Raw genomic sequence first — 65,267 nt, 5'->3', positions numbered from 1 at the left:
ACTCAGGACAAAGTTATGTACTTGCATACATTGAGTTCATGTGCCTGAATTTCTGGCTTTGGCAATATAACTCATCATGGTGACTTCAATTGATTGTTTAAGTTTTAACAATGTTTAAGTCAGCATTATCCTTATCATTAAATCACTGAATGCTTTTTCTTGATGCAACTCATTGCAAAGTGTACAAGCTTGTGCCACACCATACTTTTTAGATGTATATGATGATATCTAGACATATGGATCTTATATAATCAGTCTTTATTGGGAAAGCATTCTATGCTAACAAATACCATGACTATTTGTGTTGCTGCAGTATTACTTTGATACTCTTTTTCCCCGTGTGCCTGTCCCAGTCATGCGCCAAATTGTCTCCAATCTGGAGAAGATGAAGCTCCCCACCAAGCCCTCTGGGGCTACTGGAGAGTCCAGCCGTCATGGCTCAGATGATACTGCCCGTCGCCCTCCTTCTGTGAAAGCTTCTTTGTCAGTCTCTTTTGGTCAGCGTGCTCCACATCGTGCGTCCACCAGGGACTCATCCCCAGTCCGAAGGACCTTACCAACTCTGCATGAAAGGAGTGACAGCGAGGATGTTCGAAGATCATCCCCGAGTAATCGTCGTAGTCGCAGTCGTGAAAGACCTGATCGAGATCATTCAGACCGGGACCGGTTTCGGGAGAGGGACCGGGACCGGGACCGGGAACGGGATCGGAATCGGTATCATGACCGCGATCGGGATCGTGACCGGGAACGAGATAGGAGGCATGAGTATGATCGACGTGGTGATCGTGACAGTAGAGATAGGGACTCTCTCCAGTCCAGATATTCAGAGAGGGACAGTGGGAGGCGGGATCATGAAAGGAGTGTGCGGGACACTGATCGACACAGGCGTTCAAGCTCTCGTCGGAGTAGAAGCAGGAGCAGGAGCCGAAGTCGGAGCAGGAGCAGGAGTGTGCAAATCCATGGTGCAAACTCTGACCATCGCCCTAGTCCTTTGAGAGATGGAAGCAAAGAGAAGACAGCTAGTGTCTCAAGCAATCTGGCGAAGCTGAAGGATTTATATGGTGATGGTAGTGACAAGCAAAGTGAAGGTACTGAAAGGATTCGCAGGGATACTGGCACTGAAGAGGTGATCAGATTGGGGGGGTCTTCTTGGAGGTAAAATGAAATGCTTTAATGGAATGAGCTGGTTTTGTAACATTAATCCCTTGGATGTATGATAATTTTCCCAGTTACATGTGAAGGACGTATTTAAAATTTGATGGTAGATTTGCTTCATTCTGCATGATCCACTTATATGTTCAAGGTAAAAGGTTCAAGAAGGTACCGGAGTTTCTCAACTTGGAAAAAAGGCTACTGCCCTAGTTAAGGGCATGAACTTTCATATCCTTGTATCGACCTTCATATATATATTTTTTACGGGTGAACATGATGTGGCTCAAAGGTAGCTTTTAGAACGGCCTATTTGCAGGCATTGGTATTTCTATTCATTGTGGGTACCTCATTAAGAACATGTTGCTTTGCTTTATGCTTCTGCTTGGCAGGCTGGTTCCTGTCACTTGTAACTGTATAACTGATGAATCCTCTCTCAGATTTTCTTCGCGAACTGTGATTTTTAACTCCAATACCATTGCTATTAACTTGTTAATTAGGATGTGGAACAGAAACTCATCAATTGATTTATGCTTATTTGCAAAGTTGCAGATGGGCAGGGAGCTGTATATTGTCATTAGAATCCTAGGATTTTCAGGTAGCAGTATTCTTTTGAGCGCGATCTTTGTGAATCATGTTTGTTAGCATTTTATTCTGAGAGAGAGTCAGTATTGTTTTGAGCACGATCTGTGTGAATCATGTTTGTTAGCATTTTAATCTGACAGATAGTGGATTGGTGCCCATAAGCTAGAGGCGTAATATGATCGGTTAGCATAACTCAAAAACATTTCGTCTTCATGCCTTCTGTGGGAAACGCCTACGTGTATGATGGACGGTGCGCGACGAAAGAATGGTGCACTTTGCAATCTTAAGAGATCTTTCCAATTATATGCCATGATTGGAAAATTTTTATCGGCTGATAAGTGCTGTTATTTAAAGTCTCTTGTATCTTATTGATCATTTATTGATCTGATAGGCAGAACTATATCTGCTTGGTATGATTTTGTTCCTTATTTCATTCCAGAAGTTGCCCTTTTTGTTTGGCTTGTTTAATGGCAGTTACTAGAATTGCTCTAGTAGAATCTTATGTGTGTTGCATTATTTTGTTCCATATTTCATTCTCCAGGTTGCCAGGCTTTGCTTGAGATAGTTGCAGTGACTAGAATTGCTTCCGAAGTCCTTGATGAAGGATTTTTTTCGCATGAGCTAACGTTGTTCCAGCATGGCACAGGAGGAGTAGATTAAATGTGGCTACATAATTGCTTTAGAAGTAATTTACGGTATGTTTGGTTGTAGAGAGTTGGACTTTGGAATGAAAATAAGAATGTGTAATTTATATTTCAATCATTTGGTTTGATTGGGAAGAATTTCATTTTTATTTTGATTTGAAAAAAAATGGCAATTGTCCCAATCCTCCAAATTTAATCTCTACGTTTCTTTAGTATCTAAATTCTATTCCAATTCCAATCATAAAATGAGAAATATAGTCATTCTGGTTTTGATTCTGATTATAATTTTTATTCTGATTACAAGCCAAATGTGTCCTTATAAGTGATTTAAGAATCAGATGCTTCTTTGTGCACTATCAAAGCTTCCATCTAAAAATCCAGAAGACGGGATGATCTCCACCAAGCATTTAAGAAAATGAACCTAAAATCAAGAGAACTCAATGCAGATAGATTACGAACACCAGACATAATGCTTTGTAACATTGGCCATAAAACTAAGTATGACTTCAAAGAAACTTACATCCAGATTTACTATTTTATACAGATTACAACATATTTCTACGGCAAAAAAATATGATTTGTATTAAATAATAACATCAAAAATTCTCCTTGTGGAATTGAAACTTTGTGTTCGTCTTGTGCGAGAAATCCTGTGCTAACCGTCTTAATTCTGCTACCAATGTTTGCTGACCGCAGTAAAAGACTCCTGAAACCAAGTACGGTCAATGTCAGGCCAATGTTCTTACAAAATGAACAAAATAGTTTCAAGTTAGTATGATAAGAAATAAAGATAATGAAAAAGGACCAAACATGACTGACCCTGACCATACATGGAAGAATTTGTGTTAAAATATTGTGTATGATTTGCTTTATTATTTGAGGCAACCTTTTCTACCTCCCTAGCAAATCAAAATTGACTCAATCCAAACTGCAGTCAGAAAAAACCATGAAATCTTTTACTTTGCGAGATCTTTGTTCTGTGTGGAGGTCCTATATTCATGTCTTCATCTCCTTATCATTTTATAGCTATTTTTGTTTTGAGTTCAGACCCTCTACGATGCATCTTTTGCATCATACCATCCTATTGTTGTGGATAACCATCACATCATCTATCTTGGAGATAGACGGCGTATTTGTTCCTAAAACACGGCGATACACAGTGCATCACGGTGACGAAGGAGAACTTGATGTAGTGACCATCGATGATGTAACACGACAGTCCTGTGCAAAAGTGGCACTGCAGAGGATCCTAGATCATCTTTTTTTTAATGTTGCAACCTTAAAAGTAAATTAGACAAAAAAAAAAAAAAAGAAAAAAGATAGTATCATGTTTATAGATTTAAAAACCTCCATCATGGACTTACCAACACGTTGGTTTTGGTGGTTAACTGCGACATGCTTGAAGACATTGCGCCAATTTGGCCGGGCAAAGTGGGTCTTCACACGCGTCCCGGATACGATGTCAACCCCATTCTTTGCATGGTGGAGTGCTTGGAGCATCACAATGAGGGCCGACCGTGCATCCCCTTCTTCATACACACTTGTGCAATGGTTATGGAGCTCGATCACACCATCCTTGTCCTTCTCCGCCACCTCGTTCATCACCCCTCTGAACCACTCAAAAGAACCTTCCTCCCTTGTCACCCAATAGAAGTAGGCTCGTTGTGTCATGAATGCCTTCTTAGGTTTGTTGCCACCTTCCACATCTCCTGCCACTGCTCCATTCTGTTTGATATTATTCAGCACATCTTTAAGTATGCTTATCAATGGAGTTGCTCCGATGCCGAGGCCGATGAGGAGGAGGACGTCGTACTTCCGGTAGTCTTGTGCCGGAGCACCATAAGGGCCATCGATCCGAAGCTTCGGAAACCTAATTTGATTTGCATAAAAAATTCTTGATTAGCCGAAGACCGAAAGCATGTTAATGCCACAAGGCATGATGAAAATTTCAAGAATATACTTCGGATCGCTTTCCCTTGCCATGAGATCAGCTCTGAGCAGTCCACTCTGGCCGGCAGTAGGAGGCCGGCAAACCTGTTACATTTCGAGGACAATGTTAGTTAAAAAGAACTGGCATTATTACCATCCCGGTCGTGCACTATGAACCTTAGGGATGGTAATTGGATCAGATCGGATTAGATACGGATTGGATTTATTTATCAAATAGGTCAAAAATTTAAATCCAAATTTAGCTATTTTTTTAAACAGACAAACTAATTCGATTTACGGTGGATTGAATTAAGTTAGATGGATTAATAAGTTAGGCATGATCACTTCTGACTACAGTTTGATTGCCTCGGTGAGTCGAGTTGTAATACCTCTGAGAAGATATCCCTGAGCCTTGAGGTCCAGTCACCTTTGGTGCGGATATGGATGCTGAGATAATCATCTCCAGGAGCTGAAGTGATGGAGAAGGGGTGCCTGAGGGAAAGGTGAGAAGGGAGAAAATCTTCAACCATCCGATCCTAATCGAACCATTCTAGTCGAAATAGAGGCAAGAATTGAAGACTAATGGTTACCACTGGAATGGGGAGACTGCAGCACAGTTAACAAAGATGTATTGCCCGCTCCTGTATTTGAAACCATGGGGCTTGGACATTTGAAGGGCCAGCACATTTCCTGGGTACACTGCAACCTGCATTAAAGGGCAAGAAAGTTGCAAGAGAATTAACAAGAATAATGTTAATATGATTCTAAAACCAGCACTAAAATTAAATAACAACCAGAGCTCAAAAGCCAACAATCTATTATGATGACATATAACAAATGATAATTTATCTTTTATCATACTGCTTCTCAGGGGAAAGACTAATAATCTTGTGCAGTTAAAGTATGTGGCAGGAGTCTACATAGATAATTTGCAACTCTTATCATGGACCATTCTAGCAACGGACATGACTGAAGTAGTTGTGCATTAAAAATATTAAAAATATCTATTATTTTTATTTTATATATTGTAGAAATAAAATTATATTGGAGGAGTTGAGGTTTGGAATGAAAGTGGATGACTTTTATTTCAGTGGTTTAATTGGAAAGAGTTTCATTTCAATTTTGATTTTGATAGAAAATAGAATAGTCCAATCCTTCAAAACTCAATCCTTACTCTTCATTAAGGATTTAAATCATTTATTCTGATTTAAATTTTGATTTTAAATATGAACCAAATATATTAGAAAATACAGTTATTCTATTTTTCATTCTAATTGATTTTAATTTCGAATCCAATCGCAAATCAAACACATCCAATGTTTTTATGAAACCTAACAAGGTAATGAAAATTTTTAATTAAAAGAATGGATATATCGTACCTTTTGAACCCTAACGGTCCTGTAGCCAGACCTCAAGGCACGTAGAAGGCGTTCACATACATACAACATCACTGGGATAACGAGGTACATCCATGTCTGCACAACAACATACCACATCAAACAAAAACACTACAATATACTTAAATTAACAATTAATAATTTGAAAAGAATCTCCAAAAATTCTAAAGTGGGTCCTACTAACATACCGTCCTCTTGTACCACTTCTTGGTAAGGTAGAGGCATTCCCCGTGGACGATGAAGAGCGCGTACACGATAACGAAGAGGTGGTGGGAGTACCAAAACGCATTGAAGCCGGTGAGCCTGCGGAGTGGGTTAGAAGCCTTTAGCCTGCTCCGGCGGAACCAAGGCAGGGCCAACACATAGGCCACTGCCATAAGCACAACCATGACCACCCCAGTCCATCCTTCTGTCCCCTTCACAAACCACCAGTAATTTGGTGGCCGCCGATCGCCGAAGAAGGGCTTCATCGGCACATACTCTGCATCGGTTGCATGTAGGAGTTTAGGGAAGTCACAAGTCAAGTGAGCTATTGCATGGAGCCCTATGCCGATAGCAACCCCCATAGCGATTACCTGATAGCCACAAGATGATGATAATGATAAGCACAGTTCTAAGTTAAGAAGCCTTCATGGAAGAATTGAGCAAATTTTTATAATGCGACAAGGACTTGATAATCTTTGAGGTTGTAACAAGTTTTTCGTGACAGGGTCAATTTCATTCGACAAGTGTTACCTTGTGAAAATTGAGGTTGTCATTGAACGGAACAACCAGTCCTAGCTTGGTCCTGGACCTGAGCCAAGTTATGGTGTTCCGGCAGACGGGGAAGAGGATGATGGCCATGTTGAATTTGAGGGTCTCGGCGGCGCCCTTGGCGGTGGTGACACAGTAGCCCATGACATGAAAGACGGCACGATGGCGGTATTGGATGAATTTCCAGGTGAAGAGGCCGGCGCAGATGGCAAGCCAGAGGGCGATCACCCAAACTCGCTTCCAATTGTCCTCCATGAAGTAGGAGAATCTCCGATAGCAGCGGCGGAGGGGGTTGGGGTCCTTGGTGGCTACTAGCTTCTGGCTAATGAGCCGGCTGAGGTTGGAGCTGTAGGCTGTTAACCTAGTGGAATTGTCAGCTGGATGAAGCAGTAGCATCTCCAGGTTGTAAAGCTGCATGCAATGTTCACATAGGAATCATTAGCCCAAAGTTAAGACATATGGTTAGAGATGAGTCATGATTGGGACTTGGATAGACCTCAACATAGCCCAAATGGTTAGGATCTAGCTCTTCCATGATTAGGGCTGTGTATTCATCGGCGCGTTCTTGGATCTTCGATAGCCCGTTTGCTGATGCACTGAGACTGATGATCTGAACACAGATTATAATTATGTGTGTTAGAAAGAGTTAAATTGTTGAAGTGAATTAACAAACATCATTTGGTCACTTGCTCTTATTAGATGGAGCATGGGTTGTATTTTGAGAGCATCAACTGAAAACTAAAAAGTGATCATTGCCACAGACCTCTTTGACCTCTACTTCTGTTATCCGGCCATCTGCATCCTTGTCCACCCTGCATAAATTTGGCCATCAGAAGTTTACAAGAGATGATGATGTGCCAACCAATGGATCCAAATTGTGTTTCTAAGTCATTGTTGAAGTGGGGAGGGTGTTCATCAATTTATACATACATGTCAAAGAAGGTTTGAAGGCGAGCATCGAAGCTTTGGTCAGAGAGCTGCTCCCAGAATTCTTGGAGCTCTTCTTTTGTTAGCACCGCCGCTATGATCCCCCTCCGCCGTGCCAATGCGTCGTATACCTCAAGGGTAAACTCATCTGATCCATCCATTCCTGCACTCACAAACAAGTTATAACCATAGCTTTAGACCTCTCCTAATTCTCTGTTGAAACCAATACACACACACACACTTGTACACACAAAAGCCCTGTAGCCCAAATTGAGAGGCTTGAATTCCTTTAATCCGTAATCTGATAAAGGCTTCATCTTTAACTTCTCAGTGTGAAAGTTGTTAGATAATTAATCAAATTCATGCCTCTAAAAATACATTTTTTACTGTTTGTTGATAAATATCTCAAGGGCAATTTGAAAAACACAAATACAAATACTTAAGAAAAGGTCAATTCTAGGATAGACAGCCTATTGTTCCATTGCTAAGTAATCCTATTGACTACAGAAAACCAAAGGGGCAAGGACTAGAAAGACTATGAGTGTGAAATTTTGGGCTAGCAGTTTTTAGTGTTCTGAAAGGATAAAAGGACTTGAAGGATGACAAGTCAAACAGGCTAATAGAAGGACTCATGCATCAGCTCAATTGCAAATTAATTCACCAAAAATAACTCAAACTCCATGGTTAACAAAAGCATGAGAGCAAATTATTGGACTAAATCTCAACTCTTCCTGCACAAAGCTCGGATTAGTGGCCCACTTATCATGCTTGGTGAAACAAAGTGTGCCACCTTTCTAAGGTGGCTGCTCACCTATGCATTGCCCAAACCTTGTCCTCAGGAGAACACCATCGACGGCGAGCGCATTGAACCGCCTCTCGATCTCCGGCCAACCATCACTCCCCACGTTCTTGGTCACAAACTGGAGCCCCTTCAGCGCCCGAGTGGCGCCGGACTTGGTCCTATCAATCCCTGCAGGCTTCTTGGAGAACGATGCCATCCGCCGCAGCTCCTGCGACACCTGCTTCAACTTCGATGTGATGCCGATCGGTGGCGACCGCCTCCCCAAGGCTTTTGCAAGCAATGCTGCCTCCTGGTCCTGGCTTTCTATGTTCTGGATTGCAACTGAGTCGTCTCTCACATCTAATGTGATCTCTACGTAGGTTTGCTCATCTTTGAATCTTGCACTCCTCTTGTTGCTTGCTTTCTTAGTGCCTAGAGGGCCACTGAGGGGGCCGCTGAATCCGACGCCACTGCCGGCGTCCTCCGACTCCGAACTGGTGTCCACATGGTGGCCATTGATCCCATTTTCACCTCCTAAGCCCATGTTTCCCTTCCTCTCCTCAGCTCAGAAGTATTTGGATCTCACGATTCAGTAATTGTCCTGCAAACCATGCTATTTTGGCATTGTTAGCCTTTACAATGAGATAACAAACAAATCTAATTTTTGGCTCACCAAAGGAAAAACAAACATCATCTTGACATGCTTCTTAATGCAACAAAAGTATTACTCTTTTTTATTAAAAATAAATGTTTTTATTTTTATTTTTCTTTTTTCCTTCTTAACATAGGTGAAAGAATAGCAATTCAAAGCTTATATATATTGATGATGATAACCATGGTTTAACCTTATAATCAACTGGTCCAAAATAACAATGATTTTACAATGTTTAGAATGAAAGACAGCTAGTTAATCGAGAATTTCAGTTTTAGTTTCGATAATGACAGATTATTTGATTGTGACTTTGCCTATCACAAACCAGCTATGGTAAAAGGGGTTAGACTTATAATGACATGCAACTTTTAAAAATATTTTTAGCGTTAATAAGAGCTCCTAGAAGAACTTAGAGAAATAAGATCTTAGAATTCTAGATTAGAAGAAGAAAACGCAATGTAGATAGGCAGCTTCTAACCGGTGAACGATCGACGACGGTCTCCCGATTTAGATGGTGATTGCTGTGTTGAAGCTGTCCAAACTTGGGAGAGACTTGAGAATGGTGAGTAGTTGAATTGAGGAGAGATTTATATAGGATGGCTTTGAGGGATAGTGGGGGAAAGCAAATGTATGTTGGTGGGGGGACATTGGGTGGCAGTTAGTCAAATACAGTGTAACCCAACAGCGGCAATCCCAGGGGCGCCCTTGGGTTGTCCACCAACTCCTTCTAGTTGACTGATGATAATTAACTCAAATCCAGATTGTTGTAAGTCCTAAGGTTCCTAGGCTGGGGCCAGTGAAACAACTCTAATTGTTATGAAGTATCTCTATTATTATGATGGGAAATGGTTGTGGAAGGATACCCTCCATAGGCAAATATTTATTTCCTTTTGTTTCTATTTATTTGGAGTATGCACTCCAACTAGGTTCTTTGTTTATTGATTTGGTTTTTGTCATCTTGTGGGAAATTGTTTTGGTAGCACAAATCTCTAAAGAAAAAAACATTACAAAATGAGATGTATGGCACTGTTATTGATCCTTTCAAGGTAGCTAACAACAAATTGCACATGCTGATAGATCAGGGAGCAATAAAAGTTGCATGCCAGCTGTATAAATTTATGCTAGATTTCTTTGATGTGCTGGTATTGTTCTTTTATTTATTTATTTTTTAAGAAAAAAATTCAGTACTGAATGAAGAGAGAAGGAAATTAATGAAGCCATGTTTACCAACCCATCTTTTTTAAGGAGTACAGTTGGTGTGCATGGGCATGCATCTGAAACTTTTTGGTCCATCCAATTGTTATTGGAGAAGGATCAAAGACAGATTTGTGCTATGTTCCAGTGTTGATTGACTAGTCTGTCACTTATTCATTTCCTTCATTACAGAAGTGGCTAACCAACATCTAAATAGTTGCCCTGGCTGTGCAACAAGCTTGGATAAGAAGTATTCATAGAAGGACAATGCTTCGTCTAACAAACTACAGTGGAGAAGTCCCCTTCACATTCCTAGCTTGAAACATGATGGCAGCAACTATCAGCACTTCTCATGATGCTTGTAGCTTGGTAATGAAAAATTTAACCTCATTTTAGACACTCGAAAAAAAGGAAAATGTTGAGTTTGTCTTGAGTTTACAAGTTCGAAACATCAAGTCCAAATTGACTCAAAACATCAGTTCAGGTTTAAATCGATTTAGAAAAGCTAGTTCGAGTCTAAATCAATTTGCTTTATTCTATATATATCTTTTGTAATCCTAGAAAAAGAGAGTAATGAAGTGTCCTTGAGATTGGATGTATTGGAGGCTAGGATTTGTTAGAAAAATCTTGTACTATATAATTTTTTTTTAAAAAAAAAAATAGTGAAGCTTTTGTATTGTTTTTCCTGCAGACATGGATTAATAGATTGAACCGCTTTTGATCTTTTCTTTTTTTTTTTTTTTTTCTTGTTTCGTTATCCTGCCTATTGCAATAGAAAGAAGTACCAATAAGCCTTTTTCTATCTCTTTTATACCCTTTTCCCCCTAATTAAGGTGGAAAAAATGAGCTGAGGAACACTAATAGCTCTAGAATCTTTGATTATGTACTATCAATAAAAATAAGACGATACTACTCATATAACGGCATGATTGAAATAGTAGTAATGACGATGATGGTGATGATGATATTGATATCATCATCATCATAGAAAACTATAGGTTACTTTTCTTTTTACCACTAAACCCCTCCAACTTTCGTGATAATATGATTCAATTCCAAACCAACAATCTCTGGCAAAACTACTAAGGTATGGCCTTTTTATCTTTTCTTTGGAGGAAAATTGTGGCTAAGTCACCTTCCAAAGAGAGTGGAATGGCACAAAATATGTAACCTGAAGGTCAATTAAAAAAAAAACATAATTACCAAGAGCTGTTCATGCAACCATAAAAAAAATTCCAACTATATCATAGCCAATAAATGCACGTATCAAGCAAATAAAATTTCTTTTTCTGATTAGAATAGCTACAGACATGCAAATCTAAGTTTATTCTTAAGTTTGAGAAGATGTGATCAGTTTTATCCATCTCTCTCTCTTTCTCTCTCTTGGTAATTATCCATCTCTTTTTAAAAGCTCTACCTATCTCTTCCTATCCATTCCATGGTTTAGACTTCCACACCGCCTTGGACTGCTTTCTCCATTGGCAACTTACCTAACCTCCCTTCCTATAAGGAAGCCCAAGTCTGCGTAACTTTATTATACAGTACTAGCATTAATAATATTTATGATTCGTTTATACCAATCTCTACCAACCAGCGACTCTGCTGAGGTGTTGGTCCTGGGCAAGTGTGCACATATGTTACCCAGATGATTGATTTAAAACCCTTCTAGAGAGTAGTTCCACTTGTGGTTAAATTAGTGGAAAGAGTTGGAAAACCGGGCAATGTGTTCCTTCGGATTTGCACTCTGGTTGACATCTTCTCTTGGTTCAAATGGATGACTCTAAGCATTAACGTTTTTATTTATTTTCTTTTCTTGTTAAGGATGATTAATTTATTGCTTAGAGAGTACTAGTTCCTTGTCTCTTAATATTAAGATTTAAAGGGTCAGACATAGCTCTTAGTTTTATTTTGTTTGAAAAGAAGAAAAGACGATTAGGTGGTTCACAAATTGGTTTTCTTCCATAGCACATGCAAGATCTACTCGGTTAATGGATTAGTATAAAATTTGTTCAATTTGTTCTTACTTTTTAGTTCATCATCCAAGTTATAAAAAAGCAAATAGATTAGGTGATGGGTTTGCACTTAAGAGTTGGTACTCAATAAATATTATTTGATTTAGCACCAAGTTATATAATTGCCAACTAACATTGAAGCCTCTTAACAATATTTTCCTTTTTGTCCTTTTTTAAGAGTTGTCCAAATTCTACAAGAATAATGAATCTCAAAGTTGTTAGCCATTAAGAAATATATGAGTTACACATTTATATAGTTATTTTCTTTTAAGGTTGTTGTCTATAACACCTGGAATGGCATCTACATTAAATGTGCGATAGAATCTGACTCTAAGTTGAAAAAATTATATTTTTATTAAACGTTGAATGAGCAACTTAATAAACCACAATTGGATGGTCTATATACCCATGTCTTTATTTTTTTATTTATTTTTCATGGAGATGTAAAAAATAATTGCAGCATCAGGGTTAAACATATAACAAAAACTAAATTTAGACAATTACATTTCTCTAATAAATTTAATTTTAAAGATGGCTTTTAGAAGAAGTTAGAAAAAAAAAAAATTTGCTCCGTCGGTGCAAAAATATGAGCTTGCTGCTTTAATTGATGGAACCAATAACATTACGGTTAATGGTCCGTTATCTAAGTTGTAATTGGCTCAGAGAGCTCTAGCTCTCCTTGTATTGTATTATAAATAAATTAATTTTAATGGTCCTTTAATAGTATCTTCCAACGCTCAACTCATGGCAAAGAGAAAACGACCCGGTTCCATTACTTTCTATTTTTTTCTGGATAAGCACGGCCGGGGAAATGGTTTTATATGCAATTTGTGTAATGAACTCGCAGTCTTTGGTAGTGAATTCTAGCAATTCACATTCAATTGGATTCAACGTAGTCTCAATACAAATCTAAAATCCAAAGAGGGGCACTCATGCGGTAAATTTAGATCTTAAATTACATGATAATTAAATTTAACTTTAGCGCAATAAGATTCGGCCTGGTTGCTCCAGCTCAAAAGTCAAATTCGCAAAACTTAAGCATGAACTAAATCTGCATTACTTGATATGCATTATTTGTTTATTCCAGCTCTAAGTTTTGAATCCACACCCGTTACATGCACGATCGGTGTTGGAGCAACACATTGCAAATGCCATTTGTGATGTCTAATTATATATAAGATTTCCGTCTAAGCTTCTTCTTCCCTCACCTAATAAAAATAATTACCATCCCATGTGCATCAAGCACCAACCATGTGAGGTAGTAGTCTTCTCAAAGCATTAAAATGTTCAAAAAAGAAAAAAAAAAAAAGAGAAAGAAAACTGAGCAAAATCCAACGAGATTCAGGCTCCAAAGTTGAAAATGATAAAAAAAAAACTAATGCAAACTTAAACTTGTTTATAATATATATTATGATTAAGATGACTTTTTCTTTTGTTTTTTTTTTTGGTATTCAGGCAAGATGGTCATGCACTCAACCGCAAGAAGAAGATCATGAGCGTCAAAAGGCTGCGATAACAGCGCAGAGCTTACTCAGCAAGTGGTGGGGCCCGGGGTGTGTGTCATTCACATGGTCAGTGGACAGAATCCATGGGCAGTGGTTTTCCTTTGGTTGGATGCCACCCCACCATCTATCTTATCCGTTGGTTTGGTGAAGATTGGCATGCTGATATGGTGGGGTACGCATCCATCATTCAATGTTGGAAAACTCCGCGGTCCTCGTCCGTCTCTTGCTCCACATGCACTGGATGTCAAATGATAAAAGATCACGGGAGCCTTTGCCCGCAAGTAACTGGTTTTTTTGGGCCCCAAAGACGCGGAGAGCCTCTGTTTTCAAAATCTAATATTAATTATTAATAAAAATAGATAAGATAATATTTTTATTTTTATATTTAAATCTATTCAAATATTGATGAAAATTTAAGCATTCTGCAGATGAATAAGAATATAAATAATATTGGGATAAGTCAGCCGACCCCGACTCTGACTCTATATCAACCGTACAAGCACACTACGCTGACTCATAGTCAGAAAAAGAGATTACAGGATTGGACCGAAGTTCGATTACAAAATTATTGATTACAAAAAAAAATCAAAAGTTATTCTGATTATCAATCGCCGCCTTCGTCTCTTTGCTCTGGAGTGGCATCAGGGACTTGGACGACTTCCGGTGCTGTCGGTGTCCTTCCTTCAGTCGGCACTGCATCTTCTTTAGCAGCTCCATCTTCCGACGCTAGAGAGACGACGCTGTTCAAGTTGAGATCCGGATATAATTTTTCAATCGCATCTCGATTGTCTTCATACCCGATGCAGTAGGAGGCAAACTCGCCTTCGCAGATCTCTTCTTTGAATTCTTCCGAATTCTTGAAGTCTTCAGTTGTCCGGTTCAAGGCCTCTCTTGTCGACTTCGCTTCCACCCTCGTCAATTCTGCATCAGCTTTTGCGGAAGCCGATTCTTTATCGGCCAGTACCAACTTTTTCAAGCTGGTCCGATGTCGCCCACATTTGGCTTCGAGCTCAAGGATACATCCGTCTCTTTTCCGTCGAAGCCGGTGAATGGAATATTTCTTGCTCTTGACCTTTGATCCAAGAGTCAAGATATTTTGATGAGCCGACTCAAGCTCGACTCCAGAAGATTGAAGGTCGTCAGACAGGCGAGAAACTTCCTGCTGAAGCTTAACCTCTCGCTTGACTGCCGACCGAAGCTGCTCAAGGGTAGCCGTCTTCTCAGCATCGACGGCCGTTGCTTTATTCATCCATACTTGACGGAAGTCAGCAACTTTTCCGTAGCCGGCCTCCAGATCGAATATGTCATGGACCAACTGTAAATAGAAGATAAGTCAGGTTAGATCAAAAAAAAAAAAAAAGAGAAATTATCCCGAGTATCATCGAGTAGAAGGATGAGAACATCTCGGCCACCATTCGGTTCCTCCTACTCTCTCGATCGACCGGGAGGAGAGCGGCTTGGATGAGCCATCTGGCTAATGTCGGATCGGCCAGAGCCGACTCATCCTCCGATACTCTGATGTCGAAGTTAACTGTATGGCCTACAGATGTCGCATCATCTATCGAAGTCACCGGTGCCTTTCCTCGGTCTCCTGTCGGCAGCCCCGCATTTGAGAGTGTGGAGAAACTGAAACTCGATTGCGCCCATGAAACTCCCGTTGAAAGAGCGACTGGCACAGCTGCAGACTGTTTGGGTTCGACCGTGGCCTCCACCTCGGCCCAAACCTTGGTTGATGGAGCTACTGACATTGTTGCGGCAAGTCCATCTTCTCTTACCGCCTCCTCTTCAGCGAACGGCATGGTGGGAAGCACTGTCGGAGCCGATAGCGCCAGAACCGGCTCAGGAACTGATGCAGGTGGTACATTGGATTCCCCCACCGGTGCAGATGTAGAAGCTCGACCCTTCTTCGATGGTCGGGAGGCCTCAGACGCTGCCTTCTTCTTGGCAGCATGCTGACGAATGTCGATGCTCGATGCTCGATACTCGTGTCGACGTTCGATACTCGCGCCCTCGGCTGCATGGTTGCAATCAGAATAAGAAAGTCAATACAATTCAAAAACAAAAAAAAAGGAAGTGATTGACTGTATTATACCTAAAGAGGTGATCGAACTGAGGCCGGTGTCGTAGAGAGCTTGTTCGGTCATTAGCTCTCTCTGCGGTGGGACCATCATATCCTTCAACTGATGGAAGTCCTCCCAATCACCGACCTCCACCTGGTTGTTATCGTTGGGGCCGGTCCTTGGATTGCCTCAGCGTGAAGGAAAGCTCCAAGGAAGCGAGGAAGAAATAAAAAAGAATTGATTCTTCCATCCATGGATGGACGATGGAAGATTGGTAACGAAGGAGAAGCCTTTTCATGGGTTGAAGAACCACCAACCCTTGACCTTAGGATGAGTTCAGAGAACAAAAAAGGCACGAAAGTGGAAAGGATGAGGTTCGATCGGTATTAATCGACACAGCAAAGCAAAACTAATGATAAGTCAGACCGAATTCGGTACCAGCTAAGCAAGGCAAAGACCATAATAATCGAGCAGATTTTGGACAAATTTCGGAATCAAAAATCGAAGATCCGTCTGAAGGTCTTCAACATTAAAGGCCATCTGGCCCGAAGGAGAAAAATTCACCCGACCATCGGCACCAGGTTCAAAGAGTTGATACTACTCCGAGATGCAATATTGCTCCCGGAGCCGCTCAACGTTCAGCTCAGAAAGTGAAGAAGTCTCCACTTTCGGATCCGATGGAGAGTCATCGATCGGATTCTCTGACCGACCATCCCAAGAGAAAGAAGCCCTAGCCATGAGAGAAGAAGACTAAAGAAAACAAAAAGGACCTAAGAAGGAAAGACAAAAGACTTAACCTGAAACTCAAAGAAGAAAATAAGGAAAAGACTGAGGCTTTCGGGTGCTGGGACGATCCTCCGACAGAGTCTCTGCAATAGAGAAGACAAAATGAAAAATAAAAGGCTGGCCAAAAACAACTTTGTATATATATGATCCCCCAACGATCAGGATGAAAGCGATCAAATTAAAGTCTCATCAGATGATGACACGTGGTAACATCTAGGCCAACCATTGGTCAGGTGGTTCGATGCACCTGCTCTTGATCGTGCTACGTCACCGTCATCTGCGTGAACAGCTCTGATTCAATGACATTCGGACATGTGGCAAAAATCTATTAGTCAGAATCATATCATCCGGCACTGAATTATCTTCCTGAAATGATGTCCGATACCGACGTCCGATATCGAATTGTCCTGTCAATATGACAGTCTAATGATGGTTCTACAGCCACCAAAATGACAAAACAACCGACTCTCATATTGCAAAGAAATTAGCAGCCGAATCGGAGTTTGATGTGATGCGAGACAACTCCCTTCGTCCAATGTGACAGGCCACATGATGAAATACACGTCAAGCACACTACGCCGACCCATAGTCAGTAAATTGACCGACAATCGGCTATTATCGACCAACAACAAATGATTTGGTCAACTTCCGATCGAAGACCATCGACACATCAGAGTTACCAGTCGATGGTCATTCGGATCTTCTACCGACTTATTGCTACCGACTGACATACAGTCGGCTTATCTATCCAACACATCTTAATCATTGTAAACGATTATCAACTACGTGTCACAACAATTAGTGAGAATTAACGACCTACTAACTCCACAATAATGGTCCGATAATTTAGTGCCATAAAAAGCGAGACCACATGCTCGACGGTTACATCAGAATTATCTACAAAAGGAGAATAAGTGAGCAGCATCGGTAAGACAATTTTGGACCAAAGCTCTACCACTTTCAACAATTCTCATTAGCTGTTCACCAACCTCCTCTCTGACTTAGGCATCGGAGGATCTCCGTCGGATACAATTCTGATATGTGAGGACGTTGTTTTGCAGATCTCTTCACCGACGACAGACGACAGGGAGTTGGCTGCAACAAATAGATAGTTATCTGATTCGTGTCTAAATATTTAAATTTATTTATCATTTTATTTAATTTTATATAGCACTCATAGATTTTAAAGAAAAAATAAATGACGATATTGATATGCTGTCAACTTGATTTATTTTTATTTATTAATTTTATTGATTCTATAATTATAAAATTTAATTTTTTAATTTATATTTATATTTATATTTATATTTTTGATATCTAATATATATATATATATTTAAATAAATTATAGATATAAATTTTTATACGTGATTAATATCAATATTTGCATTTATATTTGCCAAACAAAACAAGTACGATGCAACTATTGGTTCACTACCATTGCACATGAAATGCACATGACCATTCAATAGATTTGATCACATGTGCAATGCACATGATCATAGAGGGTTGGGGAGAGTGAGCGGGGTTAAAAATTTTCAGCATTGTAGATGTATGTAGAGTATGGACTTTGAGATGTGTGAAGCCCGGCCCCAAAAAATTTCCATTGCAAGACCAGAAATAATACTATTAAAACCGGTTAGTATGTCATATACCAAGGCTGTTTGATTGCAGAGATCGTTGTAGGGTTGGAGACAAGTTTTCCCATCATTCCCCAAATAAGGTCACTTCTTTCAGGATTAAAAATAGTGTGTCAACTTATTACCAAAAAAAAAAAAGTATGTCAACAATAAAAAGGGTTATACATCTTTACTTAGTAACCAGAAAGTTCTAGGTTCCATTCTTGTATAATATTTCTGAAAGTGTAGACATGGATAATTATATTGCAGGTAGTTCTCCCTTACTCTCTCTAAAAAAAAAAAAAAAAAAAAAATCAATCGGATTATGATATTGTTTCATCGATGGAAGATATAACATTTATCCTTCTTTAAATCTCTGTCATCTTCTCTTTCTTACCTGTTTACCTATCAACTTGTCCCGCAGCTCTTCAGACATCTGATTAAAAAAAAAAAAAAAAAACTTTATCTTAGAAATCCTCAAAAATTTCAACCAGAACATGAAGAAGTCTTGGTGCATTTAATGTGGATATGAGATAGCTAACCTAGAGTTTGCTATATTACAAATAAACACAGCCTAGGAGATTTTGGAATAAACCTCTTCTCTGATCGATATCTAGGCTACCAAGGAACCTGTCTGAGAGCTTGAGGTCCACCTTTCTTATATAGAAGGCAACGAGATTACATATTCGTTAGCCAATCTTGAAACATCTTTGGAAGGCAGAAAATAATAGATAGATGATCTCCCTCCTCCTCTTTTTTTTTTTTTTTGTCCTCTTCATTAGTAAAACAGAGCATCATGCACAAAGTTTACATAGTCACATATACAAGCTTGTGCCATAAAAACAAAAACAACAGTATCTCTAAAGTAGCCAGGAACAATATTAGAAGAGTAAAACAGCACAGCAGAAGTTTGATACAAAGAAGTAACGATCCAGCTATGATGAAATTTCAAACAGCAGTAAATTTCAGGTTTGAAATTGGAATGACAGCAGCTTGTAGAAACCAAACATGAGGAGCCAGACAAGTGTGACGGAATTATAGCATCCATATATCGCAGTAACCAACAATAGTCCTGATTAAAAGCAGCAAATAGGCAAGGGAGCTGGTTGAAGTCGATGATGCAAATAAGATGAGAAAAGACTTTGTTATACATGGAAGAAGTAGATCTCAGAAAACCCATGCATCTTGGATCTTATAAAATAGAAAGCTGATGCCTTGCTACTGTAAATGCACCGAAGAAACATATTCCAACAGTTTAAACAGTGCTTAACCACAGGAATAGTAATAAGAAGAACCACAACTGTCATCCAATCAATGTCATCTAAAGTCCAGCAAATATAAATCATATATCCACAAAGCCAAATAACAAATCAGGTGGTTGCGCACAGTAATTTTGTTGATGGGAGACTGCCTTGTTGAGGATTACAGTAGCTTCCCTCTTGAAGAAACTTTGAGCGTAGCATCTTATTATAATTTGAAAGAGTGTATAGCAGGTGATAGATATAGCCAAAAACCTCCTGAAGACCCTCCAACAGCGTTATCTCCCTCCTCTTTAATTACATCTCTTTTCCGTAACTTTTTGATTATTGATAATGAGATTCGATCTTCCTCTTTAACAAAATGAATGAATGAATTTTTCTGAAGAAAATGAATGAATAAGCACCATTAAGAGTACAAGAAGCCGACATAATTAATGAAGTAAAGATCGTGTAAAAGAACAAGAATTTGAATGTCCAAGTTGCCAAAGTAGACCAATGCTAGCTATATATACCTAGCTGGCAATCCACTAGTTAGCTTCTCAAAAACGACAAAAGATTAGCCTCGAAGAAATCTCCCTTGCAATAACTCAAATGTCCCAGAGAGAGAGAGACCGATGGATATCGATCTGACCTAGGAAACAAGGACCTTCGAGACTTTCTTGAGTCATGTATAAGATATATCTGGGACCTCAACAAACCCTCCTACTTACGTCTCTCATCTAAATTCATCTTTGCCTCCCTTTCTATAAAAGAAGGCTATGCAAGGATAACTAGATCACAAATTTTGCAATATTTTGCATGGCATCATGTTTTAAGGCGCATCATATAAACTTACTTGTACAATATTAGATCTGCTTAATGGACCGTCTGGGCTGAGTTCAACCTAGGATACAACTTGATTTAGTTAGGCTTAATTATGCCCGAGCTTGCTACTTATCAAGCTTCCAGCTTTTGGGCTAGTCCTTAAGCCCCCTCCCCGTCCTCCATGATGCCCTTCATCTCCTCCCCCTCTGTGATGTCTTGGTTGTTTTGATGCTGTCGCGATCTAGTGTTGCTGTTGGTGATGAGAAAAAGGAACTTTCACTACTCGGTGGAGAAGATGTTGAGATATGAAGGGGATCTCATTGCTTATGGAGCATATCCATTGAGTAGGAGTAGGAGGAGGTGCTGATGAAGGCACTTTTGCTGCAGCTGCAATGGAAGCAGAAGGCATCGAGAAGAGATGGAGATGGCAGCATTTCATTATGGTGGTGCTTCTGGGGATGAGAAGAAGAGGTGGATCTCCCTACTTAGGGGGAGAAGATGTTGAGAAGAGGGGGATCAAACCATCTATGGAGTAGGTCAATGGAGTCGGAGTGGGAGAAAACGATAACGAAGGTAAGTCTGCTGCAGTTGTGACTGGAGAGGAAGATGTTGAGAAGAGGGGGACATAGTGGCATTTCATTGTGGTGGTGCCATTGGTGACGACCGGAGAAAAAGAATAGAAAGAGGAGGCGATCACTTGAACTAGCTTAGAAGAGGTGAAGGACATGAGAAGAGGCGATGGAGAAGGGAGGATGGGACAAGAAGAAGCTTGGCTATGTGTGGAGGCAACGAATTGAGAACCTTAGCCACCTCAATAGCTCATTCAGCCATTTTCTTGTAAACTAGACCAGTCATTTGAATTGGGTTCACTCTCTTGACTATGTATGGAATATGTATAGTATTATCTAAATTCGGCTAGCCTCGAGTTACGTCGGGCTAAACTAAACCATCTCGAGACCAACTTGGTCTAATGGACTTAAAAATTCAAATTTAGATCCCTCCGAAATGCTTCGGGCTGGAACAGGCTGCATGAGCCATTCAATTCGTGAACAAGTTTATAAGGCATCCGTAATACTTAAAAGTGTAGAACGATAAAGAGTGAATAAGTTAATTAATCTGAAAATATGTTGTGTTTTGCTCAAAATTATATACTATATGTTTTAAACTATCATATTGTAGAATTATGCTTAGAGCAAAAATGTAGTAAAAATGAAAGTATAGTAAGAAAATGATGTTATAATGGTTATCTATTACATGATCATACCATACTTCAACGTAAGTATCATGTCAAAAAAGTCATAAAACATGATAGGAAAAGTGAAAGTTGAAATTTCTTATGTTTGACCATGAATCTTCTTGAACTGCTTTGAATTGATAAATTGACTTTATCATATTGACAAGCTAGTATCTTCACCTTTATAGATGTTAATTTGAGTATGATCATTTAACATTCCACAATCCGTGCCTTCTCGAGGCTAATTTTATAAATATATATATTTTTGCTAAATACATCTATGTTAGCTAAATTCTTTCTTTTCTTAATTTTTATGTACAATGGAAAGTTGAGTTGTGTGCAGCCAAATATGAGAGTATTTATCAAGTTATACGGATTCATACTTTATATAAAAGGACTAAATTTTGGTTTAAAATGATCAAAAGCTTTCAATCTTATTAAAAAAATTCTAGTCATCTGAAGGACTCTATAAAGAATACCTAATATGACCAAAATTTTAAAGATCAAAAGAAAATTCTGACAAGATTACAACTTATAATTCAGCCACTTAATAATCTAGAAAACATTATAATTTCTTCAAAGACCGTGAGATAGTAACTGATCTCAGAAATATCCTTCTCAACAAGTCCAATTCCATTGAAATATGATATTTTGATGAAGAGTTATGCCTTTCTAAAAAGATTGCCATGAAATTATAATAACAATCTTTAGTCTTTTTTTGACTCATCATGAAGCGTAGTCAAATATCTATATTAGATCTTTAAGGGGCAAATCTAAGATTATAATGTTTGATACTTTTGCAAAATATATATTAAGCTTTTTGAAAGACAGTTTCATGCAGATGGCACTATACTTTAATCATTTGATCTAACAGATCTCTGAAGCTTATAATATAATATTTATTATAGAATTATAGGTTAATAGAATCACAAAGCTCAGCCTCACGCAATCCAATAATTATATATTAAGCATTTTTATTTTCAAAACTCTAATTTTAACTTAAATGTCTTAAGTTCATGATCAGTTATAAATTTTGATTATGATTTTTCATTCAAGACATGCATTTGCTTTTATATATTTAACCTGTAATTGTAAGAATAGCAATCATCTTAGTACAGCACGAGTTTTTTTCCCACTGTTATAACTTTATGCAAAAAAAACGGTGTTAGCTTGGTTACTTAAAATAGCGATAACTACTAATAGTAATTGTATGAAACTTGTGAAGTGCATGATATCACTTTTCTAAAATTAGTACAACAATATAAATAAAATTATAAGCATAAATCCATAGTTGGTAAGGCATTAGGTAAAGCTTTTATTTACTTAACAGATAATCTAGAGGCTACATATGAGATGTTGGAGGAATCTGAATTTAAATTATAAGTTACATAGTTGGTAGCCATTGTTCATTCTTATATATGATTTTTTTAGAAAACTTTTTGTATAAATTGATTAGAAAAAGTCCATGTGCATGATATATTCAAACAGGTTTGTAGGTTTTATGAGATGATGTATCTTTGCTGACTAAAATAAAAAAATATAGCTTGTTAGTTTAACTATCATTAAAGAAGTGTTGAATTATTTATAAACTACTTGTTCAAGTTTATATCTAAACTACTCATCTTAAGATCTTAGTATTGGTAAATCTAAATTTAAATAAAAATACTTTTAATATTCATTCAATATTATTGTTAATTTATATATATATATATATATATATATATATATGTTATTCACTGATATTCTAAATAGATAGAGTGCCATGTAATAGTCCTTGATAAAGTGTATTACTTTTTTACCCACCGATTATCAAATTTAATACAAATTCTATGATTTATAATAGAAATGATCCATAACTACGTACAATCTATGAATTGTTAAATGCATGAGTACTTTCACGCCACTAATTATGAAACGACAAAGATATTTTCTATAATACTCTTTTATAATATTTTATTATAAAAAATATTTAAAATATTATCCTACCATCATTTTTTATATTTTATTATTTTTAAAAAATAATATTTTATTTTTTAATAATATTTTATTATTTTTTAAAAATGATATTTTATTATTTTTTAATCCTTCTTTTTCTTTGTAACTTCTTCTGTTGCCTGCCTCTCTGCTGTCGCATATTGCCCCCCTTCCTCCTCCTCCACCTATCTCTCTGCCGCTCGCCTTTCTGCTGCCATATACTGTCCCCCTCCACCTCTTTTTTCGCCTACCTATCCGCCGCTGCATGTTGCCCTCTTTCTCCACCAATCTCTTCATCACTTGGGCTCACCGCCGTATACTGACCCCTTCTTCCTTCACTCACCTTCCTTGTCGTTGCCCATTGCCAACCCTCTCCTCCTCCTCCATTCACATCTCCTCTACTTGGGTCGCTCATTGAGCTTTAGGCCATCGGAATCGAAATTGAAAGATAGGACAGTTGAATTTGGAGCGGGAGGCGGAAAAGATGGAGGAGAGAGGCGGTTGTAGCAATGCGGTTAAGATAGTAGGAGAGGGGTGGGGCTTGATCAAAGGTGATCGAGGTAGTGAGGGGAGAGGTGGTGGTGGCAGTTGGAGGTGAAGGAGAAAAGAAGAGGGTCGTAGGGGGTTTGATTGTACCGATTGACAAAGGAGAAGTGGAATGTACGATGGGGCTTGTTGTGATGGGAATACCTCCTATTCATACATACTCCTTCTTGACTAGGGAGCTGTGTTGTAGTATAGAGAGGACTTCTTTAATCCCACATCGGTTATGAGTCAAGAGGGAATATGGCTTATATGGATTGAAACCTTCTCTTCCAACATGAGGCGTCTTTTAAAGGGCAAAATCGTGAGGCTCTAAATGATCAAAGCCCATTGAAGCCTAAGAGCCACTGAAGCCTAAAGATGGTCATGAGTCAAAGCGGATAATACCTTACGTATGTGGAGGCGAAAGTGAAAATACCTCCTATCCACACATACTCTCTCTTGATTGGGGGGCTGTATTATGGTGTAGAAAGGGCTTCTTTATTCCCACATCGATTATGAATCATAAGGAAATATGACTTATATGGATTGAAACTTTCTCTTCCAACGTGAAGCACCTTTTAAAGGACAAAACCGTGAGGCTCTAATGGATCAAGGCCCATTGAAGCCTAAAGGCCCATTGAAGCTTAAAGATGGTCATGAGTCAAAATGGACAATACCTCACGTATATGGAGGTGAAGACATGGCCAACCATCTGAGCCATTCGACCCCTTGATCCATGACCACAACAGAACTTAATCGTCGACTGGAGATCAAGAAGGAAGCAGAGGCGAAGACATGAGCCAACCATCTGAGCCATTCGACCCCTTGATCCATGACCACAACAGAACTTAATCATCGACTGGAGATCGAGAAGGAAGCAACGGAGAAGAAGTAGCAGCAATAGTCGGAGGAGAAAATGAAGGAACGAAGGTGGGTGGGGCTTGATTGCCGGTTGGATATTGAGAAGGAGGTCATTGAGGTGGTGGGGCTTGATCGGTGGCAGTCGAAGTGGTGAGGAAAGTGGCGGCCGCAACGGTCGGAGGCGAAAGAGAAAAATCAGGAAGGGAAAAGAAAGAAGGAAAGAGAAGCAACTTTCAAAATAAGTAATTTTTAAAATATTTCTAAACTTCTAATTATTTGCAATTCAAGTCAATTTTTTATTTTCAAATTATTTTTATAATTTAAATTATTTACCGCATCAGTTATGTACATGACTGGTTAAAACTGATTGTGGATGGATAAATTAATACCATCCATCCTAAATTAGATAGTTAAAAAAATTAACAATAAAAAAATTAAAAAAAATTTTAGAGCACCGCAGCAAAATCCAACTACAAAATTTATTTAGATGCATTTTGATTGATAGACATGCTCATGATCTTGTAACACTAATAGAAAATTTTTAATCGGGATTACTACTTGCTCATGTTTCATCTCACATACATTGCACAAGCAAAGATATTCGACAAGGACGAGTATCAAAGTGTGCCCTAGCTAAGTGCACACCAAGAAAGAAAAAGTGTCCCCTAGCTAGGAGAAACAATCATTTGGAGGTCCTATTTGCTGTTATTTTAAACACAGGGGGTGGTCGCTCCCTGTTTCGGTCCGAAATGCTACTAACTGTGCCAGTTTCCAGACCGGAAACCCGGTGCCGATTTATTCCTTTCTCTCTCTGGCGACCGCCACGTCGTTAACCAGGGAAAAATTAAGAAACTAAAACGAACCGCTATTTCCACTCGCCCACGCGTTTACCGCAGTGCTAGCTGCCCGAGCAAAACACTGAACAGAATTTAATCCAATGAAAACATACCACGATGCAAACCACATTGCAATAGGTGCTGTTCATCCACGTGGCAATCATAGATTCAACATAACACGTGTACCATGTTGTATTTCGTACAGAAAAGAAAACATGGGGAGCATTAAGTAGAGTGGAAGCTCCGCTGGAGTGAGACCAAGGTCGCCTAAATCCGCGACCTTTGCTTCCGCGTCGCAAAAAGCGAGCAAGAAAAGGAGAAAGAAAAAGGGAAAAGCGATTTGTAATCGAGAAAGAACCCTAATTCCCTGATCTGATGTTCCAAATCCAAACACTAGGGATTGGAATTTAGATATCCTATTGTTCTTCTCGCTCTCTACTTCTTCTTCTGCCTCCATTGCTTGGAGATCCGATTCGAGGAGGAGGAGGAGATGGGGGAAGGGGAGGAGAAGGGATGGTTTATATATAGCTTCGTGGCGAGGGGGACAATGGTGCTGGCGGAGTACACGGAGTACACTGGCAACTTTCCGGCGATCGCCACGCAGTGCCTCCAGAAGCTGCCCTCCTCCAACAACAAGTTCACCTACGCCTGCGACCACCACACCTTCAACTTCCTCGTCCACGATGGCTACGGTATAATCCCAACATATATATCCTTATCTCAAAAAGTGGACATTGTTGTCGTTTTGGGGATCATTCTTTGATTTCTCGTGGTTTTCCATTCGATCTCGTAATTTACTTGTTAAGGATTCGGAAGAAGACTGGATGGCGAATCAGATTGCGAAATTGTGAACTTTTTTTCATCTCTTTTCTCGTTTTTTTGTTGAGTTTATGTTTGATCTTTTCAATTACACCAAAGAACACGTGAAGTGGTGAATCGCATTTTGAGCAAAAAAATGTGAACTTTGTTTCTCCCTTTTATCATTTTTGTTACCTTTTCGTTCTTTTCTTTTCATAGAAAAAAAGTGAATTTCTATTCAACCTTTTATAGCTCCGTAGATGGGAGGGGGAAGACTTCAGGTTACATGGATTGGGATGATGAAAAGGTAATGGAAGCTGTAAATAGGAATGTTTGGCAAATGAGGATTCACGAAGCTGACGCCAAATACTTGGGATAATGTTGCATGGTTATGGTTGTACGTGAAAGAAAATATAAGAAGAATTATTTCTCAAGGTTTTCTAATATGCATTTTTCATCCAAAGTTCAAACTTTCCAATTAGCTTAAAGGTTTTACAAAAATATATTTTAATATCAACATTTTTGACCAATCTTTGACAAGAGCAAAAGCTCCCTTCAACATTATCGTAGCAATTGAACTCATTGTTGGATGAGTCCAATTCTCTAACATTTTTTAAAAGCTACAATTAAAAAATATTTAACATTCTAGTGGCTAATGCATATGCAATTTGGGTACATATCTGACATGGATGCCAGGAGATGGATGCAAGGGTCTAGGTAACACAATTTTGATACCATTTGCAAAACAAACCTTGTAAATATCTGCATGCAAATTCTAGGAGGAATTATGTGGTGTATATTTATGTTTCTAAGTGGCTTACTACTAACTGCTTAAGTCGCTGGATGCCATAAATAAACAAGGGAGGCCTAGTGCATGAGACTTTTGCCATTGCGGGGTTTGAGGAGGGTCAAATATATGCAACTTTGACCCCAAATATGGAGAGACTGTTTCCGAGTTTCAAATCCACGACATCTAGGTCACAATGGAGCAACCTTATCTTTGTGCTGTGGCTTGCCCTCCTTAACATGATAGATGGGTTTTGCAAATTTGAGATGTTGATTTTGATAGAGATGCCAATTGTAATTCTGTCAAGGTTTCTGGATGTTATTTTAGGGTTTCATGTCAGAAAACCAAGAAGGATGCTGATTAACTTTATAAAAGGATTATTTGTAAAATCAGTTCTAACATGTTATTAAAACCACCTTTTTCATTGTCCATCGAGATTTGGCTTCTCCTTGAAAGTAAAGAAGGGTCACTACTGTTGCTCATGCATTTAGTTCAGATTTATCTATTAATTTTAAATCTCAGTGACAGAAACTTTTCTGCATCCTTCAAAGAATGGATAATGACCTGATAAACAACAAAAGGTGCAAAAGTACTCTTGATAAGGAGGTATCACTGTTATCTGATTTTTGCAGCATATTGTGTTGTTTCAAAAGAATCTGTTGCAAAACATGTCTCCATAGCCTTTTTGGAGAGACTGAAGGTAGACTTTAAAAAGAGATATGGAGGTGGTAAGGCTGATACAGCAACTGCCAAAAGTCTCAACAAAGAATTTGGGTATGTTTGTTGTTTTTCCTTTTTTTTAGAATTTTGAGAATGCACTTTTACCCGTTTTTCTTCATTCATTTTCAATAATAAGCTTGGGCTTTATATTGCAGCCCCGTTATAAAGGAGCACATGCAGTATATCATTGATCATGCAGATGAGATAGAGAAGCTTTTAAAAGTGAAGGCCCAAGTATCAGAAGTTAAAAGTATTATGTTAGATAATATAGACAAGGTATCTAATTTCCTTTCCACATTTTCAATGTTGAGGAGTTTTCATATACATCTAGCATAGTAGACATGATTTTGCTGAGCGTATGCACTGCTCCCATTTATAAATATAGTCATTGTTGTATGTGTTTGATATAAATGTCTAATTCATGATTCACTAATCTTAGTATGAAATTTATGATGTATTTAGTAATAAGATTTAAATATGCTGAGTACTTCAAGGATCTGCGTAAGTTATATTATTTAGGCTTTGCCGGTTTGCCCTTTTCTTTGTTCTTACTGCTAAAACCAATCACTTAATATTTCTGATTTCCAACCCAATAGTGGTTGGAAATTAAGCATCACAAATTTACTTAGTTCAGCCTTATGGATCTTCTAGCAAGCTGTGCCGACCATGCAAGGGTAATCAGGTAGTTGGAAATTAACTTTGGCACTAAAAGCAATATGGTTATGTGAAATATTGATTTCTTTCTTTCTTTCTTTCTTGTGTGTGTGTGTGTGTGTGTGTGTGTGTGTGTGTTGGGGGAAGGGGTGGGGTATCTATATAACACAAATGGTTATTTTGGACCAAGTTGATTGAATCTATTGAGCTTGTCTAGTTTGATTCCAGTTATCTGCCAAGGAGCTGTTGCCAACCATGCAAGTGTTGAAAATATGATGAATAATTTTGAGCTACTAAACTCTGAAATGTTTGGATTAGGATTTTTTTTAAATCAAAAATTTATGTAACAAACTAAATGCAGTGATGTGATAATATTCCATATTTTGTAGAATATTGTATTTTGACGAAGCCAGTAATTTAAAATACCTTCATACCTGTGCATGAAATACAAGCGTAAAATGGCTAATAGTGCAGCAATATTTAATTTAGACACAATTTACATAAAACATAGAGATTGTAAGCGTTTAACCTGATTTTGGTTTCATTACGAACTAAACAGAACCCATTTGGTTTCTTTTTGTGCTTCTTCTGCAGTTATTCATGTGAAATTGGAATGAGATGGGTTCTGCCATTCCAAAATAGGAAGTTTCTAACAATGCAGAAAAAAAAATGACAAAAGTATCAACTGTGCCATGACTCAACTAGTGGTCAACTTTGGTGATCACTGGCTGCCAGAGGAGGAATAGATGAATAGGTATTGGTTAGACCACGGGAGAAGCAACTGATGACCGTCTCATTGAGATTATATATATCAAAGTCTTATGGTTGAGAGTGCTTCCTCATGTTTTAGTGCTTTTACTTGCTCTACAGTCTGTGGTCTGTAACAACTAGCATATCCTATCAGAAAAATAAATAAAAAAAAAACTCAAGCTGATAAATTTACTTCTGAATTATGCTCTGGTAATGGTTGCTTGTGAGACAATCATTTAAATGAGTACCCCAACTTTTCCTGTCCTGACATTTAAGGTACTCTTTTTAAATTTGCATGTAACTCTTATATAAAACACAAAAATCTGGCTAGAATTTTGATTTCACGAGTAATGTCCTTTATATCTCTGTCTCAACCTTTGTTTAACTGCAGCTCTCTTTCTAAATCAACCTATCTCAACTTCAGGGAATATTTGCTCGATGACAGATTTCAGTCATTGAAGTCTTGCAGGAGATCCGTATTCCTTGGGACTTCCTAGTCAGCCATATATTAATTCAGATTTGATGGTTCTCTTTAAGAATTTTGATACCTTTTGATATACAGGATAGGATAAAGCTAGTTGCTGTTGGTTTTCCCAGCTGTTTGGAATTTACACAATCTACTAAGTTAGAAGTATATAGAATCTACATATGAAGAATTTGCACTAGAACTTCATAAACATAGTCAACAAGTCTCATCCCATCTATTTTGGCTTTTTTGGTTTGGCATTTATTCCTATCAGCTGCTAAGGACCTTTTCAGTGAAAGCTAATTCCAATTCTTTATGCATGATTTTAGTTGAGATTCTTTTCCAAGTTCTTACTTCTGCACAAAACTCCTAGCCCTTTACCTTACTTCTTATTATTGGCACTTGTTTTGCAAATAGAAACTCTCAAGTGCCAGCAACTTGTGAAACAACAGTTTGATTGGTCTCATTTGGCAGGAAAAGGACTGATAGCTTTTTCATACTAGGTGGTTCTTTTAGGAAGTGGACGTAGAGATTTCTCTCAGGGATAGCTCATGTTTTGTGCTTAAAAAACAAATATATTCTATTATTGCCAAACCCTGCCTTCAACTTTCTTTGAGTTTGGAAGTTTACGCCTCTAGCAGAAATCTGGAATCTTCTTTCCCTATCACATGAACTTGAACCTGTAAGCAATAAGAGAGGTCCCTTTACCCTCAGACTAGCTTTCAAGGGTTTGATGGCAGGCCCCTCATGCAATTTGGCACCAACTTTGCATGTACACAATAAGACAGGAAGCTGGTTTCAAAACGTTCTTAAACTTTGAATATACTGAACCTTTGTCTGCTAACACCCACATAAAGAAGGGATGAGGCTTGTTGGTTTAGGCTAGTAGAATTAAAAGTGGTCACCATTTCTCTAGTAACATTATTTTCATCTTAGCTGGAGTTTAGAAAAGAGTAGCACATATAAAGTTGCAAGCATACAAAAAGTGATTTGGGAAAACTATATTTTAACTATTCAGATTCAACAATCATGCCTATGAGGGAGGTCATATGATCAGTAATTAGTTTTCCAGGTTTGTCAACAGTACAGGATGTAATGACCAACAAGAGAAAATTCAAGTTAGCAGACGCTTTGTCCTACTAATTTTCAGTAATTTAATTTATGAAAAAAAAAATAGCAGAGTTGAAAGTTCAGCTACAAAACGTACGAAGAGAGAAGAAAAATGAAACATAAGCATCACCTACTTATCGACTCTCCCTTTCTTCTTCCTGATAGTTGAATGCCTTTCTTGCACACATAGATGTGCTCACAAGCAAGGGGCTCAGCTATCTTTTAGTAAAAATTTGCCTTTTTTGTAAGAAACCAGAACCTATTGAGCTGTCCTTCTCACTCTAGGGGTGATACTTCACCTCAACCCCAGGTTTTGCAGGTATATTTGTCTAGTGATTAGCTCTGATAGGGAGTTCCCTTTACATCTATGTGAATAATGCCATTTGTCCTCTAATCCTTGCAATCCTTAGCCATGGTTGGTTAATTTTATCCAGTTGATGAATGTCTTACAAACAGCCATGTAACTTTTTGGCCATTTAAAAAATGACAGATCTGATAGGTAGAATCATCTCCTTGGCATGATAAAATAATGGTGGTCAGTAAAAATACAGCTAGGAAGAACGATAGAGTAAACTCCTTTTTTTTTTTTTTTTTGTGTGGTGCATGACGTGTAACATTTGTTTTATCTCCCTTCTCCAAATCCTTGATTAAGTTTCCTACTTTGAGACATAAATTTGTTCAAGATTTATCGATGGCTGTGTGTTTGTGACACGTTCCAGGTTATGGACCGTGGAGAGAAGCTGAAAGACCTTGCAGACAAGACCACAGATTTACATTCTCAGGTACCCACTTACATTGCATCTGTTTTGTCCTCCAGGGACCATACTAAATGTGTTCATTCTTCATCTTTTAGGCTCAAGATTTCAGAAAACAAGGAACAAAAGTTCGTAGAAAAATGTGGTTTCAGAACATGAAAATCAAGTTGGTGGTTCTTGCGATTCTCTTGCTTCTAGTCCTTATTGTTTGGGTGTCTGTCTGCCAAGGATTTGACTGCACCAAGCATCACGACTAAGAATTTGGAACTGCTTACAGTGAAAATTTATATGAAGTCTTCCAAAGGATTGAGACAAACAAATGAGAGCTTGTTGGAGAAGTTCCAGCTATTTGCTAAATTTGTTGCAAGTTGTGGTCTTTGATGGTGTAAGTTTCAGTTTGTTCAATCCATTCATGTCACCAACAGAAGGCCAATAGAATATGTGCGATTTAGTTGGTCTTTCATGTGTTATTGTTATTAAATTTCAAATAGAATGCAACTCTCATTTTGGCTGCTTTATAAGATGCTGTTACCTACGTGTGAAGCTTCAAGTTTCTTGTGCAGGAGTTGCTGAGATTATGCAGTTTTCTATCTTACAGCATTCTCAATGGGGATAGAAACATATTTATGGATATGATTATGGTGCTGCGAATCATTAGGAACTATGTTAGTGTGAAAATTGTCCAATTTTTGAACCTGTTAAGAGCAAATATGCGGTTTGGGTTTGTCAATGGATGTTCAAACAACAATCAATCATTGAACTCAATGATCCTAGTAGATACATGGTTGTATTGGTTTTTCTCTTCTTTTACTCTTTCCTTGTGATAGGAGAAAAATGATGAATCAGAGGATGGAATTTAATGATCAAGTCTCTATGCAGAAAATTAACAGTTGCCACATCCCTTCTTCTGATGGAACTTGTAGTGCACCAAAATGCTCCAGAAAATATCTCTTAGGTTTCACTGCCCTCACAAATGCCATATAGCTACAAAAAACTATCTAATTTTTATGTGGAATTTTGAAGATGGTTGATACTTCAATGTTGTTTCTTTGATTTGTACTTTTGTTTGTAGAACTAGAACTTTCAAGCTTCTGTACCTCCCATGCTTGTTTTCGTCAATAACAACCAATTTGATCAATCTGTATCAAAGTATCCCACAGGAAAAGTGCATTGCTTCCAAGTGTTGTTAGGTCCACAATTTCTCTTATAGTTAGTAACATGAACCATGGCCTGATCGGACACGGTGAAGATCTGCGGCTTCCGAGCATAGTAGTTAAATTCGTCCATATGAAGTTTTGGGGCATAAATGCCGCTTTACTTCCAATATCATTTGACTGGGAAAGCATTCCGATATTAGACAACTCTTGCAAGGAGACTGTGGTATCCGCTACTATAGTAGGTTACTTTTGTGAAGCATTTGCACCTGGCTGGAAGTTGGTGCATGCAATTGCATAGTTACGACAATGATGACAAGAGGGAAGTGGATGGTTAAGCAAACTTGAAGGTGACAAGACAACTGAGAGATCTAACTATGACTGGAAGAGTCCTGAAGATCATAGAGGAATGGACCTTTGGAAAGCTATGGCACTTGAAGAATGCATGGTCCATTTAACACTAACAAAAGCTGCACTGAGATCTGATAAAAAGCAATAGCATGTCTACCAGCCTTAGCTGGTTGTTATCCCTGTCCACTTAGGAGAGGTCCAGGTTCAACTCTTAGGAAGCAACATCCCCTCTGCGTGAGAGAGAGGGGGGGGTGGTTGGGAGGGGGTTGAACTTGGAACGCAGCACATTACAGACTCTGCCTTCAAGAAAAAGAAAATCATCTACCATGAACCCTTCTGGTCAATGTGTACAAACCTGCGACCAAGTCCTCAGGACAACTGTTTGACACCAAGCATCAAAAAAATATATAACTGCTAATGTCAAGTAAAACCGGCGGCCTTGATGGTTTCTTATTGCTTACATTGACATTCACATATTTCCTTTTGACACCAAAACCATAATCCCTTTCGTAGATATGTCGCCTCCTCTGCAAAATATGATTCCCCAAAGCTTCAAAGGCATAAATTATACAAGTGATATCAAGATCTTACTCTGCTTAAACTTTCGAGCATGCCCTGCACTGCAGTATGGCATCCGGAGGTAAGAGCAACTCATAGAAAGTTATATGAGTAATATTCATAGATATAGCGGACAAAAAAGGTCTTTTCTAGCAGCGGTCAGGTGAATGAAGCTCCATTGATATCTAACATTGCTTCCTTTGAGCCCTGGCTAACCTTAATTAGGTCTTGCAAGATTTCAAGTATCTGAGGTTGAAAAAATAATAGGAGGAAATGTCGATAATGGAGCAGCATATTTGATGTCCAGTGATGAATTTCACAGATTAGTTCTTATGTTCATGTCTTGACCTGCTGAACATTCCGAAACATCTGAACGGGGAGGGAAAAAGGAGAAAAGAGAGAAAAGATAACCTACATGAGTTAGCAACCAGGTGTGGTTAATAATAAGCTGCATGCAATAAAAACATAATCCGACAGGCCTTCATTAACCAGGAAGACAAGTAGAATGGTAGTAAGTACTTGCACCCAAGCGGATGGTGCAGGTACAAGCCAGTAAATTCCATGCTTGTCTTACTGTCAAAACAACTGCCCAAGGTGCATGACTTAAAGCATTCAGAGCAATATTGGTCCATAACAAATTGTTATGATGGAGTAAGATGTGATGAAATAGGAGATCAAGGTCAAGCAAATGGCATTGGAGCATATGGAAAGAAATAAAATACTGAAATCTTCCAGGCAACTAAACTTCCACTATCTTAACCATGTCTAAAATGACATATTGAAGCATGTTTACGAACTGATTAGTTTTTTTTTTTTTTTAAAAATGTAAATCAAGAAAGAATCTGAAGAGTTCCAATATTTTAAAGTCAGCATAACAGGACAAATGCTGAGCGGTTTTAGAATTCAAATTATTAATCATAGAAAACGAAGAAAATTTAAATCAGCTCAATCGAGAAACCAACTTTTTGACTGTTTATAAATCAGTGATTGGCCAACTCCAAGCGAAATGACAAAAATGCAGTCTTACTTAGATTAAGCAATACAGCTGAATGCAGGATGTTTTGATTCACATTGAACATAGTTGTAAAGGAAGCAGAATTACAAAGCTTGTACCAAGGTAGTTCAGGAAATTATCTATAAATTGGACAAAATTCTCTTTTATTTTGAACAAGCATGATTAGCTGCAGAAGTATACAGATTGGTAATTCCCATCATCACTTTAAATTTTTCTGCACCACTAAAACACCTACAATTGCAGATACAAGAATCCAAAAGACACCTTCTCTGGAGAAGGCAAGTTCCTTCCATGTTAAAGGCCTACTAATCTGGTTGAGGACCTCTTGAAACTGTAGTTTTGTTTCTTCAAGCGTACCTGAGTTATCGATGACCATATGCGCCTTTGTCTTCTTCCAATCTAGTGCAGTCTGAGCATGAATCTTGTTTTTGGCTTGTTCTTGAGATATGTCATCTCTTGCCATTAGGCGTGTTACCTGAGTTTCAGGATCAACCCATACAACAATAATAGGAGCTGTCCATTGGTCCATTTTAGCCTCAAACAACAATGGGACGTCAAGAATGATAACCTTAGACCCCCTGATCCATAGCTTCACCACCTCCCAAAAAATGCCAAAAGAAATATATGGAGCTAATAGACTGCAATAAGATGGAAAAAACTACATCAGCTTGAAAGTCTACAGGCTTTTTCTTTCTTCCCCTTGATTGCCAAAAGAACCTGGATTCCTTTCACAGTGTAAGCATTATAAAGCAAAGAGTCAAAGCAGTGGCCAAGAAAATAAAATAAGAATTACAAAAGTGAGAATAAGCAAAATTATTCAGCCATGATCTAGTCAATTTGATCCCTCAAGATTGAACTGGCCACACAAACTTCATACAAGCAATCTACGTTATTACTTTTTGAGTTATGAGTGATGATTTCTACAAATAACATATAAGTAATGATTTCTACAAAGAACATCAACTCTAACACGAAATTAAGTTGTTGTTAAGTATTCCTGAGGGTGACTGTGAAGGCTATATTGGTAGCAACAAAGTCCACTGGTATCTGTTAAAATAACCATGAAACAAAGATTTAACCAACAGCTTATTCCCAGATATTAGAGATCTGCACTAACAATCTTTCTTATAATTCCTTTTGATAAAGACTAGAACCAACTTCAAGTAATACTCTAGCAGGATTCGTACATATCACTGAGACAAAGTTGAGAGTTTCCTGTTATAAGATATTATTGGAGGTACATACCGATTTAGAAGTTGACGTTTTGTAGCATCAGAAAAAACAATTTGACCCAGGCATGCTCTATCAATTTCTCCATTTTCTAGTAAAATATCATCCCCAAATGCTGCTACAACCTTTTTCCAACCACCAGTCCCCTTTCTTACAACATCCTGAAACAAATTAGCCCCAGAATCAGCAATATCCCTAACACAGAGCACGAAAATTGCCAAAAAAAAAAAAAAAAATGCTACCCAATGAGAAGAAGCACAGATGTTTATAAAGATAAGAATACAATTATGAGACACTATCGCTCAAATGTCTTGAACACACTGAATGGTCTAATACTATTAAATGCACAACAAAGTACACCACAGAAAAGCCTACAGCATGATATAACCATATGTGAGAACAAAAGAATTTATCTACATAGTATTGAATGCCACAGAGGATAGAATTTCACATGCAAATATTCAAATTTGATGAAAGATCAATTTGACCATGACGATGCCCAGAAGATTAAAATCACTGGCATATTCATAAAACACAATATTACTTTGAAGGGTTATAGGACAATATTGGAACAACAAAGAGTAAAGAGGCTGATGTACCAAAAGCAAAAAAGGAGTAAAGAGGCTGTGGTATGCATCAAGTCAAATTGATGCAGTAGATTGATATGTCCAAAATAGAGTTATAAGAAAGCAATGGTAAGGTACAAGAGTTAATATTGGTCAAAGGATAAATAAGCACTTATGAAAGGTGGGGGAGAGCTGAGAAGAAAAATTAAACAAAGTAGATGCACAGCAAAGGTCTTAAGAATAATATCATAGGATCTGATGTTTAGTTTTAGTGCAACTTCAGAGCTCTAAGATTTGCTGAGTTGTTAAGCTAAATATAATAGATATGCAGCAGAGGGCTTAAGAACAATGTCCTTGGATCCGATGTTTAGTTTTAGTGCAACTACAGAGCTCTAAGAATTGAAACCAAAGAAAACCTAAAGTGGAACCAAGATCAGTCGCCTAATGGAGCATAACTGTGTGGTTTCTCAAAAAATCATCACAGAGAGTTAAAGGCATCACCAACTCCCATAGGTTGGAGCCATATCAAGAAATAAGACGACAACAGCTCTTTTATCAAAGTTCAATTTTTTACATAAAAATTCCTTCCATTATTACATGCTTGTAAAAGAATCAAAGCAACTTGAAACACAACCTTGAATAAATTAAGACACTTGTAACCTACACTAAACTCAACTTGGACTCTTTCGGATCTTTCCTTCTCAGATGAGGCCCTTAACCTAAAAAGCAGGACTCTCACATGAACACTGACTCAAGTCACTTGACTAAAAAAGAACATTACCTGAGTCCAGAAATATTAATCAGTAACCAACAAATAAATTAAAGATTAACTACATATACTAAAGCCACTCCTTGCACTCCTAAAAATCCATGTGCCTAATAGTGTGAACAATCGGAAACACTTCCATTAGCTTGATGTCCAGAAGGTGCCATTCCCATATAGAAAGAATCAATGCATCAAGCTAATATCATATGTAACTTATTAGGATGCATTTCTGCAAGAAGTGGTCTATTTTTAGCTCTAAAGCACTCCATTACCTATGTTGTCAATATAATCAAATCCCATTCAACACTAAGAATTGTTGCTGAATTCGTAGCTGAGAAAACCTCGGAAAATTGGAGGACCTGCAATGCCAAGCCCTCTGCATATTCCAGAAATTCAATATGTTTTTCAACTTCTAACCAGCTGCCAAAAAAATTATCAACCAAGAATTCTCAAAAAATTCTTATCAAGTAAAACGTAGTTCCCAAAAATCTGTTACTAAAAACTATATCAATAATTTTTTTCAAGAAAATTAAAAAAAATGCAACTCTTGGCAGTTTGACGAAATCAGAGATTTTTGATGGGGGGGGAGAGAGAGAGAGCTACACGGGCGACGAGGTCGGCGTCCACGACGGGGACGCCATGGGATTTGAAGAGATTGGAGACAGTGGTCTTCCCGGATGCGATGCCGCCCGTCAATCCCACGATCCTCATCGCCCTCACCCTCCTCCAGCGGCGGTCGCGTGTTCGAATCGGAAAGAAGAACTCGCCCGGGGATCGCTGCTGCTTCCTCCAACGCGGAGAGGGCCAACTCTGAGCGTGTCGAGGGCTTCCGTGTAGAAACGGTTCTTGACACGGATCCCAGCACCCCCCCAAGCGAGCGTTCGACGATAACGGCGACATCGAACCGCTCCCGCATGTTCATTTACCGTCTACGGAGAAATATAACAGATATTTAGGACAACCGTTATTTCAGTAAATATCAAAAAATATAATTTTAATATTTGTTCTGCAAGTATTTTTAAATGTAGAGATAGAGCATTTTCTTTTCGCATCAGTGGCATGGTAGATTTTCATGCATAGACTATGCTCATTGTAAATTTGAATATGCTATATGGAATCGCGGTTCTCTACCAGTTAAACATACCAAATAGCAAATCATCAATTAAATACAAATTGATATGTAATAATTATAGTTAATTAGATAACAAAATGGAGCAAAAAGTTTTTCTAGTACACATTAGTATCATCGATTGTTTATTGTTTTCCGGTTATCATTGCTTAATCGAATGATTATCAACACCATCAATTTCTGCTTAAAAAATAAAATAAAAAAATATAGAAAATAAATACCACGAACGAAGGAAAAGAAGAACATGTATCATTTGAACAATAATAAAAAAAAAAGGAAAATATGGTGTAGACAATAACAATAAAAAAAATCTATCATGAAGCCAATGAATCCGAAAAATTCAATCATCAAGAGATATGGTTTCTATAAAAAAGACTTACTTTTTGCAAATCTGCTAGCTAGAAGCTAGCAGAACCATGAGATTAAGATTTTAGAGATATAAAAAATATGAGAAAAGAGATTGATAATTAGATCGATAATGAGGTATGAAGTGACCGATAGTCACAGTCATGGACCTCACAACATGAGGTGCTGTGGATGATTTAGAGAAAATAAATTAGTATCATTGTATTATAGTTATTATTATTATCGTTGCCATTGATAGAGATTATCGGAGTTGTTGCTTGTAGTGACGAATTCATCTATAAACAATTTGGCTTGGCTTAAATACAAATTTAATATAGCTTTCTTAAAGAAAAATATTACCACAAGATCTTTTCCAAAAATCACTCGCGGAGGAGCTGAGCCGTGACACCACATAAATGCGCATGCATAAAAAAGAAAAAACAAGAATCAGGAGGTTGGCATTTTTCTTGTGGATTTTTTTTTAATGGACTTATAAAATGAACCAAGCCTGCCATTTGGGGTAAAAATTTTGCTCCGGTCATGTAGCGCCTTAACTGATTTTCATCATCCAAGAGCCCCTACCTCTGAGCTTTCTAATGGTTAACTTCGACATTAATGTGATTGAGGTTGATGGTAGAGATATTGGGTTCATCATTTGAGGCCCGTACTTGAATTTTATTGTAATTGGTGGGAGTTATCTTTTCAATGTTATTGTCCCATGAGCCAAATTAAAGCTGGTCTAGATTGGTACTATTTATACCAGTCTCATTTCGAAAATGAACCACTTGTTACTCATCAAGTATGATTTCACTACAATAATAGAATGGATATGTGAGCAAATGTTGGTAGGCACACCTTATCGATTGCTGTACAATATTTGGAGGACTGTTAAGGAGTGTATCTCTCTTGACGGATTGGATGGTCTCTTTCACGGTGAATTGGGTTTTTTTTTTTTTAAATTTATTATACGTATTCATATTATTTGCTAGAATTCTCTTTTTAAAAATAAAAAAAATAAATAAAATAAATAACGCTGCTTTGTTCGGGTCCGAGTACCCTTCCAGGCAAAGAGATCTAAACCCGTTTGGCTCGTTTGCCTTGTTTGCCTGCAACGGTACCAACTCGCGCGGTGCTAGACGCGTCAGCTGAGGCTCTATCCGATCAATCTCCGAACAATTTTACACGCAAAATAAAAGGAGAAACACCCTGTCTTCTCCACCGATTAAAAGGAGTTCCCAGAACGGGGATTTAGAAAGGATGGCAGCTCTCGCGATGCTCAGAACTCTACGGAATCGCTCCTTTACTTCGTTCTCGCCACTCCGACTCCCCATTCGCAGCGCCCTTTCCAGATTCGTAAGTGCCCTCGAACACTTTTTTGTATAACATTTCGATAAATCTTGTAAGTTTCTCCCAATAATTTGTCGGGCCCTTTGTAAGTTTTGATGGCTCATAGGATGTTATTCACGGATGCAATATTATTCTTGTTGTTTATCATTTTTACAGAATAACTTTGATTCTATTTTGTTCTTCTTCTTCTTTTTTTTTTTTTTTAATGCACTCCAAGGCCATCTACAACCTCTGAATGCTTTTTGTTGCTTAATTGATTAACAAGACTTGCGGGCCGGTGATCAATTCGAATTTAGATTTGTTACCAATGGGTTCAAGTTCTGCTTGGTAGATGAAGCATGGGATTGCAGATCCGTGGGTTGTTTCATGTTCCATCTTTTGTCGATGGATGGGAGCATCTGAGGAGCTCTTGGATTGGAAAGGGTGCTGTGGCCTGTGGGTACAAACCAATGTTATGTCGCATGGGAAGGCCCGATTTGGATGTCAAACTCCGTTATTCATGTGATGTCATATTTGCATATGGGAAAGAGTGATGCAAGGTGCTTCCCATAGGAAGAAGCTCACCTGATCGAGGGCTTGAAATCCCTAGTTATGGATCAATTTATTGAGTTACCTTTTTCCTTGGAGTTGTATACATATTCAAGTATGAATATTTAATTCGTTTGGTTAAAAACTCATGATATTTAGCTCGATAAAACATCTTTGAATTTCATCCACTGGAAAAATTTGAAGTTTATGATGTGAGATAGGTTGGAAACCTTCGTTTTCCACCTTTGTCGAGACGAGCCTTTGTGGAGCAAGCAACTCCATTGCAAGAGGATTTTAGCTTACTTTGAGATGTTTAAAAAGAAAAGGCTCTTGATGGAGGCCTCTAGACCCATTTTGAATGAATTCAAGTAACTCAGCTTCCCTTGTCTACAACAATGCTGATGCAATTTGCACAGTTTATAGTGAAAAGGGCAGTTGGTTGAAACTTTGCAATGTTTTGGATTTGAAGAATTGGAGCTCTTACAGTGAAAAGCATATTCTTCTTCTAAATTATCATTAATGAATGTGCAGAACCATGAATCATGTTCTTTCTATTGATAGTTTATCAAATAACCTCATGATATAGTAAACTCAAACCCGACATAGCTATTTTATTTGGATGAGTTCTTGCAATGCCTCCCATTAGTTACTCTATTGTTGCATTCAAGAATTACATGTCACTTGGACTATCATGCACTAACTTTTTCCTAGTTCTGTATGATTACAATCATCGTTTGTGAACATACTTTATATGCTTGGGTTAAAAGTTTCCATCATCTTTGTTTGATACTTAGCTGATGATTCGATATTGTGTTGTTTGTTTTGTGGCATTGTTAGATTAGCACATTGGTTGTAGCTGAACATGATGGTGGATCTATAAAACCATCATCTTTGAGTGCAGTAGAAGCTGCAGCAGCTATTAGTAGAGAAAATTCTATTTCCGTTCTCTTGGGTGGGTCAGGTCCAGACATTGGAAAAGCTGCTTTGCAAGCTGCATCAAGTCATCCTTTGATTTCCCAGGTACTAACCTTTTTAGTCTTCAATTATAGTCCCATATCAAGGTTACTAATATCATCATAAAAAATTTCTTACTCTTTCTCAGATATAGAAAGTTTTAAGGCTTGATGTTGCAAGGACTTGTAATTCAATATCAGCATAAGGATCAAGTTTTGACTTGTAATGCTAATGATTGGTGGCATTGAGTTATTATTTCCAGTTCTGTCAAGCTGGTTCTGTTTATGAATCTCATCTGAATTAGGTTTTCGATGGAATAGCAAAGTCTTTGCAGGAAAGAGAGAAGCTGAGAATTCTGTGCTCGCAAGAGTAGGAAGCAATAGTTCATTTGTGAAACCATGCTGGAAAGCTTCTTTACAATCTTCTGTTATGCATTGACAGGAGTGTAAAGATTGCTTGAAGCATTCCAAGCCCAGTAGCTGCTGGCTATATTGGCAAAAGAACATAATCTTTACCAGGAAAAAGATTAAGAAGGCAGAAACGAAGGAAAACAAGTTGAATAAAACTAAGTTTTAAAATTTTAGATAAAACTTATATAAGTAAATGTAGTAATAAGATTTGGTTGGCGCTTAGCTTTTCTTCTTTAAATACTTATTGATATTATTGTTTTCTTATGCATTATCTGAAATCTTTTTTTTTTTTAAAGAATTCTTCTTTATATTTTTTGGCACTGATGCTGGGCATATATTGATGCCTGCATTGACATCCACCCTTCTATTAGTTTACGAATCAAAACTTGAAAGAACCAACGAGCAATAATTCCTATTCTTTTCCTAAATCCAACTTGCCAGATTACAAAAACATGTTCTTGATCTACAAATATACTCAAGGACAGTATAAATGTGCTTGTTGGGTAGAATGCATGAAGGTGCTATATTCATAGTGAGGCTTGTTTGTAGCCATGCTGAGATAGTATCTAGAATGCCACATTAAACATCATCTGTAGAGTTCTTAAGAAACACTAAGAATATACTTGTTGGGTAGAATGCATGAATGAGCTATATTCTTAGTAAGGCTTGTTTGTCTCCGAGCTGAGATAGTATCTACAATGCTGCATTAAGCATCATCAATAAATATAGAAGTTGCACACATCACTGAAGGTAGTTAGATAGTGGTCACACATTGTGTAACTTGATTCATGAAGGAATCCTTGTAAAATGGTGTTAATGAAACATAGACATTTCTGGTGAAGAAGCTAGCAAATTACACTGATTCGCCAAGTAACACATGAACAAGGTAGACAAGGTAGTTCATGAAATAAAAGTGGTTTTGGTCTTGACTCCTGCAGCAAAGTGAGTCCTAGAGCAATGTGAATGAAGGCAGCTGGCACCATCACGTGTCTAGGCTTGATGAAAGAGAGGATGGTGATGGTTGGCTTCTGAAGTTTTGTATGGGTAAGTGCCGTACGCCTAATAGAAGGAAAGTCACCAAGCTTAAAAACTTGTACAACATCCAGCAAGTCTACTAAAATGGAAGGCTATAACTTGCAACGAGGAGACATGAAGTATCCAGCAAAAGGTTGTACAACATCTAAGCAGTGTGTTTTATCTCTTCTTAGACACATTTAGTCTACCAATTTTATGCTGATAATGATATAAAGTTCAACTCTGACACTTCCTCTTTTCTTAGCATCAAGCCTCTGGGTCTTAGATGCACATTCTAACCAGCTGATATTATCTCAAAAAGGAAGCTTGATACTGTTATGAAAGATCTGGTCGCTATTCTGAGGCTTCAAGTTAATTATAATGAAAATAATCATAGTTTAATGCTGCAGTTATTGGAGTTTCACCGACAATTAGAATCATTGGATCACTTGTTTGTCATCTAACTAGTTATTTGTCTAGTTCTCAATTGTGATGATTGGTAAATTTTTGGATTTTTTACGTGTATATCTTCTCAAACATTCAAATTTGCACAAATATCCTTTCAAAATGGATATCTGCATGTATACCCTCATAAAATATCTTTTTTTGCATATGTACCCATATCATCTAACACCGTTAAAAATTAATGCTTTAAAACTAAAATGACTAAAATATCTTTATGGATAGATGTGCAAAAAAAAAATTTATAAGGATATATATATATATGTATATGTATATGCAAATAGCAATTTTATGGGGATATTCATGCAAATTTAAATATTTGAAAGGATATATATGCAAAATTTTTTTTAACATAAATACACCTCTCTTGGTTTGTTAATTCTTTTCTTATTTTAATAAAAAAAATTAATATATATATAATTAAAATAATAAATTTATTTAATTTATTAATTTACATTAGATAAAATGGTCTTTTTATCAAATGATAGATCAAAATTATTTTATCTAGAAAATAAATAGATTGTAACCATTCATGTTTTCTCTAATATATAATAATATGCTTCTAAGAAAAGTATCTAAACTTGATATTAGATGAATAGTTTGTACATTTGTATAGAATGGATATAGTTATAGATTTGGACATGATGTAACAATAAGAATTTATAATCTTATTATATTTTATTTTAAAATTTTTTATCAAAAATATTTTTATAAGTGCATATATCATGTTGTTATAAGATAGACATAATCGTCCCATCTTGCATAAAAATAAAATATAATATTAGTATTTTAATATATAAAATATTATATAATATCGTCATTGTGTTGTTATATTATGTAATATATTACTACATTGTAGAGTAAGAGGGTCTGAATCCATCTAGATGAAATAGATAAAAATTAAAGTAGAATTTTTTTGCGTGTATATGCTTTTAAACTTTTAAATTTATATAAATATCCTCATAAAATTGCTATTTATATATATATCCTTATAATTTTTTTTTTTACACATCTATCCATAAGGATGCTTTAATTATTTAAATTTTAAGCCATTAATTTTTTAGCGGCATTAAATGATATGGGTACATATGCAAAAAAAAAAAAAAAAAGAAGGATATACATACAAAATAAGTATTTTATGAGAGTGTATATACAAATATCAATTTTGAAAGGATATTCATGTAAATTTGAATGTTTAGAAGGGTAGACATGCAAAAAACCTTAAATTTTTTATGGAATTGTTTTACTTGATGTACCATGATTGTTAAAACTGCCAATTAGGCCTCAAAAGTTTCTTCAAATGAGTCCATATCAAACCTGTGGTATAATTGTATGCATTTGCAGTGAGACTCCCACAAAGCACCAAGTAGGTGGGAAGAAAAGAGGAGATGATATGAAAAAACAGTGCATGAAAACAAATGGTCAGTCGATCAGCAGAACTCAAAAATCACTGGAAAAACAGTAATACCTGGAGGCTAGAACTTTGATTAAAATTTGTTGCTTTAAAGTAGCAACCCAACCCATAACTTGTCTTTCCATGAGACCACAATAGCAATTAAAAGCACCAACTGGGAAGTTGGGTCCTCTTTCACAAAGTATTGAAACTTAAAATACCTCAAACTATAGTGACATCTTTCTACTTTTCTGTATGTCCATTATTCGAGCTTAAATCTTTCATGGTTGGTATGTGCATAACCTGTATGGATCCCTTTCCCAGACTGGGCTGCACCTTCTTGCAATTCAAATATCGACCATGACCATGCTCTTGCTAGGACAGAGGGCCTGCCCATGTACACACACACATGTGCATGTATATATCGACTAATCTACATGTATCTGTATATATAAAAAATATCTTCAGAATTGAACTGTGATGCTTTATGTACACTATTATTATTTAAACAATTGACTTCTTGTCCTACAATTTTTTATTAGAAATAGGTTGACTAGAACTCTTTTTAAAGTCCAAAAAATTGTTTAGGCAACCACTTCCCTACATTTATTCTCACATGAAGAAAAAAGGGAAACAGGACCCACCGTAAATCCTGATGTGTGGGACATCTGTGCTTTAAAGAACATGATGTATATATGTATGATTGCATGCATAAAATGTATTATGAGTTAAACTCTATGCCCCATAATGTAGTAAAGATCATATGGCCTCTGCTTGGTGTAATGTAAGGCTTGCCACCTTTGAGTGTTCATATGTGTAGCAGTGTTAGGAATGCTTGATCATCTGAGTTTCTAATGCATTAAGAAACCTGAACTCTCAGCCTTGGATTCATTTAATTGTTCCAACTTGTACTACTCGTGGTGGGGCATTAAGTTGTCAAGGTCAAGGATCAATTATTATGCAGTGTGTCAACACCTTTAGTTTTTATTTGCTACTTGTTTGAAGCTTTTATGACCTTCCAAGACCTACCTTTTCTCATCTCAACTTCTTAGTTGAGGACTTTTAAAAGAATTTTACTTTTTTTAAAACCAAAATTGATATTATTGAATTGATTATCTAGACATTTCCTTTACTGATAACAAGTTCTTTATTAAGTAGCTATTGATTGTGTTGCAGGTGCTTGTTGCTGATGCAGATATATTTTTGCATCCTCTAGCTGAAACTTGGGCTGAACTTGTTCATCTGGTTCAACAAAAAGGTGGTTATTCACACATAATTACTGCTTCAAATTCATTTGGGAAGAATATTCTACCACGTGCTGCAGCTCTGCTTGATGTCTCACCTGTTACAGATATCACTGAAATATCTGAGCCACATCTGTTTGTAAGGTACACTTCTGCTCATTTTTCTCTTGTGACTTGATGAAATTTTATCATGTGGTTTTTGTAAGTCCAACTTACAGTATTTGAAAGAGCTCATACTTTTACAATGTTACAAAGTCTGCAATGTCAGTTGTACTGCATGTCCCATTTGATGAGTTTTTCTTGTCATGCATGGGCTTCTTTTAGCAGAGCCATCCTCCTGTAAACAGTTGCCCTTAGATGGTGGCTTTTTGAGTCTTTTTGAGGTTTCCTAGGGCCTATGAAGCACAGATTCACATATACCGATATGACAAGACCTGAAAAAATTCGATACTGATATTGGAGGGGTACGACAATAAATAGATACTTCTTGACATCATAATATGTGATAAATATTATCTTTTTGTGTTTAATATTAATAATTCTGTGATTCCTTCCATCAGAAAATAATTCTATAATTCCACGTTTCCTTATTCTCTTTATATAGGCTATCTTACTCTTGTTTAGGGAAGGCATGATGATGAAAGCTCAAAGAAATTTTTTTTTTTTTAACATTAATTTATTGTATTCTGGATGTTTTTTTTGCATGACCCAGTTCAACCTGTAAGGCTGTAATCCATGAACCCTAAACTATTTGGGATGTGTCTTGGATGAATTGATTATTCTCATAGTGTCCGCTACCACCTTTTTCCTAAAAAATTATGGATGCTGAAAAGAATATCTGCCTGCACCCAAGGTGTATCCATATTCAATACGTTTGGATGCAGATAAAACTACTCTATAAAAGCCTCTCTTCTTCAAAGCTGGAGGTCCTATCTTGCTATTAGTGCTAATTTCCTCTTTTGAGTTCTGAGTATTGTTTCAATAGACGAGGTCACTGATAAGCATTTAATTTTTTTGAGGTATGCACTCTTATAATTTCAGGCCAATATATGCTGGAAATGCTCTTTGTACTGTTCGTTATGTTGGCAAAGATCCTTGCATGATGACCATTAGGTCCCCATCATTCCCCATGCACTCTGAATCAGCTGAGCCAAAATCTGAAGCAGCACCTATCTCTCAGGTTGATCTCTCAACCTTTAATGAAGGTCTGTTTAGTCCTTACCATATTTTTCTTTTTTGAGAAATTTACATATGTAACTTTTATATATCAAAATTGATGATTTTTTAATTGATTATCGTAATGGTTCAGAAAAAGTTCACCAGCTCTGATGCCAAATCAGTTTGTGTTTGCATCTCATATGATGTTACACATGGGAGCTTCATGTGGAGGAAAATGAATGTGCATTATTTTGCTTTTAAAAAAGATTATGTTAGATAAATTTAAAAATATGCAAGATGACTACAAGATCACTATTTTATAGCAGATGACTTACAAACAGTAACAATTTTCCTCAAGAAAAGAAAAAAAGGAACAGAAAAACATAACAGAATATCTAGTGCAGAAGCAATGAACTGATACAGTGCTTATGAAGCAAAGAGCTTTCATACAACTAAAGTTTAAAAGTGCACCCTGGAAACATAAACCTTAACCATAAGCAACAAGCCTAATCTGTAAGTTTGGCTCCAATTCTTCAAACATCCTTTTCCATTTCGAAGATCATGTCATTTTTTTTGAGCTTCCTTACGTTTCCCTTTTTCATGCAAATCTGTGTAGTGTCCTCTCTCTCTCTCTCTCTCTCGCTTCCCCTCTTGGTTGAAGCTCCCAGCCTTCATAATCAAAGGCTGGTTTTCATTTAACATTTCCAGACCATTTTAGTTGTTCTTCCATTTTGTTTTCATTCGGTACCTCATTTTAGAGCTTATTTACTCCTTTTCCTACTTTCATCCAAGTTTTGATGGGACATCTTTTTTCTCTTTATGAATCTATAATGATGCCGAAAACCTCCTTATCAAGGCCCAGGCCCTATATGACTAAAATTGAATTTCTTCAATTTTTTTATTCCTATTTGGTGCTTCTAGACATCATTCTTTTTGCACTACATCAATAATAGAAGATTGTTTAATGAAGAAGTGTGAAAACAAGTGGGAGAGTTGGTTCAACAATCATGGCCCAAGTAATGCCTTACATATTTATTAATAGATGAAACTTAACTTTTTACAAATTTCACTTGATTTTTCTGTACCATTTCCTGTATGCAGAATTCTTTGGGAAGTCTCGGTGGTTGAAACTTGCATCTCAGGATACAGAACGACCAGATCTAGGAAATGCACGTGTTGTGGTCACAGGGGGCCGAGGGTTGAAAAGTGCCGAGAACTTCAAATTATTAGAGAAGCTTGCTGAAAAGCTGGGTGCAGCAGGTATGTACTGGTACTGTTATATATCATTGTACTCACAAGATATCCCTTGAAAAGAAGGAACAATTTTTTCCTGTTTCTATTGTAAAGTAGCGTGCCATCATTCGATGTCTTGATATACAGGATAAGATCATCTTCATAGCAGAATTATTTTAGCCAATTTTGCAAGGTTATCATTCATCTCAGGCCATTTTTATGGCTTTAGTTGTTTATTTTAGCCAAATCAGATCAATAAAACCAAATAAGAAAAAACAACTGTTGACATCAACAAGAGAAGAAACTGCGTAAAATATACTTTCAACTGTTTTTCTTGCAATCTAAGAGGGAAAATGAATTCCTAAAGGTGGCAACAAATCATCTCCATTAGTTAAATGATGCTTTTCAACAGGTAATATTCACCTGAGGGAAAAAAAGAGTTAACATTCTTTTGTCAACCTAATATAGCACAACATAAAGAGATAATGCAATGCATATTATATCTATAAATGACAAGAAAAACAGAAGGATGCATATTTTTCACCAAATTTTATTTGTTGATCCATAACATATAAAAAATGGTACATACCTTAAGCAAGTCAATATTCAGGTTTGGATAAGTTTCTTTCTTCCATTCAAAACTGAGACTTAAAATAGGGGTTCTAGAAATGTGGCAACAGCACAAAATATAAACCAAACATGAATAAACTGTACATAGCAACCTCTTTGCGCACATAAGATAACAAAGTTCCATCTACTTCTTGTTTCACAGATTTCTTTCTTGCTTCTGGTTTATTCTTTCATCGTGTTGCTTTAGATTGTTCTGTTTTGGAATTCTGCCCTCCTGCTTATGTTTCTAGGCATCATAGACTTTCATGGTACTATATACGAGAGGAGGCTCTCTTGCATTGAGTTGAATATTGTTGCACTAGAAGTGACATCAATAAATGCAGTTGAGACTTTCACCTGTATAAATGACATTGGAGAGCTGACATAGTAAAGAACAAGCTTTTGAGGTAGATCTGATTATATAATATAAGATCACCGATCACATTTATGTGGAAACTTTTGTCTGTCTTACTGGAGCTGATGGACAAGTGATCTATCTATCAATTAGTACTTGGCAAGCATGTTACTTTTTATTTGAAAGATAAAGCATTCAGTACTGACTTGAATCCATAAATGTATAGAAGCATATTTCATGGTTTGTCATTTTCATAATTTAATTTGGGACCTTATTTTTTCCCATGTTGTGTAATATTACTGATTGTTATTTTTCTGTTGTGTAGTTGGGGCCACTCGAGCTGCTGTGGATGCAGGATTTGTGCCGAATGATCTCCAGGTAACACTTAAAAAAAAAAAAGGGTCAATCTTATAATACTATTGAATACTGATTCCGAACAGGAGTTTATGCTATTTCTTCTATTCAACTTCATGCTGGTTAGTTATAAATATATTGAATCTCAAAGTTTGCTTTACTAGTGATCACCAAGCTAGTAGCTTACCAGTACCGTATGGGCTATGGATTGGTGTGGTACACCTGATACCAGCACATGGTATGCTGCCGGAGGTGAGACAACACTTGTACCATGGGTTGGTATAGTACTGTACAGTGCCCCCATGCCATGTGTTCTGGTACGCCCATACCGGGTGGTACAGGTTGGTAAAACAAACTATGATCTTGTAAAAGGGGGTACGAAAATGGCCTTCCATTTTGACATGTGAAAATACATTAAGCATTTATGACAATAGCTAGCCACCCAGCAGTAAACTCATGGGCATTTTGACTTGTATGTTGGAATAAGCCTTTCTCCATTGCATGTATATTTTCTATTGTGACAACTTTGAAATGAATATCAATTATTGTCATATTTTCATATAGAAGAATTGAATTTATGTGAAGCCTATGCTTCTTAAAATAAGTAGGTCACAGCAATAGCCCTAAATTACTAACTTCTTATAAGAAACTTTTTCTCCAGTAGGTTTTGTGGAGTCCATGCTGTTTCAAGAGCAGGCTTCATTTTAGTGTAAATTTGTTGTGGCGATCTGGACAGATGCACGGAAAAACTTGAGCTTTTTAGTATAGATAACTCGAGCTTTTTAGTATAGATATTAAAGAAAACCAAGCTTTTTAACTGGTATGGGATTAATAAGTGTGAAAATGTTTTATTTGATGGGAACATGAATTGTGCGTGATATTTGTACTGACTGCATGAGAGTTTTCAGTTGGATTGATGTAGCAATATGGATTGGGTCATAATCTATGCTTGGTCAGATCTGTGTACAATGGAGCTAAGTCTCATAAACCACGAATATAATGTTATATTCTTAATAGGATCAAATTATCTGATGTAATTGAAAATATTGCATGCATTGGCATTAATATGTCATCTGCTCAACTTTTTCATCCTAAGGATCTGGTTCTATGAACAGCTAATAGAGATGAAATTGTGCTATTGGATCAGGTTCTATTTTTGGATGGCATCTTTCACCAAGCTTTGGGGGATTTACCTTCTCATGTATTTGCAAACAGTACCCACAGATATCTCCCTTAATCCACTTGGTTGGTATCCCAACATTCCAGATGGTGTCTTTGGACCCCGTTAATCATTCACCTTCTCATGCATTGGTAGACTGGTGCTTTGAAAGCCCTCTTTCAACCAACATGGACATCTTTTTCCAGCTTTTACTCACTTTGGAGTTTGGAACATATGGATGTATGGAGATTGCATTTTTCTTTCTTATGCACCACACCTCTCAGCATGACACATATCTGCACTAACACAACCATAACCACAACCATTTGGCCTTTCCAAACTATCTAGAGTCGGCTATATGGATCCTTATTCACCAAGTATTTCTATTTAGGGCCACTTCTGTTGTTATTTCAAGTTTCTTTGTATCTTTTCTCATAACTCCATCAACGTTATTTTAGGTCTTCCCCTCTTTTTCTTGCCATGTGTAATACAAACCGAAGTACCTCTCTATACTAGAGTCTCCTCAAATCTTTATTGTACATGCCCATACCATCTCATATCATCTCAATACTTCGACTAACATGAGTCTCTCTAATGTATTGCTAACCTTTAAAATGGCATTTGATCTCCCATCATGTACACTGTTAGTCTATATAATCATGTATTATCATTTATGCAAGAACATATTAGTTCTATCACTAATTCACAACTAGTTCCAACTTCCCACTCTAAGTGTATAGCGCTGATGTATGGGAGAGCAAAAGGCTTGCTTGGTGTTAGTCTGGATTTGTGATACTTTTGGCATTGACATTCATAAACAAGCTCCATCATGGAACCCTAACTTGAACTGGCAGCTTCGGTTTGCTTTAATGCTATTCATTTGTTCACTCCTCTTTACCCATATATTATCAATTTAATGAGTTTTCTTCTTTAATATCATGGATTATCAATTAAAAGAATGGTCAGCTGGGTCATGCGTTTTAGCATTTTGACTTTCTTATTTGCTGCTTGCAGTTTCAGCTTTCATTGACTTATCCTCTCTTACGTATCATAGTCTCTTACCTGGCTATAATCTCAATACCACATATATCCTTTCATGATGAGAAATTTCGTCCCGCAGGTTGGTCAGACTGGAAAAATTGTTGCTCCAGAACTGTATATGGCTTTTGGGGTTTCAGGAGCCATCCAACACTTGGCTGGAATGAGAGATTCAAAGGTCATTGTGGCTATAAACAAAGATGCAGATGCACCCATATTTCAGGTGACTGGAATGAATTAATTTCCATGGTTCTTTGATGCCTAGATTTCTGTCACAAACTGGCATTATCTAAGGTTGCTGAGATATCTTTCAGCACCAATATATGTTTTATTGATTTTGATTGTACTACAATTACCTTCCTCAAATTTCAGCAACTTCTGTCACAATCTCTTCATCCTCTTCCTTTGAAATAGAAGGCAGTGGGAGTCCTCTTGCACGGTCTTCCAAAATATTGTTTTAAATAACAGGATGGGACTTCTGGTGACAAGATAGTTACCAAAGCTACCAAGTTATTTGGACCAAACTCAATTGTAGTGGTAGCATGAATAGTCTAGATGACTTGTAACTCAAGGGTGTTCATGTTTGGAGCCCAACCATTTCCAGGCATTCTATTAGGGACTTGGGAAAACTTTCTGTGGATGTGAACAACAATCTGTAAAAGATAAAAACTTTGTTATTACATGTATATCAGAATACAGTAACTAACTTCTAAAGGAATATATTAAACTTTCTCATGTCACTCTCATGGTACAATGTTACCTATTTGGGAACCTTGGATGGTTCCTTCATTAGGTTATATCATATAATCTGCATGGACCTATGTTGTTGTGTGTTTAGTCCCACATTGCATGTGTTGGGGAGCTCTTGGAGACTTAAGCAAGCCAAAAATCTCAAATTACAATTTTTATCGAGCATATTTTGGAGAGATCATAGGGTCATTACAATTGGTATCAGCCAATGGTCTATGTGTGTTTAGGGGACACTGCAACATAGGCCCATCTGGGCTGAGCATGAGCTAGTCATGATATTTCTGCATCTGATTGGACCCTTCTTTGGTAAGAGTGTCAGGGTTTGAATGGAGGGGAGTGTGTGAGGACCTATGCAGCCGTTGTGCTTAGCCTATATCAAATGTGTGTCAAGAAGGTCTTGGATACTTAAGCAGGGCCAAGGACCCCAAATTACAACATTCTGGCTAGCCTTTTGGGCAAGGTCTTGGATTGTTACATAATCATAATGTTTTACGGCCGGCTTTCCACTTGATATTAATATTGCAATGTAGAAAAATGTTTATGAAAGTAGAAATCTTGAGTAGAATGGGTAACAATATTTCACGAGGGCAGTCTTTTTGAAAGGTGACAGTTATTGTGGGAAGAGAGCTAACACTAGGTACTGTTATCCAAGCACTGATTGAAAATGTTCCCGTGTATGTTACAATCCTACTTATTTAATTGTTCCCACTATTTTCTGTAATGGGTAATCTGTGAAATGAAAATGGACAATGAACAAACAAGCATTCCTGTATTCCTTGTCCCATGCAATCTCAATGTGATATATCTTTTAGGGCCATAAGACATCATATCTAATTTTAGTTGTGATTTTTTCAATTGCAGGTTGCAGATTATGGGCTTGTTGCTGATTTATTTGATGTAATCCCAGAATTGATAGAGAAGCTGCCAGAAAAGAAGTGATCCATCTGCTAATAAAATTCATTTCCTCAAGACAGCCTGTTTTATGAAGACTTGATCCAAGCTGTATGAATGAGGAAGGCAAAGTTTCTGGATTTCTTGCAAAGAAATGCATCATCAAATTTTACAGTCTCCATGTCCTGATGACTGGAAAAGTAAAATAAGAAACACTACTTGATGCAAGTCCAAAAGGTTATACCTGCAGAAACCTCTCATTATGGCATCAGAGTAAAATCTTGGATGCCGTGGATTTCATGGGATTTTTCTGAACTATTGAATGAAAGAGTAGTGGGATATGTAAGAATCATGACTGTGTAATATAATATTCTCATATAAAGCCATCAGCTATGATTCAAAGAGGCCTTGATCTTTCCAAGTTTAGGATAAGCCAAAGATTAACCGGACAGACGTGCAGCATTCATTGCCGATATGTAGCAGTCTACGTATTTTTTGTTTTTAAGGTATCCTCCACCACTAATTTAGGCAGAAAAACGAGAGATGAAGGTTTTTTTTGGGTATGTTTTTATCTCTTTGAGGTGCTGACATCAAGATAAGAGGAAATAGCGGTTTGGAGATGGTAAAGAATGCATTTTTGTTGATATAAATGGTATTCGGGTTACAACATAGGATTGTGCAAAAGTCGAGAATGATAACAAATCTTTTCTTATGGAGGAAGCACTAATTTCACCCAGCAATAAATATCATCAAGGGGTTCTGAAATGGTTGTAGCATGGGATAATCTGTTATCCACCATGGCTTCAAGTCCAGTGTTTAATAATTTGATCTTTATCTTCTGTATCATTCATGATATGGAGAAAACAGGGGTTAACGTTAAGTGACAGATGTTTTCTTTTTGTTTAGTTTTGTGTTTTCTTTTAAAGGGGATTTATATTGCCAAAACACCATTTATCAGAGAATTTTATTTTATCAGTTGGCTCAAGCTTACGTCATGCTAGGGTTGCATAACAATCTCATTTTTGTGCGGATATATATATATATTGCCAAACACCATTTTCTTTTAGAGGGGATTTATATTGCCAAACACCATTTATCAGAGAATTTTATTTTATCAGTTGGCTCAAGCTTACGTCATGCTAGGGTTGCATAACAATCTCATTTTTGTACGGATATATATATATATATATATATATATATATATATATAAAGAATTCCAAATCCTAGTCATGGGGTCACTGGTTGTGATCTGTTAACAATGTAATAATTCTAACTGACCATGATTATGTAACAATATGAGGGCATGTATGCATATTAAGGGAAATTTATGATAAATATTCACGTAGTAAGATTAGTAGATCTGTTAACAATGTAATAATTCTAACTGACCATGATTATGTAACAATATGAGGGCATGTATGCATATTAAGGGAAATTTATGATAAATATTCACGTAGTAAGATTAGTAGCAAACCTTTTAAGCAGTACTAGGTACAAGGAGATCACCTTTAAAGCCAATCGCAGACAAGCAGGACAAGTGAGATTCCTATTAATATCTTTCATACCTCAAATGCAAGGCTACCCATATGTTAGACAAGTTGATGCTTTTCTCATGGTCATATCATTGCAACCTCATAGTCTCATTTTATGGTTGCATCTTTGCAACCCCATAATGTGGTTACAATGCTTTTCTGCATTCAGAATCAGAGAATACTTTGTATGCATGGCATGAAGTAGACTTGGTTATTGTCAATGCAAGAGCGTAAGCCATATTCTTCTTCCTCAAGAGTGGGGATGAGGGTGGGCTGACCGAGACCTGGTGCCGGTGACTGCAAGGAAAATTAAAAAAACAGAACGAGGGAAAAAGGAAAAGACTCTGGGAATCATCATTAGGATCTGAGCGCAGTCAAAGGAAGGTGAACAGCAAAACTATTGAAACATAAACATTAATCATTCCTTTGTTGCTTAAACCTGGCAGTAGGATGTGGAGATGAGAGAGAGAGATCGAGCACAAATCTTTTATTGTGATAGGTCCATGGCATCATTGAAAGGTGTAGAAGGTGGAATATTCCACTTTCATCAGTGGTCTGGTGATTGTCATGACACCACAGCTTAGTTTTTGTGTAACATTAGTTTTGTTACATCATTTGACAATATGGAACCAATAAATTTCGAGTGACTGAGAGAGAGAGAGAGAGAGAGAGATCTTTGCTGGTAGAGTTAATTCTATGACTTGAAGAAAGCTCTAGACTTTGTGTACTCAACTATTCATGTTTAGCTAGTGCCTGCACTTTTTAACTTCTCCTTGTAGCATGGTAGACCATGAAGTAATGATTCCAATTTCCAAAGGGATTAGTTAGGTGTGATATTAGACAAATGGTTCAGCAACTATGGTTTTTTCCTCTTTGCCATGCAGATATGTAACAATCAACAATATCTAAGACCAACCAGCTAACACTTGGTAAGCCAAAAAGAAAATAAATAAATAAATAAAAGGGTCATTAAATGTAACAGAAAAGGACCCTTATTCAGACCTTACTAATTCATGACCTCACCTTGATAATGTTGCCACTAATTCTAACTCAGAGGGCAAGTAGAGGATTGATATCATTTAACAGGCAGTATAGATACACTAGGAGCTACTACCTCTTGAAATAAAATCATGCTTTCTTCAGCAAAACAACTTACCTATGAAGAAATGAATTCCAAGCACATGAGCTACTACTTTGAAATGAAACTATGCTTTCTTAACACCTTGGTTGGGAGTTTGGAGAAGAAAAGAAAAGAAAAGAAAAGAAAATATTAATAAGGAGAGAAAAGAAAAGAAAAGAAAGAAAGTATATTTTTTTCTTCAATTTAAAGAAAAAAATAATAATTTCTTTCTTTCTTGATTAGAAGTAAAGAAGAAAGAAAAAGAAAGAAAATATTACAATATTTTTTTACTATTATACTATTGAAAAGAACTCAATAAACTCAAGAAAAGAATCAAAAAAAATATTTTTTATTTTTTTTCTATTTTTTTTTTTTGTTTTCATTGATTTTTTTCGTTTACAGGAGTCTCATTCTGATGGGAGTTAGGTGAGAGACTTGAAATAAATTTTAAAATTAAAATATAATATTAATTTTATTTTTTATTATTAAAAAAATGAAATAGAAATTATAAAAAATTTATTAACATTCAATTCCTTTCTCTCCAAATCCACACGATTTGGAGAAAAAAAAATTATAGATTTGAAAAAAATTATATTTTCTTTATTTTTCTCTTTTTCTTTTATAAAAAAATTTTTAATAAAGAAAAAATATTAATTTTTATAAAAGGATATATTATAGATCGTGTAAAATTACCTTCCACGTACTGACCGGGGTTCGATTCCCCGGATGCGCAAACAAACGGTTTTTTACCTTGATGCTTTCTTTTTCACAAACTTACCTTCTGCTAGGCGGTTTTTTCGCTCTTCTGCACTCTATTTTCTACCTCCCCTCTCCCTTTTCTGACTCCACCAGTACTTGTCCATTCCTATCCATATCTTCCTGTCTCCAAAGTGGCCCATGGAACAAACACCAATTCCAACCCCTCATCAATCACAAAATTCCGATCACACTCAGTGCACAAAACTAAAATTTTCCTTTACTCCTCCCATTCTGTATATGACAAAGATCAACACCTTAAGAATATAATTTATATAGGATAAGCAAAGTAATTGTACTTTTGCTGTATGTAAAATATTTCTAAATTTGGCCAAAGAACACTGTCAAAGCTGCCTCATTGTTTTGTTGAAGGAATAAAGTTATGCCATGACCCTTGTGCTTGGTAAAGTCTTCCTTTTTCCCTGTTAAAATGAAAAGGCCATCCTTTATTGATTCAATGGGGCAAGCAAGGAACAGAACCTTCCCATTTCTCTTTCCAACTTGTTGTATAGACCCCTAACAATGCTAACAAAGAATTCCTTCACTACTTCCTAGCTGCTCTTGTTGTCTGCACTCCAAAGCATGGAATCCCTTACTTTCCTCTAGTCCCTCTCCCTCTCCTCTCATGGTAATCCATGGGTTTGGTTCACATCCTCTCCTTCTTTGCAGGCCTCTCCTCATTATTCTTGCTCAGCTTGCCAGAGCTGAAGAAATGGCAGCGGCGGCAGATCATCTTGGAGAAACTGAGATTGGTAACCGAGGCTCTCGAGCAAGCAGAGGAAAGCATGTTAAGGTATCAAGAGAGGCATGATAAGATCCTCTTTGAGATAAATTCACACTATCTAAGCCACAAAGAGATGGATGAAGCATTAGCCGGTGCTCGCAAGGCCATGGATGAAGCCCTTGCATTCTCCATTAGCCTACGTCGCATGCAGTTGAAGATTCTGAGTTTTTATCCTCATGGAGTTCGTGATGTGTTTGCGACGAATGAATGCTGATTGATACTTGGGAAGTAGGAAGCCATTTCATAGAACGTTGGTGATTTTATTTTTAAATCCTCCTCTCTCCTCTTTTTCTTCTTCTTTTTTGCCTTTTCATTTTTTACTTGTTAATCTTCGATGGTCAATTTGTCGTAGTTATTAAAGCATTCGTTGTTCCAATTTTTCGGGGTTCACATTATGAATTCTCGTTTAACAATTATTGCTGTTGAAAGCTACCTGCAATGTTTAATGTTCTCACATCAGCATCTTTTGTGAACAATTCGATAAACTTTGATCTCTGATCATCTTTTCTATTTAAATGAATGAATTCATAGTTTTCATTTGTATAATATTGTAGGCTGTCTCTTATGTGGGGCTCTCTGGAAATTCTAAACATCTCCATAATTAACCAACAATCAATCTTATAAGCTTCATAGTTTGTCAGAATCTGAATTTTCAAACCTCTAGATCATTTTGTCTGGACGCCGTCCTCAAGTTCACTAACAAAATCAGTGTCATGCTGCAATTGTAGATCATAGCAGATTAATCAGAGGCAGAGAAAAGTAAGAATGAATTCAACTCTATATTTTTTGGACATCACAGAGAACTGCTGGAAAGCAGAAGCATGATGCCTCCATCTCAACAATAAAATGATGAGAATGATGGGTATTAGCATGGGATTTCAAACATGAGCTTGTTCAATGAAAATCAGAATATTATTTTAAAAATAATTAGACAATCAAACCTCATTTCAGTTATTCAAAGCTGACTTTTTTTTCTTTAAATGAAAACTTCATTTTATGTATTAAATTTAGAGATAAATTTGTGCTAAGATATTAAATAATATGCATGTTGAACTGGCGTTGTAGGTCACATTGATGCCGGCAGAACGAGTTAATCATACAAATTTATAGAAAAAGCTTTTCTGCATTCATGTCAGTAGCATGAATAACTCAGAACCCCTGGATGGAAATTTCACTCAATTATTGGTATTTCATAGCTGTTAGTGAGGGACCTGTGAATGGCTCCGCGGAAATTGTGTACCAAATGAGTTTACCTGCAGTTAATCCGATGGTAACCGGTTCACTACATTAACCATAGTATACATTTCCCAAAATGAACTAATTTAGATCAAGATTTACATAGATCAACAACTTAAATTGTGACTGAGAATATTAATTTATTTTGAAATCAACATGTTATCCAGGGAAAGAAAAAGGAAAAGAAGTGTTTCAGAAGACTAAAGGGGTGTTTGATTGGAACTGGAACTGGAATTGGAATGGGAATAAGTGATTCCCATTCCAAAATCATTTGGTTGGAGGAAGTCTAATTTCATTTCTGATTCTGAAACGGAATGGAACTAGTCCAATCCCTCTAAAATCAAATTCTAACTCTTTCCTGAGGATCCAAATCTATGTTCTGATTTTGATCCCAACCATCAACTAAATACTTCAGAGAAAAATTTTGGTTGTGAACCAAACACCTTCTAAGACTCATCCAGGACCGAGAATACAATCCTTGCATGCACACCTAACTTTTTATCCAGTTCAGTCCTGCAACTCAAGCCTAATTTAAGTTATATGTTGGTCCAACCAGACCCAACTTATGGACTGGGTCAGGTTGCCTTGGGTTGATACGATCCAATAACAACCCTTAAAATATAAACACTGTAGTTTATCTATTTTGTCTTTTCAAATAGCTCGGTCACAAAAAATATAGAGATTGATGCATACATTTATACGCAGGGATGTTGAAAGAACTGAGCTAACCCGAACTTGGCACGAGAAAAGCTTGAATCAAGCTTGAAACACCAAAATAGATTAGAAATTAATTTCAAGCCAAGCAAAAATCGACGTAGCCCATTAGTCTCAAATCAATGAGACTCAAATATTCTAATATTGTATATGTTATAATGGATTGTTGGGTAAAGAGTTTAGTCGTACAGTTCTTCTATTCCTTGTGAAGCAATTAAATATTAATTCAAGCCTGAATAAAGCTTGAACTCAATACTGAAGCAAGCTTGAAATTAAACTTGAATCAGATTTTAATTCATATTGAACAAATTCAAATTCAACCTGATTTTAACTAATTGATTTTTACTTATTTCAACATTGTCATGCTAATTAATAGATTTATGTTCACCTTGGTTTGGAATTAAGCTTGATCGGAATTCAAGCTCAAAATTATTTTTCCCATATGATATTCTGCCTAGCATCATGTCATCACTAAATCAACGTACCACGTTATACCACTAAAATTATAAATTAAGGTGCATTATGATTATTAAAATTACCAGATTATGATGATCATTAAAATTACTATAATATCTTCAATTTATTTATATTATCTATATTTGGGTTTTAGTAATTATATTATATAAACTCCTTTACCAGATTAAACAAAGTAGAATCTAAATCTTGCATGAAACACAAATAAAATTAGACAGCAATCATAAAAAAAAAAAATCCAAACATATAATCATCACACGTCCTACATAACCAGCTAATGACAACATCCAACGAGGAAATTTAATTCATTAATTACATAATACTGTAGAAAAAGGATAATCTCGGAGCAAGACTACAGGATCCCCTCCTTCCACCCATAGTTCACAATAAAAAATAAATAAATAAATAAACAACTTATTAGGGGAAAAAAATCAGAAAATTAGTTTAAAAGTCGACGCCGTCGCTGAACCCGGCCTCGTAGCCGGCCTCGGCGGAGTCCACCATCATATCTCCGATCAGCAGCCCACCGAGGGCCCCACCCAGCAGCCCCATCCCCAGGCCCATCCTGCCATTGCCCTTCTTCGGCTTCTGCGCCGCCGGCGGAGCTCCGTAACCGTATCCCGGCGGCGGTGGAGCACCGTACCCGTACCCTGCCGGCGGTGGAGCACCGTACCCGTACCCCACCGGACCTCTCACGGGAGGATACCCGTACGTCGCCGGGTAGGGCGGGTACCCAGACGGAGGCGGATATGCCGCGGGAGGATACGCCCCCGGCGTCGGGTACGCCGGGCCGGCGGCGGGATAGGCGGTGACGGGCTCGCCGACCTTCGATTCCTTCCCATCCTTCTCCGGCGGCGGATGGGCAGCGCTTGTTCCGGCGGGATCCCCGTGCTTCGACCCCACGGCTGCCGCCGCTGCAGGCGGGTACGGCCCGGCCGGAGGGTACGAAACGTACGCCGCTGGCGGCGGGTAGGACGGCAGGGCCGGGTATGCGGTGGAAGGAACGCCGGACTTGGTCTCGTTCGCCGGGAAGGAGTATGGAGCGACGGGCGTCGCCGCCGGCGGGGCGTCGACGAACTTGTAGGAGAGGTTGAGGACGCCCTTGGGCTTGCCGGAGGAGGGCTTGCGGACCTGGTAACTGACGAAGTGGGCGGAGCTGTTGCCGGCGGAGATGACGGCAGGGAGGAGCTCTTTGAGAGGGATGTAGACCTCGCCGACGTCGCGGTCGCCGAGGAGACGCTCGGAGCGAAGGAGGACGCGGAGGGCGAGGGCGTCTGCGGCGGCGGGGACGGCGAAGCGGAGGGTGGCGTTCCAGGAGGGGCTGGTGCCACCGTCCTTGTCGGAGGCGGTGCGCTGCCGCGAGCGTCGGTTGCCGGCGATGGAGGCTATGGCGTAGACGTGCATCTTGGAGAAGAAGTTGACGTCGTTGAGATCGTTGGCTGAGATGAGCGTCACCTCCAGATTCCTGTACGCCATGATCGGAGGAGAAGGAAGATCCCCAATTTCCCTTTCGAGATCGATCGATGGATCAACGACGAGGGAAAATTAGGGGTAGAGTTTGAGGGGGAGGAAGGGGAGGAGAAAATATCGAGACGGGGGTTTAAATTTGGGGTGGAGGAATTTGGAGGGACGGGAGGGATTTCGGGGGAGAACGCGGGAGTTAAGCGAAATTACCGTATTGCCCTCGCTCTCCTATCGTTTAATTTTGATCCGACACGTCCAAAAGGCGTCCTGATTTTGATCCGAGGGAGGACATGCATGTAACTGCGTGGAACTTCTAAGGGTGTTTTGGTAAGTGCGGGAGACGGGGCGTTCCGCCCAAGTCCTAACCAGGTAAGCGGAATCTCGAGGATTCTTCTCGCCATCGTGTACTTTTCGACGTGTCGTATTCAATCAAAAGATTAAAACAACAATATTAAATGTAAAACTTGATTTTTTTTTTTTTTTTGGGCAAGAAAACTTTATACATATTTGTAGATATCAAGAGAACATTGGATTGGAGGGGGTTAGGATCTAAAGTGGGAATGGATGATTTACATCCTAATTGTTTGATTGAAAGTATGATTTCGATTGCAAAATAGAATGTGAATTGTCTAATCCCTTAAAACTCAATCCCAACTCTTTCCTAAAGAATCAAATTTTCATTCTGCTTCCGATTCCTATCATGAACTAAATGCTTTGGAAGATATTGCCATTCCGATTCCATTTTAATTCGTTCTGATTTCAATTTCTATTCTAGGTGCAAACCAAACGCTCCATAATAATGGTGTTTTCTGCAAAAGTTAGTCTTGACTCTCGAGGGATGATGTCATAATCAAATTATGAGGACCATGCTCATAATACCATAGGTTAACTCTAAGATAGTATTTGATGATCTAAATGGGATCACTATAAGGATCTAAAATCACTGATGATATAAATACTGTGGTAATCTAATCACTAGTAACCTAAGATCACTATGTTTAGTATACCATGTTCCAATGATCAAAGATCCTAGGATATCCATGAGTAACCTATTTGATATTGATCTATAGAAATCTAAGATAATTGATTATATAATAACAAAACTACCATAATATATTTCATAAAAATATATTTATTAATCATATAAAATTATATTAATTATTATTATAAAATTAATATTTTTATTTATACTTATAATATATTACTTTATTAATATGAATATTTATTTTGATTAAAAAAATAAGATAAATAGAAATAATATATTAAATATTTTTTATTATATAAATATAAAGTATAATAAAATATTTTTATTCTAATTTAAAATCATCATTGAGTCATAATATGAAAATAATATGATCAATAATATATTATAATATAATATATATCATAAATATAATAATAATATCATATATATAATATTGATATAATATGCTAATAGTATATTGATGTACCAATTTTTTTTGCTAGATTGATGGGTATTTCTGTCCTCATATTTTAGCTCAAGATAACTGCCTCGGGATGACCTTGAATTTCCAACCTCAAGGACAAGTATCTCATTATTAGATTAGACGATGATTTGAGAAATGAAAATGTTGGAGCAACGCGCACCGGATTGGATCGATCTGGGCTTGTGATCTAATATCTAATTTCTTTGAGACAATTCACCAAACACATTGCAGGCATAAATAAACAAAGACAAAGAATCAAGATTTACGTGGTTCGGCACAAAAGACCTACATCCACAGGGAGGAGGAGCAATTTCACTATAAATCCGTCTCGAAAAATAAGTACAATATAAGGTATAAAATACCTTTTTCCGAATCCCACAAGAAGGCAACAATATATCGAATAGAAGGCAACCAAGATCCAAAAGGATCAACCAATCTCAGCCTCGGCAATAGATCAAGATAAAAACAATACCTGATGAAGATACCTTCCTCAACCCTCGGCAAAAAATCAAGATGATACCTCCTTACCAGCCGTAGCAGCACAAAGTATCTGTGAAACCGAGAAGAAGAAGATAGGTAGATCACCACCCGAAGGCCAACAGAAAGAAGCCAGAAAACACCTGCACATGAGGCACAGCCGAGAGATCGGCCAGAGAACAGAACCCGCGCACAAGGCACAGCCGAGAGATCGGCCAGAGAACAGGCCAGCACCGAAGAACAAGCAAGAGAGATCGGCCAGAGATCAGAGCACGCGCACAAGAGAAGACACAGGCCAGAGAACAGATCCCGCGCACAAGAGGCACAGGTGAGAGGTCGACTCACAGGTGAGAGGTCGACCCGAGAACAAAGCCTACGCACACGAGAAAGCAAGGAAAAATCCCGCACAAAAAGCCCTAGAAATTTCTCCACGCGCTCTTACCTCTGTTTACCAAGAAAGGATGCCAGGGGCCTCTTTATAAAGGAAGAAAACCTTCTCAAAAATAGAGTTTCAATCGATGTAGAATTCCTTGATATCACGGGAGACGGAAAAGGAAATAAGATTTGGAGCCAAATATAACAGAAAATGATTTGAAATCACGACCACGTAGGATCACTATGGCACAACCAAATATGGGGATCTCATCACCTCCACCCACGTCATCTTTGACTTTGGATGGATCACCCCATACCAAATACCTCCTAAGGGGGTGTTTGGTTCTATAGATGGCAACGGATCGAGTATGGATTGGGTCGGTCAATATCCATACCCATCCACAATTAAAAACCCTATATCCATATCACCTCAGGTTGGATCAAGCAAATATGCCGGTTAGATAGATAAGAGAGGTTGGATCGAGTCGGGTCAGATCGGACATATATAAATATAAATATTATAAAATAATTATTATTTTGAAAGAAATATATAGATCAAGATTATTTTGGGTTGGTTCAAGACTGAGATTATTCATATTTGATATGAACCCACTTCAGAAATTTTTTTCTAGAACCCATATCCACTCCAAGTTCTAATAAGGTCCGATAAAACCCGCCCCATTCGGATGCGATGGGGTCGAGTATTCGATTGGTCCGCTAAATTGCTATCTCTATTTGGTTCGTGACCGGAACTGAAATTTTAATGGTTATATCCCTCAAAGTATTTGGTGCACGATCAAAATCAGAATGGAAATTTGAATCCTTAGGAGGGAGTCGAAATTGGATTTTCAAGAGGATTGGGTCATTTCCATTCCATTTCAGAATCGGAATTGGAATGAGTCTCTTTCCAACCAAACGGATGGAAAGGGAGCTACTCATTTTTATTTTGATTCTAGGTGCCAACTCCTCCTAACCAAACACCCTCCAAGTAGAAGTGATAAATTAAGCTGTGAAGTAATAATCAAATTACAAGTGTCATGATCTTAAAATTGTGGTCCTTATAATCTTAAAATGTAAAAAGTTCTCTTCAAGCAAAAGCAATCAACTAAAGTTTTATGGTGGTAGTTTCAAATCCACCCTGCAAATTTAATTCAACCAATGGTCAAGCAAAGGTGACATGCACCTGGGCCATTAGATAACTGTTATAACAATGTTGTGACAAATTAAACATTCAATTTCTGCAATGATGAAATGCTACATCTCAAATATAAGTTTTATGGCCACCACTGGGTTAAGCGACAAGAAGCCATTCAATTATTTCATCATCATAATGGAATTTAAGGAGCAA

The 65,267-nt window shown here is 37.4% G+C and overlaps 6 protein-coding genes across 15 annotated transcripts in view; 3 read left to right on the top strand and 3 right to left on the bottom strand.

The window, feature by feature from the left end:
- The window catches only part of LOC105052497 (pre-mRNA splicing factor SR-like 1), a 15,123-nt gene extending 13,478 nt beyond the window's left edge, over positions 1–1,645 (top strand). For 6 of the 7 annotated variants that reach the window (XM_010933326.4, XM_010933325.4, XM_073244360.1 and 3 more), the window contains one exon: positions 314–1,645. In XM_010933326.4, the coding sequence (XP_010931628.1) occupies positions 314–1,159 (846 nt within the window). In that variant the 3' untranslated portion in view covers positions 1,160–1,645. The remainder of the gene's footprint in view (positions 1–313) is intronic. The other variant, XM_019853320.2, reaches the window with a different exon arrangement.
- A 1,160-nt stretch (positions 1,646–2,805) lies between these two features.
- LOC105052495 (respiratory burst oxidase homolog protein B) lies at positions 2,806–9,450 on the bottom strand. Of its 2 annotated transcripts, none has more exons than XM_010933324.3 (13): positions 9,296–9,450; positions 8,196–8,766; positions 7,388–7,547; positions 7,221–7,269; positions 6,954–7,067; positions 6,440–6,868; positions 5,893–6,279; positions 5,687–5,782; positions 4,898–5,013; positions 4,697–4,799; positions 4,339–4,412; positions 3,743–4,248; positions 2,806–3,084 (listed from the first exon to the last, which is right to left on the bottom strand). In XM_010933324.3, exons 2-13 carry the CDS (start codon positions 8,707–8,709, stop codon positions 2,975–2,977), a joined length of 2,658 nt encoding a protein of 885 aa, XP_010931626.1. In that variant the 5' UTR covers positions 8,710–8,766; positions 9,296–9,450; the 3' UTR covers positions 2,806–2,974. The 2 variants fall into 2 exon arrangements, with proteins under 2 accessions (XP_010931626.1, XP_019708634.1); XM_019853075.3 differs by having other exon boundaries at positions 8,196–8,778; positions 9,296–9,446.
- A 16,288-nt stretch (positions 9,451–25,738) lies between these two features.
- Positions 25,739–32,076, top strand: LOC105052494 (vesicle-associated membrane protein 724). Its single transcript, XM_010933323.4, has 5 exons — positions 25,739–26,178; positions 27,704–27,845; positions 27,947–28,067; positions 31,491–31,553; positions 31,625–32,076. Exons 1-5 carry the CDS (start codon positions 25,977–25,979, stop codon positions 31,781–31,783), a joined length of 687 nt encoding a protein of 228 aa, XP_010931625.1. The 5' UTR covers positions 25,739–25,976; the 3' UTR covers positions 31,784–32,076.
- Positions 32,077–33,332: 1,256 nt separating this feature from the next.
- LOC105052493 (dephospho-CoA kinase) lies at positions 33,333–38,087 on the bottom strand. 2 transcript variants are annotated; one of them, XM_029266917.2, is made up of 4 exons: positions 37,770–38,087; positions 35,850–35,995; positions 34,962–35,242; positions 33,333–33,958 (listed from the first exon to the last, which is right to left on the bottom strand). In XM_029266917.2, the coding sequence occupies exons 1-4, from the start codon at positions 38,064–38,066 to the stop codon at positions 33,906–33,908; spliced, it is 777 nt and encodes a 258-aa protein (XP_029122750.1). In that variant the 5' UTR covers positions 38,067–38,087; the 3' UTR covers positions 33,333–33,905. The 2 variants fall into 2 exon arrangements, with proteins under 2 accessions (XP_029122750.1, XP_010931624.2); XM_010933322.4 differs by lacking the exon at positions 33,333–33,958 and having other exon boundaries at positions 34,688–35,242.
- Positions 38,088–39,759: 1,672 nt separating this feature from the next.
- LOC105052492 (electron transfer flavoprotein subunit alpha, mitochondrial) lies at positions 39,760–53,943 on the top strand. 2 transcript variants are annotated; one of them, XM_010933319.4, is made up of 8 exons: positions 39,763–39,993; positions 41,353–41,535; positions 45,925–46,136; positions 47,034–47,197; positions 48,252–48,410; positions 49,673–49,725; positions 51,981–52,121; positions 53,510–53,943. In XM_010933319.4, the coding sequence occupies exons 1-8, from the start codon at positions 39,898–39,900 to the stop codon at positions 53,585–53,587; spliced, it is 1,086 nt and encodes a 361-aa protein (XP_010931621.1). In that variant the 5' UTR covers positions 39,763–39,897; the 3' UTR covers positions 53,588–53,943. The 2 variants fall into 2 exon arrangements, with proteins under 2 accessions (XP_010931623.1, XP_010931621.1); XM_010933321.4 differs by lacking the exon at positions 41,353–41,535 and having other exon boundaries at positions 39,760–39,993; positions 53,510–53,730.
- A 6,478-nt stretch (positions 53,944–60,421) lies between these two features.
- LOC105052491 (protein SRC2 homolog) lies at positions 60,422–61,716 on the bottom strand. The gene has a single exon (XM_010933318.4). It carries the CDS (start codon positions 61,629–61,631, stop codon positions 60,600–60,602), a length of 1,032 nt encoding a protein of 343 aa, XP_010931620.1. The 5' UTR covers positions 61,632–61,716; the 3' UTR covers positions 60,422–60,599.
- Positions 61,717–65,267: the final 3,551 nt, after the last annotated feature.

This window comes from Elaeis guineensis, chromosome 10 (genome assembly GCF_000442705.2).
Source record: "Elaeis guineensis isolate ETL-2024a chromosome 10, EG11, whole genome shotgun sequence".
NCBI classification, from domain to species: Eukaryota; Viridiplantae; Streptophyta; class Magnoliopsida; order Arecales; family Arecaceae; genus Elaeis; species Elaeis guineensis.
This window is presented reverse-complemented; position numbering and strand designations above follow the sequence as displayed.

What these genes read in the sequence shown, in the direction of transcription:
- LOC105052494 (XM_010933323.4), top strand. Translation starts at nt 25,977, where the DNA reads ATGGGGGAAGGGGAGGAGAAGGGATGGTTTATATATAGCTTCGTGGCG. An exon ending in AGTCTCAACAAAGAATTTGG is followed by an intron (nt 27,846 to 27,946) that starts GTATGTTTGTTG and finishes TTTATATTGCAG; the next exon opens with CCCCGTTATAAAGGAGCACA. An exon ending in CCACAGATTTACATTCTCAG is followed by an intron (nt 31,554 to 31,624) that starts GTACCCACTTAC and finishes TTCATCTTTTAG; the next exon opens with GCTCAAGATTTCAGAAAACA.
- LOC105052491 (XM_010933318.4), bottom strand. Translation starts at nt 61,631, where the DNA reads ATGGCGTACAGGAATCTGGAGGTGACGCTCATCTCAGCCAACGATCTC.
- LOC105052495 (XM_010933324.3), bottom strand. Translation starts at nt 8,709, where the DNA reads ATGGGCTTAGGAGGTGAAAATGGGATCAATGGCCACCATGTGGACACC. An exon ending in AAGGTTTGGGCAATGCATAG is followed by an intron (nt 7,548 to 8,195) that starts GTGAGCAGCCAC and finishes TTGTGAGTGCAG; the next exon opens with GAATGGATGGATCAGATGAG. An exon ending in ACAACCTCAATTTTCACAAG is followed by an intron (nt 6,280 to 6,439) that starts GTAACACTTGTC and finishes TGTGGCTATCAG; the next exon opens with GTAATCGCTATGGGGGTTGC.
- LOC105052492 (XM_010933319.4), top strand. Translation starts at nt 39,898, where the DNA reads ATGGCAGCTCTCGCGATGCTCAGAACTCTACGGAATCGCTCCTTTACT. An exon ending in GAGCCACATCTGTTTGTAAG is followed by an intron (nt 46,137 to 47,033) that starts GTACACTTCTGC and finishes TTATAATTTCAG; the next exon opens with GCCAATATATGCTGGAAATG. An exon ending in CAGATGCACCCATATTTCAG is followed by an intron (nt 52,122 to 53,509) that starts GTGACTGGAATG and finishes TTTCAATTGCAG; the next exon opens with GTTGCAGATTATGGGCTTGT.
- LOC105052493 (XM_010933322.4), bottom strand. Translation starts at nt 38,066, where the DNA reads ATGTCGCCGTTATCGTCGAACGCTCGCTTGGGGGGGTGCTGGGATCCG. An exon ending in ACGCCGACCTCGTCGCCCGT is followed by an intron (nt 35,996 to 37,769) that starts GTAGCTCTCTCT and finishes AATTTGTTTCAG; the next exon opens with GATGTTGTAAGAAAGGGGAC. An exon ending in AAACGTCAACTTCTAAATCG is followed by an intron (nt 35,243 to 35,849) that starts GTATGTACCTCC and finishes ATCTTATTGCAG; the next exon opens with TCTATTAGCTCCATATATTT.